General features: G+C 32.1%; 4 non-coding genes across 4 annotated transcripts; 2 read left to right on the top strand and 2 right to left on the bottom strand.

Moving 5' to 3' along the window:
- The first annotated feature begins 18707 nt into the window (after nt 1–18707).
- Nucleotides 18708–18780, top strand: Trnar-ccg. Its single transcript has one exon. It is a non-coding gene; the product is annotated as a tRNA-Arg (tRNA).
- An 11199-nt stretch (nt 18781–29979) lies between these two features.
- Trnaq-uug lies at nt 29980–30051 on the bottom strand. The gene has a single exon. It is a non-coding gene; the product is annotated as a tRNA-Gln (tRNA).
- A 1449-nt stretch (nt 30052–31500) lies between these two features.
- On the top strand, nt 31501–31572 carry Trnaq-cug. The gene has a single exon. It is a non-coding gene; the product is annotated as a tRNA-Gln (tRNA).
- Nucleotides 31573–31877: 305 nt separating this feature from the next.
- On the bottom strand, nt 31878–31994 carry Trnal-caa. The gene is made up of 2 exons: nt 31957–31994; nt 31878–31923 (listed from the first exon to the last, which is right to left on the bottom strand). It is a non-coding gene; the product is annotated as a tRNA-Leu (tRNA).
- Between the last annotated feature and the right edge of the window lie 40095 nt (nt 31995–72089).

The following is a 72089-nucleotide window of genomic DNA, read 5'->3' as shown; positions in this document are numbered from 1 at the left end:
AAGATGATGTTACAAAGAAAAAACAGAAGAAACAGTAAAACTACAAGAGGGCCATTTTCCCCAAAAGCATTATCCATAACTCTTACATTTCCTCAACACTAAAAAAAAGTTAGAAATTTATCTTATTTTTCTCGTTACTTCAAAGCACTTCATAGAAGAATTTGACTACTTTTTTTTTAGAGGAATTTATAATAAATTATTTAAAAAACTCTTCTTGATAGTCGTTAATCCACGTTGAAAATGTATTCTCTTATATTAAATTATAATATAATTTAATGATCTGTAACGTTTCTATATTGATATACATCTGTACTCTTATTAAGAAGAGAAGAGAGAGAGAGAGAGAAAAAAAGAGGGAGAGATTCTGCAATAAAGTATTTTATATGCGATGTTAAAGTAAATCTCACGTTCTAAAATATTCTTAAGGAGTTCATCATGTCACAATGAAGTTAATGAAGCGTATAGTTCGAAAGACTTCACTCCACGTGAGATTTAAAATGTCAAACGATGGTAATTCTACATCAATGCATTCGAGTTTTAGCAATCAAGGAAGTTTCCCACCTTTTAAGATAAATTGGAAATTTTAAACTTTCATTCTAATCAATAATTTTCAATCGGTTAAGAGTAAACGTCCTTTCTAATCTTGATTGCATACTCGCATATATATATACATTAAACGATTTATCATTAAATTGATTGATGAACCGGCATTAAATATAATATATTGTTATTTTCTTAAGAAAAAAAATAATAAATAAAATAAATAAACGTTACAAGTTTTACAGAATACTGTACTTAATTTTCTGTATCAACTTTTTTTGGGGGGTTAATATTAATATTTAAAATTAGGTAAACAATTCTTGAATATTTACACAGGAACGTTCTGTTTATCAATTAATTACAACAGCAAGTTTAATTATAATTAGTAAATAATTTTTATTTGATAGAAAAATTATTTAATTTATGTGTTAGCTCTTTTTTTTTCTTGCATCATGTGTTACAACTCGTAGGGCCCCTAATAATATTTAAAGTAATACCGGGCCCTCTAATGTTAAAGGATAAAAAGTAATTTTCATCCTTTAATTTTGGGGGAGTTTGGCACTAATTAATTAATATATATATTTAAAAATAAAACAATTTAATGTTTCAAACAGTAATCGATAGAGAAGAAGATAAAATCTATTTTATTAGGATCCTCATTAAGGGATAATTTTAATGAAGAGTTTCACTCTGACACTTTTGTCCTTCAATTAATCAGCTTATAAAAAAATCTACTATTAGTAAATTAATCCCAGCAAAAGTACTTGCTTTAATCATTCTCTTTTCTAGTCGATATCTTAAAGAAAGGAGGAGGTAAAAAAATAATCTTTTAACTCTCTCTTTTTTCTAAAAAAATGGGATCTTGTTTTAAAATAAACACAAGGTGATCTTCATCTTTAAAAAATAATACATTTATCGTGAAAAATTATACACTAGAGAATTACCAAATAGAGAATCCTAATTCAATCCTATCTCAGGATAATTATAGGAAAGTATTACGTTTAATTCCAAATTAATACCGATTTAATTAATCTGCGAAATAGAAGAATTAACAAAACTCATTTACTTAAATGCGTTTTCGGATACAGTTTTATATATATTATTATTTTTTTTTCGATTTAATTATCTGTAAGGAAATAAGGATATTGTAATTATTGATTTTTCCCTCCTTATTCTTATTATATAGCCGGATTTTTTATTTATTTATATGTAGTAATGTAAGAAGATGCTTTTCCTCTATTCAATTCTGACACGAATGGATCTTAAGTGCTGTTTCTTATAGAATACAATCCTTGATTCAATTATCTTATCTCTTTATCAGGAAATATAGATACCAGTAAGTAAATTGATTCTTTAATGAAATTTCTATATGGGCATTAAATGGGATTATACACATAAAATAATATAATTCAGTTTTGTTTATATTGGTTATATAATTGTTTTTCTATTAATTTTATATAATTTTCTACGTTTATTATTATAAAAGATGATCTAACATTGTATAAAAATAGTAATTTCTATATTTAATATAATAAATATATGAGTATAAAGACTTATTTATAAATAAATTTAGATTGTATAACATGTAAATGATGCATATTATTATACTTATGATAAACTAAACACAAACTTATTTAAGAATAACTCCATTATAAAAGACAGAATAGAAAGAAATTTATTTCAAATTATTCGATTAAGTTGAAGAATTAAGCTTAGAAGATTCGATTATTAAGTTTATTATTTTTTTAATATTAAAAAATATATTATAAAAGGAAGAAACAAGCCGGAATATTTTTTAGATTTAAACATTTATCAAGACTTAATAACGAACTTAAAACAGTTGAAAGGAAAAGCAGATTAAGTCAGTAATAAATCATTAAAAATATCGTAAATTAGTGTATTCTTTATAATAGGATACAAGTTTAATCACACTTCACTAATCCCATTTTTGCAATTTTAGCAAAAATCGTTGGAAATTACTTTTTAAGATAACCGAAGAGAATTTCGTAAGATATCGAATTTATAGTAATGACTTTGGAAATTAAAACTCCCAAAGTATAAGTAGGGACTATCTATCATTTAAGCGAGAAAAACTATAATGGATTATTGTTTCCGAAGATTTATTAAGTTATCTGTTTTCTACAATGAATAACAGGAACTAACCAACTATTTTTCATTCGGCAGATGCTACTTACAATGAATGAATGAATGAAGATGTTGGAGAAGGCATCAAAATTTTCTCCTAACGCATACAACTATTGGGTTTGTTGAACCGTCGTATATATCATTCCTCTGTTATCTTATGACCGCTGCAAATTCCCGATGACATGTAACGAATAGTCGTGGTTTAACATCATGCATCAGGTGCAGTTGGGTATAATTCTTATTGATGTATATACATTTCTCTAAAGAAAATTTTCAACAATACAATCAACTCGCGCGCTCTTCCTCTTCACNTAAAGTGAGGTTCTATCGACTACAAGTTGTCAGTAGGCATTTTTCTGTTTGCGTGTCACAGTGGCTTTCTTATATCATTTGTCATCCGGTTTTCTCTACATTCCTTTAAACATAGATTTAAAAGCTGCAAGTGCTTAGATATCTTGACGTTCTGCCGCTTCTGTAAACAGTAACATTAGAAAAGGTATATAAATCATGCTGAATGGCATTTATTTCTAAGAAAGTGACATGTTATTTCTTTTTGTCTTCAACAACATTCCCCACTACCTTATTTCCGTTTGGATCGTAAAAATTGAGAAAAGAGAGAAAAATCTACTAAAAATTTCAATACATAGTATTTCACTTATTATTTATTACAATGTATAGTTTGACCAAATTTTACCTGATATAAATTATTTCAAGAAAATGAAATTGTCAAAGGTGAAACTTTCAGACACAAAACATTAAATTTTTTTGTTTTGTTTTGAAATAGATTTTATCTTAATTATCATATAAATCACTGATATATATATTTTTTTTTTGAATAAATATCCCCTCTTTCATTTCTTTATTTAATAGTATTTTCAATGTAAAATATATGGAGAGACATATTTTGAAATCTGGAATTTAGTGAGTATCATCTGAAAATGTTGTTCCATTTATAAGCGAGATACTACATCTGATACCTTATTAAATTCTTTTGACATTTTTACAACTGAATACGTTTCACTCGACAAAATAGAATTTAACCAGATCAAAATATAGCTTTTGCTTAAATATTTCCTCGTAGAAGAGTCAAAGAAAGGAAAAATTTGATATATAAATTCTGTCATGTAAAATGTTTACACTCTATACATTTTTTAAAACCATTTTAAAATATAAAATTATATAATTTATGAGTCTTTTTCCTACTAAAATGTATGTGATACTTGTGTATAAAATCTACATAATATACATTTTAAGAGAGAGAGAGAGAGTGGTAGACATTCAGCGAATTCTCGAGTTAAACTATAGAATAAATTTTAAATTTTAATTTAAAAAAATTAAAATTAAATGATAAATATTGAATTTCAGATAAAATAGGTAAAATGATATCTTATCCTTTTCCTCCTATTTCCTCTATTTTATCTGAAATTCAATATTTATTATTTAATCTTAACTTTTAAGGGAGAAGATGAGGTAAAGTTTACCTCATATTTTTCCCTATTTTAATATTGAAATAGGAGAAAATATTAACAGAATTTTTAAATTAATTTGAAATTCTATACGATTTAAATTTGTAAAAGTTTAATTTATGAAGATTTTTATTTATTAACTCTCGGTGTGTCATCTTCATTGCTGATGTTAATTGTTAGAACCATTAAAATAACTCGTAAAAGATAAGAAATGACTACTTTGTTGAAAGTTGAGGAAATGCTATATTTTAAATTCTCAAACGAATGGCCATTATTTGGAGTTAAGTAAAGATTAGATTCAACTTTAAAGACGTATCCTCTATTTTATTATATCCGTAATAAAATTATTCTTTATAGAAATAATTTGATAATATTCTCGACACTTATTCAAGCAATAACTTTAGATTAGAATTAAACGTTTAAAATACAACTTAATAATATCTTTAATTATAAAATATAGTGTTAATTTATTCTTAAACGAAAGCTTCTGTAGAATAAAAGATATAAATATATAAATAAATAGTAAAAAGATAGATTTATTACAATAGGATATATATAAATATAAATTCAATATAAGATAATGTAAGAAAAGTTTCTTTAGAACGATTTTCCAAGTTGAAATAAGCCTAATTGAATATGCGAAAGTAGCTTTTTGGGCGATTGTAAACAGTAAACGTGAAATAAAGTGAGGTTCTATCGACTACAAGTTGTCAGTAGGCATTTTTCTGTTTGCGTGTCACAGTGGCTTTCTTATATCATTTGTCATCCGGTTTTCTCTACATTCCTTTAAACATAGATTTAAAAGCTGCAAGTGCTTAGATATCTTGACGTTCTGCCGCTTCTGTAAACAGTAACATTAGAAAAGGTATATAAATCATGCTGAATGGCATTTATTTCTAAGAAAGTGACATGTTATTTCTTTTTGTCTTCAACAACATTCCCCACTACCTTATTTCCGTTTGGATCGTAAAAATTGAGAAAAGAGAGAAAAATCTACTAAAAATTTCAATACATAGTATTTCACTTATTATTTATTACAATGTATACTTTGACCAAATTTTACCTGATATAAATTATTTCAAGAAAATGAAATTGTCAAAGGTGAAACTTTCAGACACAAAACATTAAATTTTTTTGTTTTGTTTTGAAATAGATTTTATCTTAATTAGAAAAATTAATTTCATTCAAACTACAATAAAGTTTGATGAAAATACATTTGAAAAATTTTAATTACTCGAAATTGAATTCAGAAATTTTAAGTTAAACTTTATTTAATTAAACTTAACCGTATAATTACTTGAAAGTTATTAAAAGTTAACACAAGCGCATTTAAATACGTTTTATCACAATATTGAACGTTTCTAATTGGTTTTTTTTAACGCTTATAAAGAATTATGTTTTCTAATTAAACGGATACATTCTTAAAATTATTATGCTGTAATATTAATATTTAAAGTTCTTTTTAATGCAATTTCTTATTTTAAGTTAATGTGTATTCATTTCTTGAATGTTCAACAGAGGATAAATGAATAAAACCAATATAAATTGGAGGTGGTTTCTCACCTCACAAACTGGACTTTTCTGAAGTTTCTTCAAGTGTCTAACACCTAAATAAGGGCATATTTCTTATAGAAAATCTTCCTAATGTCCTTCAATATGTTGTATTGCCACATTTCATCAGTATAATTCATTTCCTGTGTGAAAATTAAAATGGTCTTCTCACTAATACAAAGTCAACGTTTGAAATCGTAGAGTTTACTACGTACAGAATAAGAATTTTACACAATAATTATAATATAGCATTAATTAATTAATCATCTGACGGTGCGTAAAAATTTATAAAGTTCAATCTCTTATAAATTTCTCTAGTAGAAAAGTAATATATTTTATGTTGCATCTGCGATCTTCATGTAGTACGACAATATCGAATGCATTAAAATTTCTCCTTCTATTAAAAAAAATAATAATAATAAATTTTAAAACTCCTAATATCATTGGAATTGATGGAACAAGGCAACCTAACACTTGAGCCATGCCTTTCTATGGGAAATTGGTGACTATTTAGGTGTTAGGCACGTGAAATACCCCGAAAACTCCACGTGATGAGGCGCAACTCACGACCAAAGTATTAATGATTTTAAATAGACTTTAATAAATTATGATACATTATAACTTACGTAAGATTTTTTCAAATAATTTATTCTATTATATTAATACTATAACTTCATTAACAACATTTCTTAATTAACTAATTCTTTATCGAAGAAACACATACTTAAATTTAATTAATGATATTTAACAAACTAACACTATTTACGTGATAAAATTCTAAATAAAAATCTAATTTAATTTCTAAATAAATAAATAAAAAAGAATACCAAAAATTATAAATTCTATATACTTTTCTTGGTGTAAGTTATTTTAATTTTTTATTTGTATCAACAGTTCTTTTATACGAAAGGGAGGAACTTTATCAATAAAATAAAGCTAATAACTACAAAGAATGATATAAATATTTCATTTTGACAAGAAAACTTTAATCTTTTAACTAGAAATGTTTAAAACATGTTAGAAAAAAAGATGTTTTAGAACGAATAAACTTTCTTGTACAATGTCAAGATTTTCGATCTAAAAAACAATAAAAAAAAAGTATATCCTGATTGAATATGTAAATCAAATGATGAAAACATGGCATGAATGAGGTGGGGGTACGTTACTAAATAAAGAAAGTCACATGAGTGTTGTATATATTAGTAAAGCAAGAATGTACATACCAACAGTTCCTTCTATTTTTATCTTTTACAGTTACTGCTATATAAGTTTTAACACTAAAATAATCTACATATAAAGAGAATTCTTTATTCTTATAAGTAATGTGAAAATCACATGGAAGTTTCCCAAATCAATTCCTGAATACTACATTTTCATTGAATTGACAAGTAGTTTCGATCTGTTTATATACTTGAAATCTATTTGCCATTGGAAAATTTTCAACAAATTTTTAAATCTGCAATACAAATGGCTTTAAGCATATAACATACTATATAATATATATTATTTATCTATAAAATTTAATATAATGGATTTAATTGTTGGAAATTTAACAAATGCCAACTGTAAACTGTGAAGAATTTATAAAAATTACAACATTGTATAGATTATATTAAAACTAAATTGTTAAGTGAATTATTTAGGTTATATTCATTAATATATTTAACATATTAAAATAAAATTTAAAACTATTTTAATGGAGATTAATGCCTTTATAAGCGTTATACTGTACAGTAGTGTACATAAATTTACTTTAATTATTCAACGTTGCATTCAACTTATTAATTTAAATCTCAATAAAATTTATATACGAAAAGGAAAAAAAATATATTTAAATGTTACACGAATTCTACAATTCAATAATTATAAACTAATTTAAATGTAAATTTATTATATTAATTTACTAAATGTTCTTTGTTTACCCTCGTAACTTTATTTGTAATATTTAAAAATTTTAAATTAGAATATGAAAACAAAAAAAGAATAAACAAATTATTAACTGATTAAAAATATATTTTATTTTATATTTTAACCAGCTGAATAAATATTTATAAATTATTTTGGACTTGTAGCATGAGAAGTTTTTCTGATGTTGGTAAATGTAGCATAAAGTGTTTGTTCGAGTGAATAAAATAATTATAGTTATCGTGTAAGATGGTAGATTTTCTCTCCTATCAACTGAAATAATGCTATTTAACACGAATTTTCTCTATTGCTAAAATTGATTATAAACTTATATCTTTATAAATAATGACAGTTTTAGCAAAGTTTATAATTATATATTTTAAAAATGAAGTAAAATCGCCTTCTCTTAAAGCTCGAGTATAATTATAGGTTAAAAGAACAGGGAGAGAGAGAGAGAGAGAGTGAGTGAGTGAGTGAGTGAAAGTAAATTGCTGACTGCAATTAAATTGTCTGGCATGGCAACGAAAGTATTTTAATCGCAGCTAATTTTCTTCAAGAGAAATTCTACGAGGTACATTGAAAAAGGTTCAAATTACAGGAAAGTTTATTCATAAACTATTTTTTTTAAAGTATAAGAACTTATATATAACTTATATATCTGTTTAAGATATACTTACAACGTTAAAATCTCCGATAGAATGTTTTTTTTTTGGACAAGAACTCTGATAGAAGTCATTACGATCAATAGAATTTCAGGTTCTGTAAATAGGAAAAAAAAAAACCAAGAGTAAAACTTTCTTTTTATCAAAATGTTACAAAGCTTAGAATAAGTGAAGATCAGAACAACATTTTAAATTTATTATAGGATTTGTAACGGTTTCAAATCACGTTCTTGTCTTTTGTTTTCGAAAATATAAACAGCTAATAGAAGTTGAACTACAGACCACTTAATTACATAAAGTGAGGTATTGGCTAAATGGACAAGCCAAGAATCAGTAATTTAAGTCTTTTAGCCACTGCTGAACGAATCAATAGGGGTAGATGTTTTTCATCCTCAACTGAATGCCTATTTACTACTATTGTTAATCAAAGAAATGAAAGAGTTTGTTAGAAAAAAAAGAAATGGGGGGTTTTTATCTTTAGAACACATCATTCGAAAAATAAAACAGGAAATTCTGTTGGATTTTCTTGGAATTTGAAAATTTAATTAATAAAGAAAATAATAATATGAAAACTTTCAATTAAATAAAAGAAAAAAAAAAGGTATTTTTAATAGTTTATTATTTTATTTTAATTTAAAGAATTTACTCTGTTAGTTTCTCTAATTTAAACTTTAAAATACAGTAAAAGTCTTGATTAATTATATACAAACTTCCGATTTTAGCCTGAAGTTACGTTATTTCAATTGAAAAATTTTCCCCTGAAATGTATTAGATAGATGACCAACACGACTCTATTATTAAAGGAAAAGTATGATGTACAGGGGCAAGCCACTACTAATTTGAGATGGAGAGCATATATTTTAAATTAAATAAATTAAAAATATGATTTAAAAAAATTGCAGCTGATGTCACAATAAAATGATTACTCGTTTAAATTTTAATATATACGGTATATATTAATAAATGCCAAAAACATGTTTCAGTTTAGAATAAAATGTGGATGCAATTTTAGATCGTTCTTGAGATAAATCATCCCTAAATACTGTATAAAGAGATGTTTTTAGATTGAAAAATAAGAAAATATAAAATATGAAAGCTTATAATAGATCATTATATAAAGTTATAACAAGAAGATGGGATTTTTTTGGAGAAAATATCGAAAGAATTGGACGATTAGTTGATTTTTTAGTTGATACTAAAATGAATGGAGAGGATAAAAATGGTTATATAATATACTGATAAGGCAACTCTAACTATATAAAGTAGAAAAGATATCGAGATTTGCATCATAATGGGAGTATATATTCAAAAATCAATTTTCGTAGTAATATTGATATGGTAATTTAAAAGTTACTATCAGATTTATTGACGATACTTCATAGTAGATGCTATATTCGTGTTATAAATCAAAATTATAATTTATCTATGTAAATTTCCATACTCAACAATCAGAACATTTTTATTTATTTAGTAATAAACTTAATAAAATAAGTGTTATAATAATTTAAATGTTAATTTAATTTTTTATTTGTATCAACAGTTCTTTTATACGAAAGGGAGGAACTTTATCAATAAAATAAAGCTAATAACTACAAAGAATGATATAAATATTTCATTTTGACNAAAATATATTTTATAAGACAATTAAAATATTAATTAAATTCTATAGAATTTATCTTATAATAAAATATATTCTGTGGACGTAGTAACCTAAAGGAAAAGTATCGCATTTAATACATTAAGTACAAATGCACTTAACTGTAAGTGTTTTGTTTTCCTTGGACAAAGGAAAACAAAAGATTTAAGACTAGAGAGAAGATTAATCTAATGCATAAGATACGATACGAAGAAAGATTATAAATCACATCTGATAGACGTTCAGCTTTATTGAAGACAATTGTGATAAGGTAATTTACTAAGTGTCTAATTAATACTATTTGATATACATTTTGACAAGTAGACAGGTAATATCAATATAAGTTATTTCTTCATAAACTATGGTGTTGTGACACGTGCCAATTTTAATTTCTGATGCTGATGATGTCACACGTCTAATTTGTTAAATGGCCTATTTTTAAAAATTGTTAGCTATTTAAACAACTGGAAAAAGAAGTGCTGTTGATTAAAACATTGTTTTTTTCTTAATTACGAAGCGTTAAAATCGCTTGCATGTATAAATAATTTATAAACTTTTCTAGCAATTGGACAAAGTAAATTTATATAAATAGACAAGGAATAATATGCTATTTAAAGTTCGTTGGTATAAAAGAAATACCATCGCAAAATTAAAAGAATGTCTTCATAATTCGTTCTATTCACACACGTTGTGTTCCGGAGCAACACAAGAAAACAAATGGCTTCAATATAAAGGTCAAGTCTGCTGTTTCACTTTGTTGTCTTCCTGCTGTGTGTGAATAGAACAAATTATGAAGATGCTCTTTTAATTTTTCTGGATTGTTTCTTATATCTGAGCGAATTGTTAATCGTAATATTAACGTATATTTTTCTTATTTATAATCGTTGAACTATAAAACATAACAAAATCCGAATTATCGTGTTATCGATTCATAATGCCGATCTACAATTTTTGATTATATTTTAATTAAAAAAAATCAGGTATTTTCCGGTTGAAACCGGAAGTTTGTACGTACTGTACATAGTTAATCGGGGACTCCCCTAAGCTTTCCATATCTGGTCTCGATTTTCCTCTATCGAGATCAAGGAAGGATAGACGGGCAGCCAAACAGAAGGACAACAGTGGGAATATATATGTCTGCGATTTGAAAATTGCAATCCAATAAGAAAATATAAAAGTACTTGGATCTCTTAAGGAAAAAATGAAATTTTGCTAAAGTTTGAGAAACTTACTGATGTTTTCATAAATTTAATCATATTTTAAATAGTAATAAATTATATAAACAAAAATCATTTACGAATTTTTCGTCTTTATACACTAAACTATTGTACAAATGCTAAAAGGAATGGCTTGGATTTCGTATTATGTACTGTTTCCTTTACACATAAATACGAATGTTCTCTAATTGAATTTATGCTAATTTGTTGTAAAGATAATGGTTTGATAATAAAATAACTTAAAATATCATTAAAGCGTGACGTTAACAGATTTGAATATAATTAGCGTAATTACGTCGGATAGTCCATTCGAATTCCTTCATTCAATCATTTGTTTCATCCGACGGACGAAACAATATTATTTCGGCGTTAACAGAGAATGCCTATCATATTGACATTATTATTTTATTAATGCTACGTAGATCACTATGAAACTGCAATGTCAACAGATCACGTCACAATTAATTTTAAACAGAATATTTTCGTGTTTTTTTAATAATAATTTTATAATTTCGTTACAACTTTGTGTAGTTATGAAGCTATATAAATTCGAGAAAAATTTAAACAAAATTATAGCAAAATAATTTATATTTAGGATTTTAATATATTCTACGAATAACCCAATTATATTATAATATATTATATACAAGATTCTACAAATGCATAAATTATATGCCATATTTATAACGAGCAATCCTCATCTCGTGAAGCTTATAACAAGATCTTTACAATGTAATCAGTGATGGGATCTTCAAAGTTCTATAAAATTCTACAAAATGGAATTATTAAAACATATCAGAAAATAAATAAAAATCAAATAATCTTGAAAGTAAAATATAAAAAACAAAATAAAAATTTTATGTGCTTAAATTACAGCAATAAGGATAATCGTAGTCTGATAAAGTAGAGAATAAAAGAGGATAACATCACAGCTANCTTTACACGCCAATATTTCAATATTTAAAATGAACGAAACCGAATCTCAATGTGAGATATTGTGATTCGTATTGATATTCGCGCTGTAGTATAACTTTCGAAATAGAAAATAAGTAAAATTTTTCGTCAGAAGTCCACTTAATTTCGCATGGATTTTCGCGTTTTTTCCATTTCACTTATATTTTATCAAGATTTCTCTTTCAATATAACAAAACTTCTTAACAGTTTCTATTGTTCATTATATCTACTATACGGAACTTTTCGATTTTTCTTACATTCTTACATTATATTTCATCTTCGATCAAAGATATTTTTATTTTTAAAATTGTACTAATTTCTTACAAGAAGAAAAATTTAGTTTTTTGACGATCTCCCAATGCTTTTGTGTAATGAACGACCCCGAATAATTTCCTATATTTTCGGGCAAATTCCGAGCAATAATTTCTAAGACAAATATATTTTCTCTCAGAAATTATTGCTAGCTATTAAACACAGCATACGAAATAATTCTAAAACAATAGTTCTTTATGATTACGAAACGTTCTTTGAACTGTCGAATGGAAAATTTTCGATTTTTCGATACGCTCATACAAGGAATTGATACGCTTTTATAAGATAATCGGGTGTCTTGAAACTCATTATTAGTATCAGAAAATAAATAAAAATCAAATAATCTTGAAAGTAAAATATAAAAAACAAAATAAAAATTTTATGTGCTTAAATTACAGCAATAAGGATAATCGTAGTCTGATAAAGTAGAGAATAAAAGAGGATAACATCACAGCTATCATGATATCTTATACTCAATACTGTATCTGATAACGTAATCAGAAACATAGGCCTATTAAAGGAAATGGTGATAAAAATAATGATAAAAAATCGTTATATATAATCTATAATGTAATGGTTAGTACGCTGAATTTAAGCCATTCGAACCAGATCGCTGTAGAGATTTTTCTATCCTTCTTTCTTCTCATATCGGTATTGAGAACCTGGATACATTGCGGGATGGTAGGACCACTGAGACATCTGGGTCCTATCTGAGTTAACGTTCTCGGTTTATTACTTCCCCCTTATGCATCTGAAGTTATATAAATATATTTTGGAAATTTTAAAATTAAAAGTTTTGTTGTATACATTCCGACCCGTTCTGTATAAAGATATAAAAGGACTAATAGTTGTTCTAGGGTTCGTGCCTGACAAACAGGTTGGTTACATGGAGTTTTCTTCATATATATATTTCTTAAATAGGGACTAGTTTACCATATAACACATAGGAACATCTCCTACGTCATCAGTTTAATATAATATAATCTCATATGTAATTCAAGATCCCCAGAATATAGCCAATTAACTCTTGTAGTTTTATTGTGATATCAGTGATGCTAAATTTAATTCGTCAGTTTTCTTCTGACGAATTTCATTTAGCATACAATTATAAAGAGGAAAGATTACAATAAGTTTCTAAAGAGAATTTCCTATCATCTAAATAAGAATTTTTAACTAACCAGCAACAAATGTAACAACATATCAAGAGCAAGATAAATACCCATGTTTTTAACTCATTATTCAAATACAGTGGTGCCTCGTATAACGTACTTAATCTGTTCCAGGTGCACGTCCATTAAGTGAATAGTCCGTTATACGAAATGCATTTTCCCATAGAAATACATGTTAAAACATATAATTCGTTCCGCAGCATAAAATAACCGTACTGTACCATAAAAAAATGAACATGGAGCAGTCACCAATTGTGCCGGGTAGTCAGATGTTGTGAGGAGGAGGTGGAGGAACACCTTCTTTACACATTTATACAGATACAGACTTTTTACACATTGCAGCGGGTCTTTTTTTTTATTGTTTTTTAATCGGATTCAGATTCAAGAGAGGCTAGAGGAGCTTGCAGGGTCAACTCCTCTTGTTCCATCCTTTGTTTTTTCCCTGCTGGCTTCTTGAAAAACACGTCCAAGGTGGTCTGTTTCTATCTCTTCTTCAACACCTGTCGGAAATGACGGGCAAGGGTGTCATTGTAGAGATCATTGATCCTTCTGGTCTCAGCTCTGTTTAGATAATGAGTGTTGGTAAAATCCTTAACCTCTCAAGGAAGAAAGTTTTTGTCAACTTTCACTTCTTCTGATGATGTCTTGCTTCGTTTCAATTTAAATCATCTTTCTGTTTATTTTAGAAGCCATGATTTGCACAACACTTGAAAAATGTAAATACCCTGCACTGAGGTGATGTACGTAATAAACAAGAGAGCAAGCCGAATCCCAACGGGAGCTCTGTACTTCAGATATACTAGTAATATATTCTAATAATACTAATATATTATAAAAATAGCAGATTGTCATTGGCAATGGCGAAAGAGTAAAAACATCATTCGCACTTGTTCGCAGAAAGACCGTTGTTCGCTTCACGTAACTGCCGAACGGAAAGTCCGTTGTTCGCAGTCAGTTCGTTGCTCGAGTCACGTAATGGCCAAACAGAAAGTCCGTTGTTCGCAGCGTCCGTTATTCGAGACGTACGTTATACGAGGCACCACTGTACGTATTATAATGAGATAATACGTCAAACAGTCTTTTCTTTTTCCAATTAAAAAAGAAAGAGACTATTTGACGCAGATTTTTTTTGCGCTGATATTGAAAAAGACTCCATGACACTTTCATACAATGTAATTCTATTATCATTGGTGCAATAAACCGGTGTTTACTTTATTTTATTTTATGTCAGAGAAAAGAAAAGGATTTTATTTTTATAGAATAGAAGAAATACGTTGATAAAAAGCCGATAATTACTTCAAATATGAAACGAAAAGCCGGATTCTTTATCAAAATACTAAAGCTAAATAGTTACTAAACAATTACTTAATCGAAATATAACTATTTCTTATTATAAGAACAATGGAAATTCTTTACACGCCAATATTTCAATATTTAAAATGAACGAAACCGAATCTCAATGTGAGATATTGTGATTCGTATTGATATTCGCGCTGTAGTATAACTTTCGAAATAGAAAATAAGTAAAATTTTTCGTCAGAAGTCCACTTAATTTCGCATGGATTTTCGCGTTTTTTCCATTTCACTTATATTTTATCAAGATTTCTCTTTCAATATAACAAAACTTCTTAACAGTTTCTATTGTTCATTATATCTACTATACGGAACTTTTCGATTTTTCTTACATTCTTACATTATATTTCATCTTCGATCAAAGATATTTTTATTTTTAAAAGTACAGTACATCAGTACAATTTCTTACAAGAAGAAAAATTTAGTTTTTTGACGATCTCCCAATGCTTTTGTGTAATGAACGACCCCGAATAATTTCCTATATTTTCGGGCAAATTCCGAGCAATAATTTCTAAGACAAATATATTTTCTCTCAGAAATTATTGCTAGCTATTAAACACAGCATACGAAATAATTCTAAAACAATACTTCTTTATGATTACGAAACGTTCTTTGAACTGTCGAATGGAAAATTTTCGATTTTTCGATACGCTCATACAAGGAATTGATACGCTTTTATAAGATAATCGGGTGTCTTGAAACTCATTATTAGATGCATAAATGAATTAGGGCACGATATATATATATATATATTGAAGGTGTAACTTAAATTCGAAAATAAATCACTGGATTCGAAGTCACGAGAACCACCATAAGTTATGTTAGTTGTTTATTAAACAGTGTGTTTTATGCACAATTTTATTGTCAGATAAAAGCGTAAGAAGACGTTCTGTACCTTAGATAATAATTATGCAAATTTATATATCACAAAGTTGATTTGTGTTATCATATTTCGAGTGAAATTCAAGCAAAGAAAGATAATAATGCATACGTTATTACTTTTCATTTATCATCCTTCATATCATAGTTTAGGGAGCTGCTTTTGTTATGATTTTAAGGACTTTCTTTACTGCCGTTTCACGTTCTGGTTAATAAATATCTGACCAATGATAGTATAACAATGCTTCCTCAACCTCTATATTCCTTTATCTTGCCTATGAAAACTTTTATCTATTCTGTAAAATAAATGAGAAGTTGAAGAGTTGAATGTTTCAATTAGTAAGAAAGAGAGAAATCAAGCAAAATATATATATAAAAACACAAAAAAAAGCTTTAGGATTTCTTTGACAATTTGTATAAACGCAGACAAAAGTGTTCAGCTAAAGTAAGAGTTTAGTTTTAATGTTAATTTTATTTTATTGTTAAACTAAGTATAGCATGAATTTAATAAAGACGTAATAAACTTGAATTCTGTCTATAATGTAACTTTATAACATTTTAAAGTCCTTTCTTGTAATGACAATTTAAAATACATATATAAAGACATAAAGTATTCATCTCAATAGAGTGAAACCTCTCTTAACGAACACTTCTTAAAGCGAATACCCTCCATAACGGACAGTTTTCGTGATCCAGTTTACAGAAGTAATTTACTTTATTAGAAATGATCTCTCTTAAGCGAACACTCTTTATTACTCACAGGAACACATGAAATACACTATGATTTCTCGATTTCTTTTTAACGGACATAATAGATTCTCATCGAGTCGACTTTTCTGTTCGAAATTTCTGCGGCTGAAGTCAGTCTAATCGATTCCAAAAACTCAATACTGTATTGCATGTTGAGTTCTTAAAATCGATTTGACTGCACAATTTTATTACGACATAGTACATAGTAAAATTTCTATGTTGTACATCATTGCACAACATCTAGATTTCCAGTTCAAACTTGCCAAGAATATATTTTCTACCGCGGAATGTCACCTCACTTTCTCAGTCTTTGGATCAAGGTGTAATTCAAACTTTTAAAGCACAAAGAAATGGCCATGAAGCATGAAACGTTGACAAATCTACTCAATGTCTTTCAAGCCATTTTATGGATTTCAAATGCCTTCACAGATGCTTCTTCAAAGTTGAGTTTACTTCAAGCAATGAGAAATCTTGTAATTTTACCTATTGCCAATGATGTGAAGACGATACAAGTGTGACGAAAGCAATAGATTTAACGTCACTGAAAACAGTTATGTTGAGATAGCGACGTAGTTTGTAACAACCCAAGTAATTTTACAAGCCAAGATTCAAAAACAATCTTTCTGAGATAAAAAAAAGGAAAATAAAGATGATGCTGACGACACGGCAAAGACTCTACAACTGAAATAACAACCGCTACAAAGCCATCAATGGAGTCATACAGGCAAACTCAAGCAGTTTTACATTAAAGGGAAAAAGACACGGTAAAAAGCTAGCAAAACAATTTAATTATGCATAGTGGGAAGCAGTTTAATATTATAATATCTTGTAAATTATATGTTACTATAATAACTAGTTTCATTAATTTTAATGCTACATCTAAAACTTTATAGCATTATTATTAATGCTTACGTAAGTACAAATTTCAACTGTAAGCAAATATTTTTCATAAAAACACTAGAATTACATAATTAATAATCAAATAATAATAGAAACGTTACGATACTTAAATTAAAAATGATAAAAATGTATAAATTTATTATAGACTAAATCAAATTAATAAAATTTAAAACGAAAAATACTTCTAATAAATTATTATTATATAGTCTATTAATAATTGAATACATTTTTAAATGTTTTCTATTCATTTAGTTCCTTTTGAAACTGTTTAAAATAGAAAAAATAATAAAGATTGCAGAATGAAAAATTGATTTTTTCACCTGAAAGAAATGTTTTGATGTAGGAGAATGTCTACAATTGAAGATATTCTTATCGATAAACGTCACTTTTTCTGATGACCAAATTCAGAAATAAAAATCATTCCTATGTAATATAAAATAATAACATTTATATTAATCCTATTCACTTATTTTAAATTTTATACAATAAGAAATAATTCGTGTAATTTAATATTAAATAATAATAAATTAGTAATTTATGATAAAGATTTTCACTACAGATTTTATTTCATCATTCATAATCAATATTGCATTGACACATCAACTATTCTGTACTTATAATGAATTATAGAACGAGTATAATACAAAGTTTAAGTTAAATTAAATTAATGTGTGAATAACATAGAAAAGAGATAAAGTTCAGAAAACAAAGTTAAATAGGATATTTTTGTTATTCTTTTATTTAACGTTTTGTTGTTCACAATAACAGTATTAAATCTATAGTCTGAAAAGCGTTCTTAAGCCGATCACTCAAGAGACCTTTGCACTGGGATTATAACCTGTTACAGGGAAGAACAATTTTATTGTATAAGAAAAGTTGTCTATTTTGTGAAAACCTTCATAGTATATTGCCCAAAGATTTACTAATCAATGCAGAAATATGTTGTAAATTTTTCGGTAATGTGCTATAATAAAATGTAGGTTTAATCCTGATAATTCCGAACAATATGCAAGATTATAACAACCTATAACTATATGAAACTATAAAAGCTTAAAAAAATCAGATTAAATAAAACTCCTGTACAAGATTAGGTTACGTTAGAACCCGTAAAGAATCCTGGGTTCGTGACAAACAAACGGGCTGGTCAGTTGTCTAACACGTAACTAGAGCCAAATTTTCCATAGGAAGTTCCTCCGCTTTGGGTAGATCAGTCATAGTTGCGTTGACTTCATCTAGTTTAAAGTATACAACTTTAAAAAAAAAAGTCAGCTCCTGTGGCCTAAAGGAGAAGGCGTTGGTCTCCGAAACCGAAGATTGTGGGTTCGAGTCCCACCAGGAGCGATGATTTTTGCTTTTCATTTAGCAGTACAATCATCTGACCTCGCTTGTATTATTATTAAAAATAGATTTTCAAATATAAAATATTGACATTCTGAAGTTATCAATAAATAGCTCTTTAAGAGCTATAGACTTGAAGCGAAATTTTCATTTTAAAACTATTTTTGTTATTTAGTTGTAATATCACCGAAGGTTATGAATACAATAATAGAATTAAACAGAAAAGTAACCACAAAATCAGATAAATTTAACGTCCGTTCGAAACACATCCAGGGTGAAAGGTGAGAACCTTTCTCACCTCTATCCCCAGACCAAGCGATTCCTTCCCCTTCGTGACCCCTGTGTTCTTCGAATTCCTGACAAGCGCAGCTGTACGTTGTCATTTGAATAATGGTTAGCAACCTAAATAAGAGTTGTAACTACGATTTTCGTGGCGTAGCAGCATCCAAGCAACTTTTCCACCCGCCTTTGAAATCTGGATAGCAGTTAAGGAATTTCTTGAAATCTCGTATCTTTCTCTCACACACTCCGTTTCTGGAAGCATGATAAGGTGATGTGGTTTTTAATGTAATGTACTGTACCTGTCTCTGGTCCATTGCTTGAAACTGTCCGAGGTAGATCGCTGATCGTAGTTACCTTATTAAATAACGGTAAATTATGCAAATAATGGATGACACTACGAACATCTTCCTTCATAGCTTTAAGCATACTTTATTCATGTAGCTTCGTCTATGATCACCAGAAATGTTTTAGTCGTTTTCACCCCTTCAGTGCGTTTCTGAAGCTCTTCAAAATCAATGCGACCGTATCGAAGAGTAGTTTCGATTGTGGGGCAAATAGAGTTGGTCTTGACTGATTTGACTTATCAGACTGCACATAAAGTTGGATATTTTATCTCATGTTAGGTCACAAGAATCGTGCATTTAACTGGCAATAGGTCCTCCAAAACTCATCATGACCCTCACTGTCCGGATCATCATGATATAGCTTCATAATGGCATTTTGAATATCTTTCGGGACAATCAACCGAGTTTTCGGGGCCATTCGTGGTTTTCTAGCGTTTATGCTTGTCGATTTAGAAGACTGGCATTAGGGTTTGGGTCCCGGGCCGTCTCGTGTCTCGAAGTCCCGGGACTTTTCTAAATTTAATTGTCTCGGGTCCCGGGACTTTCGGGTCAAGATCGAGACAAGCTTATCGAAATTGTATTGTAATAATTTTATTTTCAAAAGTTTAGCCGAGCGACGCTTCCTTTGTTCTTTCTCCTGTTTAAAAATAAACAACGCAGGTGGGGTAATTTACAAGGCCGTGTGACTTTTAACCTTACTCTGTTAAGAGACAATCTTTACAAATGCGTTCGCCGCCATGTTGTTATTTTGTGACGTTTGTTTATGAGATCGTGATATTTGTGACTGTTTTTGTCAGCACTGTCAGCTCAGTCAGTCAATTTCACTTTGAGGTGAAGTGCTGTGTGCGATTGTGTTACGACACTCTTGTGGAAACGACGCCCATCTCACGTAAGTTAAAACAAACACTAGATTTTGTTTACTTCAGTTAGACGTTTACCTTGGATGAGATTTGTTATTTTATTAAAAAAAATAATTGATATGATAGTGATACTCAGTAAACAAAGATATAGCATTAATTTTGGATTATTATTATTGTTTCAGATCGTCAACAAATTTAAATAGATACCAACCTATTCATTTAATATGTAAGTAAGTAAGTAATCTTTATTAGCGTAGAAGGCTTTCGCCTGTTACAAGGGCGTTTTATTTTGATGAAACGCATATTCACGTCATATAATAATTTTTTTTTTTTAACAATATTAGTATTTACCATATACTTATCTATATAATTATATTAATATTTTGTCATAATTATTATTTAATTAGTTGTTTTACATAGTTATATATCATATAAATCGTGTTAATATCAGCTCTATCTAATGTCTTGTACATTTCCAGCTCACTAGTACATTTAGCCAGTGGTTCAATCTGGAGTCTTTGTAGTTTATCCTTTTCGTTACAATTTTCACATAAAATATGAATTTTAGATAGATTTTTGGTGCAATTTGGACATTTTGATTGAGTGTAATCTATATATTTGTCATTTATGATCATTCCATATTTATTTAACCTAATCTGTATAAAAAACTTTTTAACGTTAAAAGCTATGTTTGTCAATATATAGTTGTTGTTTACTGGATAATTTAAAATTGTTGCATACCAGCTTGTCTTTTCTCGTTTTTGTATGTCTTCAATATCTTGGATAATAGAGTATTCCATAACTCTATGTACTATTTCTTTACTATAATGCTCTATATCATACGTACGATCCATAAACAGTTTAATAGAAAATCCATATTTATTTATTATCTTCGATAGCTGAATTATCCAACTTCGTCTTATGTCTATTTCTCTTGATTTCTGATATAGTACGAAGAGCAGTTTTGTTGTTATATCTTCAGCCTTAATAATTTTGATTAGAAACTTTAAATATCTTTTTATTAGTATAGTATTTATTCTGAATCTATTTGTTTCTAATCTTAAGGCACTACCCGGGATGTTATATTATAGCTGGAATATCTTACGTATAAATATATTCTGAATTTTCTCAAAGTCATTAAATTTTTCCATGCTCCAAATTGGGGCAGCATATCCCATTGAGTTCATCACAATCGAATTAAAAAGTTGAAAATGTGAACGTAAGTTCTTTATTTTTGCCTTGCAGAATAGACCAATTAAATTATTTATTGCAATTTTTGCTTTATTTAGTGAATTTTTATAGTGTTTTTCGAACGAGAGATTAGGTGTGAATGTAACTCCTAAAAATTTTATTTCCTTCACTATCTTTACTTCTTCTTTATTAATGAAAAAAGACATGTGCTTTTTGGATATGTTACTTCCGTTTCTAAATATCATAATTGTTGATTTTTTGGAATTTATTTTAACTCTTAGCTTTTCTAAATACTCACAGATTTGTTGGATTTTTCTACGAAGTGCAGCTGCTGTAGGAGCTATTAACACAATGTCATCGGCATACGATATAGTATGTATAATCTGGTTTTCAATTTGGAACCCATCTTCATCTCTTATAAAACAATCATTTAGGTCAAATAGGTAGAAATTGAAAAGATATGGGGATAACGGATCACCTTGTAGTAGACCTCTGTAGGTAATGAATGATGTCCAGATATTAGTATCCTGTTTAATGATTGTCTTATATTTTCCGAACAGCAACCCTATCATATTTATCAAAAGTTCTTTTGCCTCGCATCTCTTCATTTTACTCTGTAGGTCAGTAATGCTAATCATATCGTATGCTTTTTCAAGATCCAAAAACAAAGCGAACACTTTATGTCTTTTTTTCAGCAACTGAGTTTGAATTAGTGACAGTAACACAAAGAGGGCTGTTTGAGTTCCACCTCCTTCTACAAATGCAAATTGCGTATTATTTTTATAATTGTTCGCCGCTGTCCAGTAATTAAATTTCTTAGCTAATATTGTAGTAAATACTTTCCGTAGACAAGACAGAAGGGCTATTGGTCTATAATTGGTTGGTTCCTGTTTATTCCCTTGTTTAAATATCATAGTAAAAATAATTTCGTTCCATTTGACTGGTATTATACTATTACTATAAAATAGGTTAAATTGTCTAGTTAAATATCGAATAATTTCAATTGGTAACATTTTGATGAGTGAGTTAGGTATTGTGTCCGATCCCGGTGTTGATTTGTCTTTAAGTTTTTTGATACAGTCCTGTAGTTCTTCTATCTTAATTATCTCGTCCTGTTGAATTTCTGGTCTTGTCTTGGTTCCCATATATTTTTTACCAACATTTTTCTGATAATTCTCTGAGAAATTATTGTAATATTTAAGCCAAACATTGTATTCAACTCTAGTCTGTGTATTCCATCCTGACTTTCTTTTACGAAAATTGTTAATTATTTTCCAGAAGACTCTCGAATCTTTAGCTTCTGATAATTTCTTGCTGATTTTTGAAAAGAATAATTTTTTCTTAGCTTTGATTAAATTGTTATACATTTTTTTATACTTTAGATAATTCATTAGTGCTTTACTGGTGTTTGTTCTTCTAAAGACTTGTAAACTCTTTTGTTTTTTAATTTTGTAGTCATAACACGTGCTATTATACCATTCACATTTAAATATTTTTCTATTTTGTTGTGTACAATTCTTGTATCTATATTCCTCTAGTTTAGTTATAATATTCAGGTAATTTTCTATTGGTTCATTTTCTTTTTCCAAGGTTAACATCTCCTCAATCATATAATCAAACTCATTTAACAATTTTCGTTTATTATATGACGGTCTTAATTCCAGATTAATAGAGTAACTCTGTTCACAATTATATGTCTTATTACTTATTTTTTGATATTTTATTAACTCCAACTGAACTGGAAAGTGATCTGCAAGGTCGTTGTCTAGAACGTTTAAACAATTACAACAATTTATCATTTCTTCTGAACAAATAATATAATCCACTATGGATTTCCCACTTGGGGAAACAAAAGTAATTTCAGCAGGGGTATCACCCCTCATCCTACCATTCAGAATTATTAGTTGGTTATTGTTAATAAAATCTAGAAGTATTTTTCCTCCTGTGTTTAACACTTTATCTTTAGATAATCTGTTATTGACTATGTTTTCAAATGTCTGACAAAATATGGTATCGGTAACGTTCCATATTCATTTAATATGGAACGTATATCAAAATATGGTAATCGGTAATATACGTTCCATATTCATTTAATATGGAACGTATATCAAAAGTGTGGAAACATTATAAAAAAATAAACGAATCAACCGCACAGTGCTCATTATGTCCGAAACAAATTTCATGTAAAGGGTCGAATACTACAAGCCTTGACAGGCACCTGCAAAGAGTTCATAATATTTTTGTAAATCAGTCGGAAAAATCAAAATCAGTTATACAGCCTGGGACATCTTGCAAACCAGAATGTAAAAAAATTAAAACTGAAAAGCAGTCTACAATAATAGGATGTTGCAAATTATATGTTGCAAAAAAGTCTTTGTCTGAAATTTCTCGCTTGGCGGCAGAGAATGGACTTACAATAAGGGCAATCACAAAGAGTAAATTCATTCGTGAAAGTATTATCTAGAGAGGTTATAAAATTCCTAAGAACAAAACTGATGTCATGAAAATCATATTGAGTTATTATGAAGAGAGAAAAGAAGAAATTATTCAGACTTTAAAAGATTTTGTCGCTTCTGGTACACGTTTCACTCTTTCAGTTGACGAATGGACCAGCGTCCGAAACCGGAGATACTTTAATTTGTGTCTGCATGGTGTAAACGGAGAAGTTTTCAATTTGGGATTAGTGTATATACCCGGAAAGTGCGGTGCCGAAGAGACCAGACAAATAGTTGAAGATACATTGAAAAGATTTCAATTGGATTTTGAAAAACATATTGTAGCCACCACCAGCGATGGTCCGAACGTAATGAAGAAGTTTGGAAGAGATAGCCCCAGCGAGATGATCCTATGCTTGAACCACGCAATACATCTAGGAGTTATAGACACATTTTATAAAAAAAAATCAAGCTACTGCCACATCCGCAGCTTCTACCTCCGAAGATACTGATGACAGTGAGGATGAAATCATGGAGAATAAAAACTCTTCCGATGAAGAAGAGGACTGCAATGCCAGCTACGAAACAAACTGCTCATTACAATCAATTGATGAAATTAAAAAAGTGCTTGATGAAACTCGATTTCTAGTGAAATTGTTTAGAAAAAGTCCACTGAAAAACAGTCAATTACAGAAATATGTTAAATCAGAATTTGGAAAAGAACTCAGTTTACTACTGGATGTCAAAACGAGGTGGAATTCTATAATTGTAATGGCAAAAAGGTTTTTAAAGCTCAAAAATTGCGTAAAGAAAGCGTTGATTGATTTATACATGTTAGACAAATGGAATGAAGACAGTCTTCTTCGTTTGCAGTCAATCGTTACTTTATTGCAGCCAGTCAAGATAGCTGTAGAAACCTTAAGCAGACAAAACTCTTCGTTCCTCACAGCCGAAGCAATAAGTGACGTTTTACTGAAGAAAATTCAATCAACGACGACAAATGATAATCTGGCGGTATGGTTCTTTGAAACATTGAAAGCCCGTCTAGAAGAAAGATGGTCACAACGGGTTATATGTTTATTAAAATATTTGCACACTGGCTACCACAGCTCACAGTCGCAAAATACGGATTTTTTACTTCGAATTTGAATAAAACTGCACTTTTGCGGAAGATCTGTATTACAGACTTTTTGAAAATATCCCTCGTATCCAAACGCCAGATTTGGAAATAATGGACGCCGAACCCAGAACCAGTCGCTGTACAGTACACAACGAATCCGATGAGTCGTTTCAAAGTCAAATGGAACAGGCAATCAAAAAAATCGAAGAAAATGTACCCGAAATTTTTGCAAAAAGATCAAGAGCAGCATTAAAAAAGGAGTTCCAGTTATTTGAAGCAACCGGAAAACGTACTGATAGTTTGGAACTACTTTATAAAGCTTTAAACCAAGGCTTTAAACCAGGGCGTAAAAATCTACCGACTCCAACTCCGACTCCGACTTTTCCTTATCATCTGACTCCAACTCCGACTCCGGCTAAAACACCAAAACTCCACGACTCCAACTTTGACTCCGACTCCGACTCAACAGCCCTGCCAGGGCTGTGGAGTCGCGTAAAAATCTACCGACTCCAACTCCGACTCCGGCTAAAACACCAAAACTCCACGACTCCAACTTTGACTCCGACTCCGACTCAACAGCCCTGCTTTAAACACAATAAAACCGACATCTGTTGAAAACGAAAGAGTGTTCTCCTTGTCCGGAGGCATTATTACAAAAATCAGAAACAGATTGTCGGACAAAGCTGTAAATGTTCTGATGTTTTTAAAAGCCTATTTTATTAAATCAGAAAAGATGTCTAATTGCAAGTTCATTATATTATTTATTATGACTAATGAATAGAGACTAGGTGATGATTACTAAGTTGATTTTATAATTTTAAGATTTTACTGCCAAAAAATGAATCTATGATTATAAGAATTATATATACGAATTGTTTAGACTTTAATTAACGTTATAAATGTTAGGATTTGATTTTATGTTCAATAAATGTTGATTTTTACTAAAATTGCTTTTTTATTGATACATCTCGCCAAAAATGAACTCGATTCTAATTTTATTCTGAGAAGTCTCGAAGTCCCGGGACGTCCCGGGATTTTGATCGTGGGTTGTCTCGTGTCCCGGGACTTTGAGAATGTCAAGACTTCCAAACCCTAACTGGCATACGCCTCAAGCTGTGACATAATCTGGATATGGCATCTGCATCTGTTAATTCCTTTCCAGTGCGATGGTTAATTTTCATATCGTATGTTTGTAGAAAGACTTGCCACCTACCTAACCTTACTTTTGGTTCTTTTAAACCCATTAAGAAGGTAATCTGTAAGCATGGTAAACCCTTCCCTCCAGATAACTTTGAAAATATTTAATTGCCTTGATCACGGCTAAGCAATCCTTTTCAGTTGTGTTGTAATTAACATCTGCTGATTTAAAAGTATATGATTAGTATCCTATAACTCGTTGTTCCCTTCTCCGAATCTCATCGGAGTCCTGCTGATATAATATAGAGCCTCTGTCATAATGGGATGCATCGGTACAAAGCTCGAAGCTCTGTTTCCAATCAGGAGTTTGAAATATAGGATTTGATGTTTTGAATCAATTCTTGGTATGCTTGCTCACATTCTTTCGTCCACTCGAAGAGAACATCTTTCTGTTTAAGTCGATCTAAAGACAGAACAATCGCAACATAATTCGGAATAAACGCACGGAAGCGTCCAGTCAGTCCTGTGAAACACCTTACCATGTGAAGATCATGGGGCCGAAACATATTAAAAACTTTTTCGCTCTACTCTGTTGCCGTAGTTCTGCTAAAACCGTCTGTAACTCTTTCCAAGAATTTAATTTCATTTACATTAAATTCTGATTTAGTTAGCTTTATAACAAAGTTTGCGTTGTATAACCTCACAAATACTTGATAAGTGAGCTCCCGTTACTTATTTCATTGTCAGCCCCTATGCTTATATCGTCGATATAAGCATAGGGACTTTTTCATTTTCTAAGAGTTCTCCCAGTACTTTATTCATAATTTTTGCAACAATGCCATAAACATCATTAATTCATAATAAGCTACAGTTGAACAAATGCTACTTGCGTTCGTTCATCACATACAACGAAAATTTGAGTGTCGGAAAGTTCATCGTCCCCCGTCGTATATCGCGAGACGTGCGTAGGACGAAACAACTTTGCTTTCTTTCGTGCTTACTAATTTCATGGGTGTTGTTTAACGATTCGGCTGCGCTCGTTAAGTATTTTCGGGCGCGATTCGGCGCATGCTGTCTTCCGTTATGAAAATCGCGATGCCCGCCAACTTGCATTGCGCGTTATTCATTTCCAATAAGATTATGGGATCATAAAGAACCGTCACTAAACAATGATCCAATTTTGTCAGAGAAATAGGTAAACCCTTCCTTACTCGTTTTTTGCATCTTCCTTGTTTTCCAGCTTCTCATCTAAATAGTTACTACAGAATGGGGCAAGGTGAACCAAGAACCGGGTCCGGGTACGTATTGCAGAGCGAAGCTAAGACTGCAGCCGCTGTTCGATGGCGCACTTCCACAAAAAGTGAAGAATGACGCTGCTGAAGTGCAGCAACTGTTGCAAAGCAAACAATAAATTTAGTTTGCAGCTGGAGACAAAAAGTTTCTGAGTGCCAGCTGCCCCTCTAATCTAAGAGAAGTAGCCGTGGTCTGATCTCGTATCGACTATGGCTGGTAACAAACTGAAATTGACTGAAAACAAAAAAAGGAATTAAGGACAGAACATACAACCGTAAGTCTGTCGCCTAACGCTCGGTGTGTTAACCGGGCAAGACTAACTTTTAGCTCTTCTGCCTGTTTTAATTAAAATCAAGTAACATCATCAGCATTAAAATCTAATAACTTTGCAACGTTAATATTAGCGCGATTTAAACACTTATTTGATTTGTAGGGGAACCCGAGGCAGAATGAGGTAGCAAACAAAGAAGTTAAAATTATGTCAACAATATAAGAAAAATAACAAAAATATTACTTTATATCCTTTATTTATTATTTTGGCACATAATTATTTAAATTATATTAAAATAATCAATAATTTTGTATGAAAAATAAATCATTAAATAACGCTTGACCACATTCCGTTCCGCCCCGCAATTGGGGCAATATGGGATATAAGAATAATGCTCAAATATTAAAAAAAAATGTTAGTCTTGTTGCTTACAAAACTCGCAAAACAGCACGGAATCGTCATCGTCTCTGTAAAAACCGGCACAAAACATATGAGCCCATTTTTTGCATGCGACACATAAACACCAACCATCAAGTCGACTGTGAGTAAGTCTGGGCGCAGTAAATGCAAGTTTGAATCTTCCGAGTAATCGTCCCCTTGTTCTTCTTTTTTACTAGACTTCGTTTTTTCCTTTTCTTTTACCTTTTCCTTTTCTTTTACCTTTTCCTTTTACTTTTCCTTTACGTAAAACCGACCCATTGTGCCCCACATGTTGTGCCCCAAAGCACATCTAAAAATCAAGTAGAGAAAAAAGTTTATGATTCGTTTTTGCGTTATTTCATTCTAAAAATACAAACAAACAAATCTGTAATAAACTAGACTATATAAATTTAATTAAATTATAAAATATACCGTATACTTTCATTGTTTTGATGTTGATACACTTGTAATTTCATCAAAAAATCACGACGCGAGGTTTTATTAATCAACAAAAAGCGAATCTCGGTTACCAAGTAGACTATTCACACTAACGTGTTGTCGCAGTCTCAGTGTAAGACAGGGAGCGAACCAATTCCTTTCCTCTCTTTCATATGTAAATTGTCTTTCCCATTCCGCCCAAAGTTCCCCTACATAAAAAGAAAAAATAATAATAATATAACGTCTGTAAAAGTTCTTCCGATGGAGAATTATTTCTAATAAAATAAAATTGAAGACAAAACTGTCCGAAAAGGATCACCATTTATTACTTGTGTTCCAAGACTAAAACATTTTCGGCGACTGACCTTCCTTTTTAGGCTACTTGTCGTCGGAAAGTTTACAAAAAGTCCTTTTAAAAAACACAAAACACATCCAATTAAAATTTTAAAAATTTCTGAAATAGGAACTGGTGACATACAGTTGTCTTGCTTACTTCCATCATACCTTCTTTTGGGGTTTCTTCTTTTTATCTACTAAAGATTAGCGCTGGAAAATGTAGATTTTTAGAGAAGTTGCCCCCTGGTGACGATATATGTAGAAATTTCTTCTGTAAAAGAACGAACTTTTAGGAGTTAAAATAGATGACAGGCGCGACTCTATTGCTGACAGGAAAAGTATGATGTACCGGGACGAGACACTACAGTAGTAATTTGAGGTGGACGGCATATATTTGAAATTAAATAAATTAGAAATATGATTTAAAATTGCCGCCCGGCATTGTGACCGTGTCACAATAAATAATTGCTCGTCAGTTTTTTAATTGCAACGTTAAGAATTTTGAAAATAAATGGCTTATAAAGAAATAATATCGTTTTTTTCGTTTCTGTGTGGGGATGATTTAAATATTTCGTCCACAAAAACTTACGATATTTAACACGAACAAAACTTACTGGTTTTTGGTGTTTCTGCTTAACACGCATACTTTAATTAAAATCACGAAATATTATTAGCATTAAAATCTAATAACATTCCAAGATTAAAATTACTGCGATTTAAAATGTCTTCACTTGTCGCCATGTCCAATCACCAGGTACAACTTTTCATTAAATTGTAAATTCGTCAACCCTTTCTTTCAAAAGACTTATTTGATTTGTAGATGGAAAAAGGTAAAGTATAAAATATTTTTAATATTCTGCCAGCGACTACAACGGGTAGGATAGATATGTATTGGTCAAAACTATTTGGCTATTGTAAGTCCATTACACAATAAATGTCACAATGAACATTTTTGATTGAGTGCAATACGGTTGGACATACACGCACTGTATGCTATTTTGCGGCAGACCTTTCTATACGTTCTAAGGCGTCGTAATTGCATAAAACACGAACTTCGACGACAGAAAAAAACAAAAGGTCTCACCGAGATTCGAACTCGGATCGCTGGATTCAAAGTCCAGAGTGCTTACCGTTACACCATGAGACCTCCGCGTGAGCAGCTTCTCGAAAGCCCGTTTATAAACCAAACAGCGTGCCAACGGACATTTCTTGGTTCGTTCATCACATGCAACGGAGATTTGAGTGTCGCAAAAGAGTTATCGTCCTCCGTCGTATATCGCGCAGGGCGGAACATCCTCACCTTTCTTCGCGTTAACTAATTTGATGGGCGTCGTTCAACGATTCGGCTGAAATTCGTTAAGTATTTTCGATCGCACGCTGTCTTTCGTTGTGGAAATCGCGACGTTCTCGCCACACAGAGGCACAATACTGACACTTGCATTGCACGATTTGGTGCAATGCAAGTGTCAGTATTGTGCCTCTGTGGTGCGAGCGCCGTGACCGCTTCCGATAAAAACACGCTTGAAACGAATTAGTGATTCGATTATTTAGACACCGATCACGGACAGCCATCGACAATTTACAATCCGTTTGCTTTCCATATGTGAAGTCTGCCGATTAGGGTGAGGTTTTTCGACAGCCGAGCGGTTGCTTCCGTCTTATGGGCGCAGAATGACTTTCTGAGACAGGTTTACCATCGTTAACCCGTTTATTATATTACAAAAGATTCTTACAACGTTCTTCAAATTTTCAACGTAACACAGCTCGGGGAGCAAATTAAAAGTTCCTTCAAGGGTCCGACTTTCTCCGTTTGGTCCTTCGATGTCGTACGTTGAGATCGACGGCCCCGGGGCGTGCGGCACAGCTTCGGCGAGAGTCTCTGGTGAAAGGCAAATCTGTGCAAATCAAGACGTCACGGGAGAGCGACAGTAAGTCACAGGAGTTGACGAATCGGTCGCTGTTGATAAGTAGGATCACAAAAATCCTGAAGAGGAGNTTCGTTCGTCACATGCAACGGAGATTTGAGTGTCGCAAAAGAGTTATCGTCCTCCGTCGTATATCGCGCAGGGCGGAACATCCTCACCTTTCTTCGCGTTAACTAATTTGATGGGCGTCGTTCAACGATTCGGCTGAAATTCGTTAAGTATTTTCGATCGCACGCTGTCTTTCGTAGTGGAAATCGCGACGTTCTCCAACTGACACTTGCATTGCACGATTTGGTGCAATGCAAGTGTCAGTATTGTGCCTCTGTGGTGCGAGCGCCGTGACCGCTTCCGATAAAAACACGCTTGAAACGAATTAGTGATTCGATTATTTAGACACCGATCACGGACAGCCATCGACAATTTACGATCCGTTTGCTTTCCACACGACGAAACGAAACACGTTTCTTAAATTCTTTTTCACCATGTCCGCCGACCTCAACCGTCATTCTGTTCGCGACAGATTTGTGGCAACAGCTTCGCTTTTTAACGAGAAAGTGTAGACGGAGAGACTTCCATTATCGGCAACAACAGATGCGGCGATATCTTTACGCGATAGTCGATAAGGCAATCTGCAATGCATTAAGGTGATATGCGGCAGGCGGATCTGGCGAGGTCCCATGGTGTAATGGTTAGCACTCTGGACTCTGAATCCAGTGATCCGAGTTCAAATCTCGGTGGGGCCTTTTTTTTCTTGGCCCTGTCATCGTTCACGCAATTGAAGGCGACAGCGACAGTAGAATTCACAAACTTCTTTTGCTTTGAATTTAGAACAGAAACTGTGCTTCACGCAAGTGCAGAGTTTCTGCTCGACGCTTTGCAACGTTTCCATATGTTTATTCTACTTCAGCGACGGTTTCAAAACGGAATTCAACATGTTGCAAAGTTGTAACCCAATTAGCATTATAGTTTCGAATCACAAAATGTCTTACGGGCGCTTACGTCACACTAAAATAGACATTTCCAATCAACCGCTCATAACAAAAGTTCGTGTCAGGAGTGGGATTCGAACCCACGCCCACTATCGTGGACCAGAATGCACGCTCCCGAATTATACAGGAAAGGTCTACCTTGAGTCTGGCGCCTTAGACCGCTCGGCCATCCTGACGTTATTCTGCGATTACGATTGATGCCTAAACAATGGATAATGTTCATTTCTCGTTATGTTCAAGCAGTTTTATGACAGGCCGACGTTTAACTAACTAAACGACGAATCAATTGCAATTGTTTAGTTTACGGAATTTCGAAAGAAGTTGACATGTTTTGTTGTGAGGACCCAAACGGGGTCCGAAAGGAGGCAATTAACGACTGTTTGAAAGAGTCAAGTTTCGTAGCGCGAAAGAGCAAACTTAAAGATCGGATTTAAACAATGAACCTTTTGTCTTGTTGAAAGATTTTAAACTATAGATAAAGTCGAGGAAAACGATGTTGGAGAGGAGTCGTGTTCCGACGCGACGTTGACCTCTCTCGCGCCCTTCGGTGGGGTTTCGAATTGTCACCATGTGACGAGGAGAAACCAATGGCGACCGGTGGAAAAATCGATAAAACCGCGTTTTCGGGAACTTTACGGGGACTTGGGTTTTGGTGCGTAGTGCTCACCTGCTGGAACTCGGTGCTCACGACAGAGATACAACGTAGGCTCTTTCGACGCCCTGGAAGCTGGTTTCGCAACCCGTCGCGTCCAGAGTTGCCGAGGTCTCGTCCAGAATCACCGAGGTTCGACTTGTGAACCGAGGACATCACTACAAGTGCTGGTGCGTGCCCCGGGGCGAAAGCCCCAAGGACCGATCGAACATTCGAACTTTTCCGTTTTTTGGGAACGGTTACAGTAACCCATCGTTGGATAGGCTTTTGCCCGACTTATTGCATTATTGTAAGAACGATTTCTGTACATTATTAAACGGTTATATGGTAAACCTGTCTCGGTGAGTCATTCCGCGCCCATACGACAGTAATGACCGCTAGGCTGTCGAAAACACCTCACCCCTAATCGGATGACCTCACATTGTCTCTTACAAGAAATGAAAATTTCCCCGACTCAGTGATGACGTCGACGTTAAATTACGAGTCATTTTTCCATTTTGACACCAGAGTATTGGAATTAGAGACGGGAGGTCCCGATTGGCGTACTTCTAATGCAAGACAGAAGTCACTTTATTTCAATTCGAAACTCTTTTCTCGAAAGGAGTTAAATAGAGGACAGGCCCGAATCTATTGCTAACAGGAAAAGTACGATGTACAGGGGCGAGGCAGTACATTTCTAATTTCAGATTGAGAGCGTGTATTTTAAATTAAATAAATTTAGGATATGGTGAAAAATTGCTTGGTGTGTGTGTAAATTTACATCTTTATTTTCAGTTGTTAAATATTATAAAGATTTGAGAACTTAGGAACAATTTTAAAAAGTTGTTAAAAATTGCGTTTTTTTTTCTTTCTTTGTTGATTGTTTGTGTTTTATATATGTATTTTTTACAGTTGGAAAAGGCCAATGGCCATAGTGTCGTTTACTTTACATATATATATGAAAGTCACATGACTTATCAATAACCAACTTTTAAGATACTTTTAAGTACCTTAAATTAAGACAATATTACAAAAATTAAATGAAAATTTAATAACATAAACACGATAGAAAATGGTCGTTTTAATTACAAGAAAAATTCTAATAACAAATGAATATAAAGTTGTAATTGAATAATAAACGAAAACGTTAAAATTCAATTATTATGTATTAAATATATTATAATAATAACAGTTCTATGCTTCATAAGAGTTCTGTTGATTGTCATTAAAACTAATGAAAATATTCTAGAAGAAATTAATGACGAATAAACTCATTTATTCTAATTCATTAAAGGTCAGATTCATTATAATAATATCATATGGGATGTAATGTCTACGCATATGTAACATACACACGCAAAATTATAACGAGAAACGACAGAATTTATTATCCGAGTTGGCTTTAACAATTCGATTCGATTGACGAATATTGACAACGAAAAGATTGAATGCACTTTTCCAAAATAAGTCAAAGGCTCGATTCTTCTCTTTGAAGAAACCACACAACGGTTGTTATCGAAATATTCGTTGTGGGAAAATTATCGCTGCTAAATGTGATTTAGTACCTAACAATGTTAAAAAATACCTAATTCTAGAAAAATCAGGGACTAAACTTACCCAAAAAAATCGCAAAAACTACAGCAAAACTCCGAAAATACTGGAAACAATCGCATTCGAACAAAGCAACAGACAATTGTCGAAATTCTATTGTTGCGTGGCGACTCAGTTTAATGCTAAAAATTTCGATTTTTTGAAAGAATTTCGATTTCGGGGGGTTCTGAGTCTGTCTTTCTGTAGAAACGGACCATTCTGCTTTTCGTCTGTAGTATTTCACTCACGCCCGCAGAGACGACGAGGTGTAATCCGTTTTGTTAGAGTTAGGATGTTCGAAGACGCTCATAAACTAAGTGAATTCGACTTAAATGGAGCAATGGTAGAATCTTCTGCAACTGTTGTTTCTATATTGATGTTAAGCGGCAATTTGAACCCATTGTAGATCTATAAATGCCCACTGTCTGGCCTTCCTTAATCTCGACAACGCAGTTAGGTAGATGAAAGTCGAGATCAGATATGAAAAGGTTAGGAGTTGATTGCATCGGAAAGTTNACACTCAACAAGCCACCAATAAAACTCAACTGCCTAACCTATAACCAAAGTCTCCTTTTAATTTGTTTTTAAAAAAAAGCGCTTGACAAACTTGCCCCGCATGCCGAAGTTGCCCCGGTCTCCCCTATACATCATAGATTTTTAATCTAGTCTAAAAAATTTCTCCTAATCTTATCTTAAGACATACTTTGCAGCTAGGATAAATTGCCTGTAAATACAGGATATTGTGCTGACTTTAGCCGGTTGCATGATCCAAAACTACTGCACATCTGTGTAATATGGGATGGAATCGATGATGTTGTTTGTCACTCCTCGATTAGAGCAGTCACGTGTTCCCGCTAATTGTTTTGATCAGTGCATTATCTGTATCTATTCTGAACTTATTTGTTAGTGTCGGATTCCAAAACAGATCCAAAATTTCCATTATCAATTATTTTTTTCTTGCTTTTAAAAATGAGTGTGTTATACATGTAAAGGTCGATCATAAATATGAAAATGCATATTTTTTTAAATGTTTAAGTAATTAGTCTAATTCTTAGAATGTCAAAAGTTTCATTTTCCAAAAAGAAACTTGTGGAGTTAGATCTTTGTTGAAATACACCACTCAAATATAATCATTAATAAAAATTGAATACAATTAGGTCAAAGAAAGCTTTCTTCTTTATTTGACTCTCTCTATCCTGTATTGACTAATATGGCGTTTTTAAAGCCCATCATTGGTAGACGGCAAGATGGCCGTGCGGTTAAGCTTTCATTTTATTCCGATCCTAGACCTAACAAGTAGTTTAGCGTAAACAAGTGAAAACTTGAATTTACCCGAGTTTACTTTTTATAGGTTTGAATTTGTTAAATCTCATTCGAACTCTCATTTGCTCTAAACACATGTAAGAAAATCTGCTGCAATTTTTAACCTTATTCTGTATTCTACATTGTACATTACACGGTGGCAGATGATCGTACAGTACACCAGAAAAATCCTCAACAAATAAAATTACATAGGTGTCTTTATAATTTCATTTATTGACAACTTTTCTGCTATTAAGTGGATATTATTTTTAACAAAGTACTCGTAGAGACACACTTCAGATTAATAATCTCTGTTTTATAGCATTTTATTTCGATACAAATTCGCAACTTTTTAAAATTATTTTCACTTCTTTTATTTTTAAATTCTTCTTTTGCTATGAATCGTGTACATTTTTTTCTGCTTTGACTTTCGGTTTAATTGTTAGAAAGATTATTTCAACTTTAATTATAAATTAGTCCGAAAATAAAACGTGCGGATGTAATATTTAAACTGACACACGTAATCAATTAATATAAAGTTTAAAACTTTTATTAAGTAAAAGTTTATACGCATTTAATTGTTCGACATAATTATAATTGTGGCTTAGACATATGCTAACTGCGATATTTCCCTTTTGTTTTTATTCGGGTGTCCAGTGTTGACACGCACGTTGCCGGCGAAAATCCATTATTTTCCGGTCAGAATTTCATCCTCGGTTGAGAGATTTCAAACGACCGAAGACGGTTCTAAGTTGTCACCGTCGACTTCAATTAACTGAAGTGGAAGAACACGTCCCTCGTAAGCGATGACGAAGGACATGTATCATTCCGAGAACCGTCAGCAGGAAAGGGAAGACGAAAAAACAACATTAAAAGTCACATCCGATGAAGGAAGTCGCATCCGGTTCATTAGGTCACAGCCAGGTAAAAGTCCAAATCCAGGTAAAAAAAACGTCACATCCGGTGAGAAGACCTTGCTGATTTATTTCTTCCAGAAGAAGAAGAACTTCCACCAAGGCTTCTTTTTCCTCAGAATCGACCTACACTCCTCTTGCAGTCCTTGCTCGCGTGCCTGTCTCTGCACCGACCATTCCGGAACTTCTGGATATCTCTGTTCCAGGTAATCGATGACAGACGTCGTGCTCTCGTCGGAAACGGTGACAATCACCCGTTTCTTGTCGGGTTGACCAGATTTCTCCTTCGCACCCTCCAGCACTTCTTTCGGACGCACGCGAACCACTCGAATCGAAGAGGAAGATGTTCCTGATGTCGAGGAGCTATCCTCTGCACTCTCTCCTCCAGAGATATTCCATTTCTTCAACGCTTTGAAATTATCCATTCTGCAAGCGAAAAACAAACGAGTATTAAATATTGTAGAACGAGCGTTAAATTAAGACAATATTAAAAAATGAAATGAAAATTTAATAACATATGTAATATACACACGCAAAATTATAACGGGAAACGACAGAATTTATTATTCGAGTTGGCTTTAACAATTCGATTCGATTGACGAAAATTGACAACGAAAAGATTGAATGCACTTTTCCAAAATAAGTCAAAGGCTCGATTCTTCTCTTTGAAGAAACCACACAACGGTTGTTATCGAAATATTCGTTGTGGGAAAATTAGCGCTGCTAACTGTGATTTAGTACCTAACAATGTTAAAAAATACCTAAATCTAGAAAGATCAGGGACTAAACTTACCCAAAAAAATCGCAAAAACTACAGCAAACTCCGAAAATACTCGAAACAATCGCATTCGAACAAAGCAACAGACAATTGTCGAAATTCTATTGTTCTGTGGCGACTCAGTTTAATGCTAAAAATTTCGATTTTTTGACAGAATTTCGAATTCGGGGGATTCTGAGTCTGTGTTTCTGTAGAAACGGACCATTCTGCTTTTTGTCTGTAGTATTTCACTCACGCCCGCAGAAACGAAGTGTAATCCGTTTTGTTAGAGTTAGGATGTTCAAAGACGCCCATAAACTAAATGGATTCGACTTAAATTAAGCAATGGTAGGATCTTCTGCAACTGTTGTTTCTATATTGATGTTAAGCGGCAATTTGAACCCATTGTAGATCTATAAATGCCCACTGTCTGGCCTTCCTTAATCTCGACAACGCAGTTAGGTAGATGAAAGTCGAGATCAGATATGAAAAGGTTAGGAGTTGATTGCATCGGAAAGTTCATATGTAGTTAATCGAGGCCTCCTCTTTCGATTAATTATATATGAACTTTCGATGCAAGGCGGAAGTCACCTTATTTCCATTCAAAACATTTCCCCTGAAATTTCAGGATTTAAAATTGCCGCCCGGCATTGTGCTCGTTAGTTTTTTAATTGTAACTTTAAGAATTTTTAAAATAAATGGCTTATAAAGAAATAATATCGTTTTCTTCGTTTCTGTGTGGGGATGATTTAAATATTTCGTCCACAAGAATTTACGATATTTCATACGAACAAAACTTACAGGTGTTTGGTGTTTTTTCTTCCCACGACAAACACGCAAACTTTAAGTAAATTTGAGACCTTCGGGCTTCGCCGACTATATGGCCAATATAGGTAATGCTATTTAAGAATTAGGATTGCGCAAGTCTATAGCTTACCTAGTCCTCAATAGAAGCGCAATGTTAGAATTATTACAATTACAATTATTTCAATTATTACAATTAATTGAGTATATTAAGAAGTATGATAATTAAAGTTATACCAAATAAATAGTTTGTTTNAGAATTAGGATTGCGCAAGTCTATAGCTTACCTAGTCCTCAATAGAAGCGCAATGTTAGAATTATTACAATTACAATTATTTCAATTATTACAATTAATTGAGTATATTAAGAAGTATGATAATTAAAGTTATACCAAATAAATAGTTTGTTTTTGAATATTTAGAATAGAATAATTTAACGACAACAAAAGAAGAATTTAGACAGAGAAATTTCAGTTATCAGCAACAAATGCGGCGATATCTTTGAACGATAGTTGATGAGACAATCTGTAATGCATTAAGGTGATGTGCGTCACTCAGGTCAGCGTGCAATCTCATGGTGTAAGGGTGCGACTATGCTGACGCGAAGTTAGAAGTGATGGAGATTTGTGAGCGATATAGTTCTCGTAAAAGAAAAAATGCACAAGCGAGAAGCGAGAAATATCGCTGACGAGAGCGAATTTCTGGTTCTTGCACATATCTGTCAAGGTTTGATATTTATCGTGTCTCGCCTCTTCTCGCCCCATATTCTCGCTCTCTTGGAAAACTCGCTTGCTCGCGTCTGCGTAATCAAACTCCGGACTCTGAATTCAGTGATCCGAGTTCAAATCTCGGTGGGGCCTGTTTTCTCTTCTCCCTCGTAATCATTGATGCACTTGACAGTTGAATACTGAAACTTTCTTTGCTTTCATTCTAGATACACGTGTGTTCAAAGACACAGACGTGTAACTAGATTGAAAGCAAAAGAAGTTTCAGTATTATCAAAGACACACATGTGTATCTGGACATTGTGTTGGACACGTTGCAATGTTTCCATCAGTTCATTTTACTTTCGTGATCGCGAAAAACCGGAATTCAACACGCTGAAAACGTCTGACACACTCATCATTACAGTTTCGAATCAAAAGAATTACAAAAGAATGTCCTCAAAGCGCAAACATACGTCATACTAAAAGAAACATTTTCAATCGACCGACATAAGAAAAAATATAGTGGACCAGAATGCACATACCTACATCTACAGGAGAGGACTCGTTTGAGACTAAGTACCTTAGACCGCTCGGCTATCCTGACGTAATTTAGCAGAAGCGATTGCTGACTAATCAATGGAGCAAGGTATTTCCATGCGCCGTTTATGCAGGCTTTCCGATCGGCCAACGTCTAAATCCCTAACACACGATTTAATCGCAGTTGCGAAGCGACGTTGCTGTCCGGGCCGAAAGACTTTCTCTGGTTTAATTACGACGTAACAACGACGTTTGCAAAGAAAGGCGAATCGCTGCTTCCATAACAGCACAAAATGTTTGCATCGACAAAAGACTAAAGCCTGGACTCCACATTATTGGAATCCGCGACGAAGTCGTAAAACTGAAAGAAAAACAAACGAATCTTTCAATTGGGCAGAAACAAGACTGAAAGCAGAGTTAACAATTATTTAACTTTTCCGTTTTCGTTTCGGGCTTATCTCGTACTTCAACCAATAAAAACGCTAAGATTTGTGACGCGTAGTAACATGCATCAGTCACGTGTAGTTTGATTGTAGTAATGGCGGAAAATGTAGCGAGAAGGGTGGGGAAACAAATAGATTTTAAATTATTAATCGAAGGAGTAAGAAAATAGAATTATCCGTACGACAAAAAATGTAAAGAATTCAAAAAGAGATCATTGAAACACACGATATGGCCTATAATTTGAATGGTAAGAAAGTTTAATATACTACTTTGAACTCGTTAATTGCATTCGTTGAATTATGAAATGTTTTGAATACGAAACGAAGCAGTCAGAAGTGGAAGATACAGAGAGATCGCTACAATAGAGAGAAAGAATGATTCTGGCGAGTTTAGTCAGTGGTAGCGGGACAAAAGTTATTTATAAGACCACGTGGCATTTGTACGATTTAATGGATAACGTTTTAAGAGATGGCTTAGCGAATATGTAATGTAAGTTTATTAATGTCACTGTTTCGATGATTTCAGTGAGGTTTCGAATGTATCAATAATTTCATGTTAACAAATGCAGAGAAAGCTTGGAAAAATCCATAGCGTTGTGCATGTTTGACTCTACCACAATTAGAGGACTGATCAACAGGTGGTGCATTTCCACGTAACGTTCATTTAGGGGCTAGTGGAGTCAAGTTAAAAAGAAAACTCTGTATGTTTTAGTTTTATTTCTGAGTTTCTGTTTTTCGGTAATTTAGAGTCCAGGCTTAAGTGTACAACAATTCTCCGTTTTTGAAGACGTTCCCACATTTCATGCTACGTGTCTTAGAGAAACGCGTAGTCTTGTTGCTTTTTTTACCATTGCAACCGTCGAAAACAAAACGATTCGCCGTTGCTTCTTTTGGACTTTAACTCGTCTTTAATTGCTCGACGTGTTCAGTTATGTTTCACATCTACCTCCAACAGTTTGAAATATTTGAGTGAATATCCATGACAGCAACAAAATACATTTGTCCCGGGTATTATTGTCGGTTGTTGAACATCTCATATCAAACGATTCCACCAGAATTATAGAGTAGACTACAGTTGACCCCCTATAACACTGTCACTTAGATTTTACAAATACGTGAGCCGTTCACAGCCTGGCACACGTATTTGTAAAACCTAAGTGACTCGTACTACATAGAATTCATATAAAACGGAATTATCGACAGTGTTATAGGGGGTCGACTATATATCGAAACGACGATTTCGCACTGATACACGAGTCCGCAGAACGCCAATTTTTTTTTTTTTTTTTTTTTTTTGATAGGCGCATGTAAAATAATCAGAAAATTTAGTACCTATTCTAAATCCTACAAAGATTCCTTCCATAGCTCTTTTTTTTCTGGGCCAAATAAATGTAAATCGAATTGCCCGGTATCTATTAAATTTACCAAACTGGTAAATTTATTAGGTACCGTGCTATTCGGTTTATAATTCTTTGGTAGACTTCCGCTTTCAACAGGTCCTCTTCAATAGAAAAATCTCTTCGTTGTAAAAAAATTTTTTTCCTGTAGCCCGGTTTGTTTTTACTTAAGTTCCATTTTGCATAGGTTTTACCGTACACAGTGAAATTTATATAAATATTTTAACTTTAACATAAGCATAACAAAGAAATACATATAAAACCTGAGACTAGACTATTAATTACTGCACACTTCAAAATTCTCATTAAACATCTTGTTAATTTACCCTTAGAATATGGGCTGGCTCTCCCATGAAATTCGTACCGTTCTAATCAGTTTAAACTTCAATTATTTTGAATAAATCCAATTTATTCCCAGTTTCGATTTCTATGTTTGCAAAGAATTTACGTAACTTTTTAAAGAATACTTTTATTTTTTAAATTACAATGACTTTGTAATTATAGTAATTTAATTATTATATTTGATAACAATGAATAACAATGAATTAAAAAATTAATAGTTCGTAATCTTGCACTTGTATGGGCTTGTGTGGGTTGAGGCATTAGAATGAATGCTATACTATTGCGATTGAAGCGTTATCGTGAGGAACGAAATTGTGGCATGATAATACTTTTGATGAATTGTTGCCAGATGTTAATGAGTCAAGTAATATATAAAAACAATTGACATATGAAATCAATATAAGAAAAACAAGTGAATTGTGTTGCAGAAAGAGTATATTCATATTAATGCTATACAGGTAACAGTGTTGTAATCTAGTAATATGATTCTTTTCTAGAATAATTGTTTAAACAACTTGTATATTTTATAGTTTTAAACTATATATTGAAGTTATTTGTGGAATTAGCAAGCAATGAATTAGTAGCTGGTTTACAAGATTTGTCGATTCCTTCGAAGGTATCTCGTAACTTAAGTAATATGTTGAAAACACTATACAGCGATTCATACATCTATAAAATGAAAATGTATTATTGCATTTAAATTTAAAAAATTACTTCATAAATTATTTATAAGTTATAAAAATGTCATATAATCAACGGCATATGAATTTGCTAGAGATTCTCTGAGAGGATGTTGTAAAAAGTACAATCAGAACGAATAAAAGTTAAGCGCACCATAAAGTACTGTATCGTTTTTTAATAAAAATCATTATTTATTCATTTATTTTTAATAAATTGTGTATGTTCAAATTTTATTCCTAAATGCTCTGAGAAAACATAACACTGAAATCGTGTATCTTAAATATGTCATATCATATAATCAATTATTTTGTTTATATAAAAATACCTGAATTGGAAATTTTGTAGAAAGAATAAAATAACCTCCACAACTGATTCCAATTTCATTTTCGCCAAATTTTTTCATAAAATTTAATACCTGTGAATAATTTTAAAAGTAAAAATTCAGTTCTGTAATTTTAAAATCTTAAAAAAGTTACCTTCAGATTGACTTCCAACGGAAGAGGAATTAAGTTAAATTTTCTAATTTCTTGAAAAGAATCATAAGCCTGTTGTCGAGAATTAGAAGTAAATTTTAGAAATAATAATTACTTTACACTTAAATAAAATTAATATTTTAAAAGCATTTTATTTCGAACCTACCGATACAAAGATACGAGATATCACAAATGAAAGTGCCACCACCAAGCATATGCTGAGAATGGAACAAAGTAGAAGAAAAGTTCGTACGTATGTAGCTGATGTACTGAATATTGTGTTATAGACAGCAAAGGATATAATATAAGCGCCAATTCCGTAAATAATAAAAAAACTATTACCCCATTCATCGTTCATTTGTTCAATAAATTCGCACAACTCCCAGTGTTTTCGCATTATATCGTTAATTTCGTATTTTGGATTTTGGAGTACAAACAAACTCAACTGTTGCGATAATGCGTTTAATCTTTCGTACAGAATTACGCCTAATAACACGACTGCAGTAATAATCCACATTCAAAATCCTAATTCTAAAGTCAAAATGAAATTAGTACAAACGGAACAGACAAGAGCCCGTTTCCATGTTGATCCTTCATTTACTGCCTTAAATACGTAAAATGAAAATGCGACTAAGCCGATTAACATACAAACGTACGAAGACCCAGACAAATAAGACGTTCTTATCAGCCATTTATTCATTTTTTCGTTTTCTCCATCATACCCTGAAATTCTTAAGTCGAAAGACAATTTATGTTTTGCGCCAGTGTGAAGCATTAAAAGTGTGCCAAAGCTTGCGAGATAAACCATGCTCAAAAGGAAAGGCTTATTTAAACCGCTTCCTGCCAGTGTTATTGCAGGACTACAGAACCATGGATCGTCGGCTGTTGCAAATCTCTGCACTGTTAACGCAGTCACTTGAATAATAGGTAGTAAACGTACCAATTTTCCGTAAACGGACAACCATTTCTTCTGGTTTTCGCTAAGCTCTTGGTGTTTGCAACGCGTATAGAATATATTGCCGAAAAGTGCAGAGAGATTAAATATTGGGCATATCATACAATAAACGCAACTAACAGCCATTTAACCTAATAATTTGTGTCTGGTATGGAGATTGTAAGTGCTCGCTTACTAAAGAAGTACCACGTGGTTATATCCGGTTGACGATATATAATTTATCAGCGTTATATAAAACCATTAACATTGATTTTATATTGATTTCTTAAGAAACTATTTAGGAATTATTACATTGCTTCTCCTGATAATTTAAGACATTCCGTAGTCATGTATGACATATTTATGCTGCCTTTCATCGTAATAATCCTATTATTCGTATAAATCAATGGAAAAGTAATTGAATCCTTAGAGTGCAAATCCTTAATTTATATTCAATTATTAGTCATAAATAAAGCATATTTAAATTTTAAATGATTTGTTAGTTCTGATTATATAGTATATTTCAATAAATCTATTGCTTATTATTCTTTGAATATCGATATTTTAGCGAAATTTGATTTTTAAATTATTTTTAAAGTTTAAGAGACATTGTGTGCGCGCCCAGTTCGTCTTTCAACTTCACTGGTGTATTGTTGAAATTCAAATAAATGCGCTGTAATAATTCACGTGATGAATAATTTCTCCATTCAATATAGTAACAACATTGTCTATGTCGCTTTCGGACATCATGCTAAAACTATAAGGATTATTTTATAACATTCTTAAGGAATGAAAAGATATATGAAGTACAGTACTTCTGTGGACATTATTAATTTAATTACCCTAATTTTAGATTTTTTTTTTTGTTTTTTAGGCTTTGTGAATCCTAGTGTATCCATCAATCTATTCGTTTAGTTATACAGTTGTGTATTTTGTTTCTTTTGTATTAAACATTTGTTTCTAGAGATAAATGATATTTATTGGTAAATTAGATATGCATGAATTGTTTGTTAAGTGAATTGTTTTATATGAATATTATTTCAAATTAGAAGTTAATCTCCTGATGTGATTCAATTGTTAGATTGGATTATATTTGAAGTTATTTGTTTTCCTCTTCAAATATTTTGCTGAAGGATACTTTACTTTATATTTGATTACTTTATCGAAGGACTTATATCAGGTAATAATTTGTTTTTCCCAGGAAACATTAACTTAATATATCTTGAATGTATAGTCTAGGCTCTAGGTAGTCCGATCATAAGCCTTAACATATTATTAAAGATTATATCAGAAAGTAATTGTGTAATAATCGAAATCATATTCTCAATGTTTATTTACGGAAAGCAGCAACATAATATTACATAATATGAAATTTACGTTTCATAATTGTTTCTTTTCAATATTTCTTTTACTGAAATATTCAACTATTATCTTAAGCACATTTTAATAGACCTTATATGATAAATTTAAGATATAATGGCAAATCAGACTTATTACAGACTTTTTCACCAGCCAATGAGCAGAGAGTCCCACTTTTTGCCGAATGGGAAGAAGGGACTGTCGCAGTGTAGGATCAATGCCCAGAATTGAGCAAGCCAGCGTCTCCGAGATTAAGGTCATCTCGAAGGCGCTGGCGGACTGCTTGGCAAGACCGACAACCGCTGTCAAAAGACAGTACGTTCTGCCATCCAGCATCTTTTGAATACGCCGTAAGATGAATTGAATAATCTTGCGACATTAGTGCGAACTCAGAGTTCTGCAGACAGAAGTCAGGGTCCTTCGAGAGAGGGAAGGTGGCCCATATCCCACCGACCGATCCACAAAAATCCACCGACCCAGTAGAACGGCAAGCAAAAGTCTCATGGCGGCGAATAAAGAAACCCATGCAAAGGTTGAAAATGGGCCCAGAAAGCCGAAGCGGGACAAGAACGTGTAAATTATTATAAATGATAATGTATATGTTATCCTCGTGTACTCCACGAATGGGAAGAAGAATAGCGACACGGTCCACGTCCGCAAAAAAAAAAAAAATATCAACCATGCCAAGTTAAAAGTAGGAGTGAAAAACATCCGCGGAGATAGGTGAAATTGAGTCCTTATTGAGGTTGCTTCCCAAAGGGACATCCACGTATTCCAAAAAATTGACGAAAAGGAAAGCTTTGAATGAGTGGTCGTCTGCCGATTGCCGAAAAGCGCCATCCAAGAGTTATTATTTACGATGTCCAAAAGGACATAAGACTAAATGACAGAGGTTCTCTGTGGAAAACAAATAGATCGTAAATTGTCGATGGCTGTCCGTGAACGGTGTGTAAATAATCGAATCATTAATTCATTTCAAACGTACTGCTGTGTTTTTATCGGAAGCAGTCACGCCGATACGCGAGGCTCTCCAACAAACACTTGCATTGCACGAAATCGTGCAATGCAAGTGTCAGTTGGAGAGCGTCGCGATTTCCACAACGAAAGACAGCGTGCGATCGAAAATACTTAACGAATTTCAGCCGAATCGTTAAACGACGCCCATCAAATTAGTTAACGCGAAGAAAGACGAGGATGTTCCGCCCTGCGCGATATACGACGGAGAACGATAACTCTTTTGCCACACTCAAATCTCCGTTGCATGTGACGAACGAACCAAATAACGCGACCTTGGTGATTGGACATGGCGACAAGTGAAGACATTTTAAGTGTCTATTACGCGTTTTTATTAAATCAAAATAAGTGTTTAAATCGAGGTAATTGTTAATCTTGGAAAGTTATTACATCTTTCGTGATTTTAATTAAAGTTTGCATGTTAAGCAAAAACACCAAAAACCTGAAAGTTTTGTTCGCGTGAAATATCGTCAGTTCTTGTGGACGAAATATTTAAATCACTCGCACAGAAAAGAAAAACGATATTATTCATATATAAGCAATTTATTTTCGAAATTCTTAAAGTCGCAATTAAAAACCTAAACAGCAATTATTTATTGTGACACGGTCACAATGCCGGGCGGCAATTTTTAATCATATTTTTAATTTATTTACTTTCAAATATATGCTGTCCACCTCAAATTACTACTGTAGTGTTTCTTCCCCGTACATCATACTTTTCCTGTCAGCAATAGAGTAGTGCCTGTCATCTATTTTAACTCCTGAAATTTCAGGGGAAATGTTTTGAATTGAAATAAGGTGACTTCCGCTTTGCATCGAAAGTTCATATATAATTAATCGAAAGAGGAGGCCTCGATTAACTACATATGAACTTTCCGATGCAATCAACTCCTAACCTTTTCATATCTGATCTCGACTTTCATCTACCTAACTGCGTTGTCGAGATTAAGGAAGGCCAGACAGTGGGCATTTATAGATCTACAATGGGTTCAAATTGCCGCTTAACATCAATATAGAAACAACAGTTGCAGAAGATCCTACCATTGCTCAATTTAAGTCGAATCCACTTAGTTAATGAGCGTCTTCGAACATCCTAACTCTAACAAAATGGATTACACATCGTCTCTCTGGGCGTGAGTGAAAGACTACAGACAAAAAGCAGAATGGTCCGTTTCTACAGAAAGACAGACTCAGAAACCCCCGAAATCGAAATTCTGTCAAAAAATCGAAATTTTTAGCATTAAACTGAGTCGCCACGCAACAATAGAATTTCGACAATTGTCTGTTGCTTTGTTCGAATGCGATTGTTTCGAGTATTTTCGGAGTTTTGCTGTAGTTTTTGCGATTTTTTTGGGTAAGTTTAGTCCCTGATTTTTCTAGATTTAGGTATTTTTTAACATTGTTAGGTACTAAATCACAGTTAGCAGCGCTAATTTTCCCATAACGAATATATCGATAACAATCGTTGTGTTGTTTCTTCAAAGAGAAGAATCGAGCCTTTGACTTATTTTGGAAAAGTGCATTCAATCTTTCCATTGTTAATTTTTGTCAATCGAATCGAATTGTTAAAGCCAACTCGAATAATAAATTCTGTCGTTTCCCGTTATAATTTTGATGTAATTACATATGCGTACACATTACATCCTATATGACATTATTATAATTAATCTGACCTTTAATGAATTAGAATAAATGAGTTTATTCGTCATTAATTTCTTCTAGAATATTTTCATTAGTTTTAATGACAATCAACAGAACTCTTATGAAGCATAGAACTGTTATTATTATAATATATTTAATACATAATAATTGAATTTTAACGTTTTCGTTTATTATTCCATTACAACTTTATATTCATTTGTGATTAGAATTTTTCTTGTAATTAAAACGACCATTTTCTATCGTATTTATGTTATTAAATTTTCATTTCATTTTTTAATATTCATGACCATTTATTAAACAATGGTCGTGAAATGACCATTGTTTATTAAATGACTGTAATATAGATGAAAATAATGTAAAAATCCTATACAAAGAGAAAAACATGTATAATAGAAGATTTAAAGAAAGTGTCTCAATTTTAAAAGCCAAAAATTGTATTAACAAAAATTTAAGTGTAAAAATAAACGAAAACTGGATAAAATTATTATAATATACACAATACACATTAATATTGATGTAATTATTTATAAAAGTTATCCTATTGTTAATATTAATAATAACCGTATTTATAATATGTAAATTAGTACAACACTGCAATGCAGTGTGTAACGCAGGTTAAAAATTTATAGTGTAACAAAATGTCTGTTTCTATCTTGTGATATGCATGTGAATATGTATAAAACTCCTGGATATTGTCAAATATACAAAAACTCCTGAATACTGTCAAATCTTTAATGAAATTACTTCACTTATTGCAAAATAAGTTGGGTGTACCAATTAAAACCTTGTGACTAAACACCAACGATATGCCGAAAATCTATCGGGCTAGATTTTCGGCATACCGTTGGTGTTTACTTATGTTATACCAGTATATCGGGTTTAGCGATGTTTGTTTAAAACCTTGTATACATTAAAATCGAATATGGTAAGAAACATACGATATTTTAATTATGGTTGTAAGATATTTTATGTAAACTTTTTAAAAAATTGTATATTTTTTAGTTGGCTTATGAGGGGCTTTATGCCCGAAACGTGCTGTCGTCACGTATCAACTAAAATGATGGAAATAAAGCCAAGTGTTTATTTATAACTCAAATGCGAGTTCGAAGTCCAATCGTAATTTAACGTCGATGTCATCACTGAGTCGGGGGTAATTTCATTTCTTGTAAGAGACAAAACATGTCATAACTTCTTTCTAAATTCCGTAAACAATTGCAATTGATTCATCGTTTAGTTAGTTAAACGTCGGCCTATCATAAAACTGCTTGAACATAACGAGAAATGAACATTATCCATTGTTTAGGCATCAATCGTAATCGCAGAATAACGTCAGGATGGCCGAGCGGTCTAACTTGTAAGGCGCCAGACTCAAAGTAGACCCTTGCTGTAAATGCGGGAGCGTGCATTCTGGTCCACGATAGTGGGCGTGGGTTCGAATCCCACTTTTGATACGAACTTTTCTTATGACCGGTTGATTGAAAATGTCCATTTTAGTGTGACATAAGCTCCTGAAGACATATTGTAATTCTTTTGATTCGAAACAGTAATGCTAATTGGGTCAGAACTTGGCAACACGTTGAATTCCGTTATGAAAGCATCGTAAATGTATAGTAAACATATCGAAACGTTGCAAAGCGTCGAACAGGAACTTTGCTTCGGCGGACGTGTGTGAAGCAGAGTTTCTGTTTTAAATTCAAAGTAAAAGAAGTTTCTGAATTCTACAGTCGATGTCGCCTTCAATTGCATAAACGATGACAGGACCGAAGAAGAAAAAAAGGCCCCACCGAGATTTGAACTCGGTTCACTAGATTCAGAGTCCAGGCTGCTAACCATTATACCATGGGACCTCGCCAGACCCACCTGTCGCATATCACCTTAATGCATTGCAGATTGCCTTATCGACTATCGCGTAAAGATATCGCCGCATCTGTTGTTGCCGATAATGGACATTTCCCCTTCTACACTTTCTTGTTAAGAAACGTAACGGTTGTCACAGGTCTGTCAGTAGAAGTCTGTCGCGAATAGACTGAAAATTGCTATTGTTGAACGTGCTGAACAAGAACTTTAAAAAACGTGTTTTGTTTTTCCTTATATGAAAAGTAAATAGATTGTAAATTGTCAACGGATGTCCGTGATTTTGTGTGTAAATAATCAAGTCATAAATTCGTTTTAAGCATACAACTGTGGTTTTATCGGAAGCGGTCACACCACTGGCACGAGAAAAGTACTGTATTTGAACCATGCAATACAAGTGTCAATCGGCGAGCGTTGCAATTTACAAAGAGAAAGGTAGTATGCGTCAAAAATTTCGCGCTATATTACGGGGGACTATGAACTTTGCAAATCGTCAATTTCGGATGTGTGACGAAAGAATACAACTAACGTTCATTGATACGCTTTGTTCGCTTTTAAACGGGCTCTCGGGTAGCAGCTCTCGCTCAGTAAGCACTCGAGACTTTAAATCCAGCGACCCGCGTTTTAATTTCAGTGAGACCTTTAACTTTTTTTCTTTGTCGAAGGTCATGCCCTATTCAATTATGACGCTTTAAAACGTGTTTTAAATCTGCCCGAATGTTTCGCGAGAAGTTTTTTCATTATTTTCCATGCCCGTGGAGAATATAATTTTCGGTGTTCAGCGGACTCGCATAGCGGTGCAAAATAATCGCTTCGATACATAGTCTAGTCAATAATTTTTGTGGAATCGTTTGGTTCTAAAATTCAACATTCGACAACAATACTCGAAACAAACGTATTTTGTTTGGTCACGGGTATTCATTCAGCACTTCCAAAAAGTTGGAGATACAGTATAGCCTCGATTATCCGACCCCTGATTAACCGACACCTCGGTTAACCGACCGTCCTGGTCGGCAAATTTCAAATGTCCGCTAGTGATGTGGCGCTACAATATTTGGCTATGTCTCGGCTACTTTAATATTATTTTTACGTGTTTTAGCTGGCAACACTCATTCGACCATGAAAGGGAGCCAATATTTAAACGAGGCTTAATTTTTTCATTTTTAACAATACAATAGCGACGATTATTATTTAAAAAAATTTTTGTTAGGCTTAACATCGATGAAAATTCAACGCGAAGTAGGTTAATAGCGATATACTAATTACATGGGATATAATAATATACTACACTAATAATGGATTTTTTCATACTTTTCGGTTATCCGACTTTTCAATTATCCGACCAACCCCAGTCCCCAATTGGGTCGGATAATCGAGGCTCTACTGTAATGGATTTTTTCATACTTTTCGGTTATCCGACTTTTCAATTATCCGACCAACCCCAGTCCCCAATTGGGTCGGATAATCGAGGCCCTACTGTAGTTGTAAATTTCGAGCTGTTCGGATCCGATTCCAGGTCCCCCAGATCTGTAGGCTGATATCTTGACCGCTCGGCGTTCCAACCGAGCTGCGGTCAAGGTGTCAGCGTATCGTTCGAATCTCTCTCCTAACACCGATCTTTGTTTATTTTATGTGTGGTTGTTTGAAAATGTTTCTTTTAGTGGGATGTATGTTTGCGCTTGGAAGACATTTTTGTAATTCTTTTGATTTAAAACTATAATGAAGTTTGCAACATGTTTTTTGTTTTTCGGCAATTGCGAAAGTAGAATAAATCAATTGAAACATCGTAAAGCGTCGCATCCAAACACTGCTTCGCGCACACCCTCCGACACACACACACACACACGTGCGGAAAAGCAGAGTTTCTGTTGTAAATTCAAAGCAAAAGACGTTTCTGAATTCTACTGTAGCTGTCACGTTCAATTGCATCAATGATGACAAGGCGAGAAAGAAGAATTTTTTAATGAGTTACCAACTTTCGCTGATTGGGATATTTTTTCTATAAGGATCTAACATCCACGATCGTGAGTGTATTCTTGACATATATAATTGTGTCAATTCATCAATATTTATATATAATATATTTGATGTACTGTACACGATTAGTATTGTAAAATCAGTTATGTAATTCGTATATAATTTTTACTGTACTTTGTTAGCTGTGTTTTTTTATATTAAAAATTAAGATTCAAGCATCTTTACATTCTATACTTGTTATTTCTAAAAGCAATTAAAAATATAGATATAAAATAATAACAATTTGATGCATAACAGATAATGTGTAAATCCTATAAAACATCAGTACTATACTGTACATAAGACAAACGGATGGTCGAGCGGTAACGGTGGCAGCCTATTGCTCCGATTGTTCTGAGGGACCCGAGATTTTATCTGGACAGGATCGAAAAATTCCTAGGGATTTTTCGATCCTGTCCAGATTAATTCGTCGGATATGTCTGCCCCATCCCTCACCACCCGGCAAAACCATTGTGGGCCTGACCGAACCCATAATGGGCTTAAGAAAAGAGGCCCTCTTATTGTTCACAGGACGGAAAAAACTAAAAAAGAAAAAAACATTAGCATATATGCTAGTCTCAAAGACCGAAAACGCTCGTTCAGCTAAAGAATCGACCAGAACACGAATTTCGTATCGTCGAACTTTCAAAAATGCGCACAATATGTTTTGGCTTATTGAATGTGATTTTTTCGCTCAATGAAGCTTTTCAATCTTTGAGTCTTATATATATATGTTAGACTCAAAGATCAAATTGGGCATGTGCAGTTTGAATCTCGTCACTGGCGATGCTAGTGTCAGCTTGACAGATACCTAACTTCGGGTAATGAGTAAAATAGTGAAAACTGAGCGGAAAGTTTTAATCCGCTTATAAAGACGCGGTTCTAAAGAATGTAATAGTTGTCGAATTAAGAAAGAAAACAACAGAATTTGGAATAAACATAACAGGAATAAAGGCATAACTTTTAGAAAGGTACACAAAATAATAAGTGTTAAACTGACGCTTTTAGTTTTTGGCTTTTGTTTTCGTTAGCTCAGGTATTAATACGCAACACAGTAATTGATTCTTAAAATAAAAAATAAATAAATGAAAAGAAAACATTCTTAATAGTCAGCATATTCAAGTAGAATTTTGACAAGTACTGCACTTTTAGACTAGGCATATAGTAAATACCTAGCCTAAGTGTGAAAAGCACTAACTATACAGTACTGCACATCATAAAGTGTTTATGAAATAAAAAGTAATTTTAATTATATGAAGTAAAAAGTATGCTATAAACTTACTCATATAGTAATCATTACAGGAATGATTGCTGCAGATCAGAATGTATTCCAGATTTTATTTCCAGTTTACTTTCCATTCGTAATTTTAAACCTGGGCATCTTTAAACTGGCATTACACTGAAACACAAGAGCTAATCGGCATTTTAATAATAACTAAATAAATAAAAAATAATAATTTTAAACAATGTAAACACAGTATGACTGACGAAACAGGAAGCCAAGTATCCATAATCCCGATAATCCCGATACCAGCGCCACGTATTGATTTTCAATAGTGAACGTCCTATTAGTTAGTGCAATTCTATTAATTAAATATCTTTCGAATTTAATTCTAAATAAGTGAAGTATTTTCTGTCAGAGAATATTTTTAAAATAAATTATTTCTAAACATTGTTGTTTCGTATGAAGAAAAATCGATAATATCCTAATGAAAATAATAAAAGCTTCACAAGTATTATAATATACAGTATGTTTACCATAAAAATTATATAAATATTGACTAAGCAAACAATACAGACGTTTCTTATAAATTCACTATATTAAATTCCATTCTTTATAAACGTAGACAGTAGTTTATGCAGTGAAGAACGAATAAATTGTACATAATTTATCTTGAATGTAAGTTTGCTAATTAACATTTTAATTTGGCATAATTAACTATTGTATTATACTTAATAAGTTTATTATGTTATAAAATTAATATTTTATTTTAATAAAATTGCATAGGCTTATATAATATAATGAATTTTGCTTTAAAATTAATTATAATTAATTGTTAAATTGTGAAAGTATGATTAATTAACAGAAATAAACGGTATTATTTATTATTGTTTATTATTATTATTATTTTTATATATATAAAAATTAGTGATGTAACGAATATTCGGTTGCTATTCGGTATTCGGCCTATTCGGCCTATTTTTCGCTATTCGGCCGAATACCGAATACCTAAAAACAGGAGTGAGAAATAACAAAAACACAGTAAATTAATCATTTTGGTATTTAGATTTAATGTTATCGGATAGTGTTGTTTGTTCATATTTATTTATAACTTATAACATGCACAAAACAAAAAAGAAAATAATATTAGTCACATGTATTCACAATTTATAATTACAAAAATCAGCACACGTACACACCTATTCGTTCGAGAATCGCACATCTGAGGGTCTGTCCCTGCCTATCCTTCTTTTTAAGCGCTCGTCTTCGCTCTTCCCTTTCTTTTTCCTCTCTCGCTCTAGTCCACGTTTGCCTATGCTTACATCATAATACGCCCTCACGATACTTTCGATTCGTCACTTTTCCGTCATAGTTTTTCCATTTTTTAATTACGTGACTCATAGCCTGGTGATAACGGAGAAAAGAGACAGATAGGACGTCGGTATAAGTCACAGTTATGATTTCACAGATTCCAGACAGCATGGTAACCCGAACGGCCCCAGGCTTTCGCCCGTGCACGCTAAGTGACTTTCATTACAAGCATTTAGCTTTCCGAATTTACAATTGTTCGCGCCAATAAGCTGCCTCGACTTGTTCGATTATGTTATCAACTCAATTTCATATTTACTGTATTTTCACATTTTCACTTCGTGGTCTTTCTCTGTTCTTTTTCCGTTATTTACACGTGTAGGACATTTCATTGTTATCCACATTTGATATCATCATTAATCATATACTGCCATGACGCTCTTGTATGTCCGCTACAACTGCCAAGAATTAACGCGATTGGCGAAGCGTAGTGACAGCGGGCCAATAGAGAGCAGGGTCCTTGCCATAATGCGGTTTGCGCGCCAATTTTCGTAGTGCGTTAATCAAGCAGAATAGTTTGGCCGAATATTCGGTATTCGTTGCAACACTAATAAAAGTGCAATTTATAATTTTATGAAAACATAATTATTTATTAAAACGCTTCTTGTTTCTTTCATTACTTTCACAAAAGATTAGTTTACTGGTGAATGAATTAAGCTCATGGCCTCCAAATTGTAGTGACTGACCGGACCCCCGGGTTCATGGGGCCTGATATGAAGATGGCCAGTCTAAATAACCTAGCAATTTTGTGCATTGAAAAGGATTTAGCTAAACAAACAAATTTTAGTAACGTAATGGGAAAATTTGCTTTGGCAAAGGCCAAAAACTTTACCTTGAAATAAATTAATCGATAGTTTCTTGGATTTTGTCTTGGAGGGGGAGGTGGGCTTGACAATGTTCCTGGTCTGGGAGCCCAGCTGTAGGTTGTGGGGGCCATGGTTAAGCTTGTTATACTCACAGCGAATTTAACTCTTATTTGATTAATATTAGAAAAGTGCCAGTTAAGCCGGACATTAGACAAAGAAGAAATATTAAATTATTAGACAAAGGAGAAATATTAAATTATTAGAAAAAGAAGAAATATTAAATTATTAGAAAAAGAAGAAATAATTAAATTCACTGAGTATAGTAAGCTTAATTAATTGGTTCTAGTTAGGCTGCAATTTGAAAATACAGTGAGTGATCTGTTAACGAACATAATCCGTTCCAAGACTTTGTTCTCTATCCGAATTGTTCGTTAACCGATTATCTATTTACCATAGGTTTCTATGGGAATTTGATTAATTCGTTCTGGAGACCTAAAAAAAAATATATATATATATATATACTGTACTTTCTTACTACGTTTATTCATATGTAATTGTGGCATAGTAAACACTAGTATTGTGTTTTATTCCAAAAACACATGGCAAATTTTCCATCAAATTCCTTTATTAGTTGATTCGATACGGTACATTGTTTTGTACTCGTTTCGGGCTTTGCCCCTCTTCAGTCAACTAAAATACAATATATATATTTTAATTTATTACATTAGAGAATTGACATAAAACAATGAGTAAATAAACGATGTATAGACGTACTGTACCTTTTGGTTACACTTTGTATAATTTAAAACATGTAAAATCTTCTTTCATCTTTTTTAAAATAAACTAGTATATATTACAAATTAAAAGGTTAAAATCTTCTCTTTTAGGCATATTTTGATACAACACAACTGTAAAAATTTATAACTGTTTCCGCCCCCTTTTTTCCTTCCACCCCTTTTTTATTTTTTCTTATGCTCTGGTATCTCAAGTGTTGCCACGTGTGACGTTCGTCACCTTGTGGTTTGATTTTTACTAAAATCTGTCTTGGAAGAATTATTTCTAGGAGAAAATGCTTTTCACAGAAATAAAGGATTTTTTCACAGAAAATAAAATTTTTCTGTATGCGTATAATCTGAATGTTTCCTGAAAGCGGACCCGGTTTCGACAATACAGCGCTTCCGTTCCGCCACCAATATTCGAATATACAATAGCAATCTTATCATTTTTCTCACATGTAGTATAGAAATTTGTAATAAGATACATAATACGGTTATAATAAAATATTAATTTTAATTAATTCAAAGTACAGTACATTAAAATATGAAAATAATCGCGCAATATGTATTTAGGCCTATATTTTAGAAAATCCAAGGCAAGCGGCGCTTCCACCGCTTCCAAGGACAGCACGCCACTGTTGATCATCTTACCTTACTGTTTTTTACACCGGTGTTCTACTGGTAAAAATTTCAACAGAAAATAATGGGTTTGGTCATCAGTGTACAACATCTCAACACTAGAGATTCCATCTCAAAGTTGAATTTATGGAATTAGTATATGTTTAAGACAAAATAAATTATTTCAACAATTATATGTTTAAATATATCGAAATATCTTGATTTTATTGTGTATGAAATTTTACTTAATAGAACTTTTCTAAACTTATATTAACTATGTAGTGATATATCAACATACATATTAGAGTTACACATTTTATTTTTTAATTAATTTATAGTTAAGTTTAAAATCAATATTGCTAACAGTTGACGGAATTCAAAACGAGAAGGGTAAAAACACGATTCAAAACGAAACAAAAATAAATATGTAAAATTTTGAAAACAAAGACATATAAAATACAAATTTATAAAAGAGAAATTATTAAATTAAAGTGTGTAATTCACTCTGTTCCGCGATTACATTGTTTAGAACAGTGTTTATCAACCTGTGGGTCGCAAAGCCATATACGGGGGTCGCGGGAAAAGAAAAAGACAAGTGTTTGTAGATCCTACATTACAATAAAAAAAAAACTACAATTTCAGTGAGAAGGCTGTGCCTGTTCATTTTACATTACAATTAGTTTTTTGATCGATATTTCAATCTCAACAGAAAGAAAATTAAATACATAGTTTTTAAAATACTGACATAGTTTTAATATGGCCGTGGGAGGTCGCCAGAATTTTTTAACTTGTAAAGGGGTCGCGTATTCAAGAAGGTTGAAAAACACTGGTTTAGAATAATCAAAACTTCAACGGAAAATTTCTCAAAAGTTAAATTACAAAGACATATATGTGCAATACTCGATGTGTATGTGTATTTATGCAATACGTTTTTATAATTATTTTTTTTAATTTAATTTTTTCAGTATTTACTAAACAGTGTTTATTATGATTACCTTTTATCTGCATGAATTTAATAATAAATTGAAATTGGTGTTTAGTAATATAACACTACTCGTTTATATTTCAGTGAAGATTACCGAAAATTTAAACTACAATTCGAAGAACATGAGTCCAGTAACATCGATACACGTGACATCGAAAGTTGAATGTGAAGAGAAGACAATCATCGGCTTTGAGCGCTCATGGAAACCTTTACTCAAAAGTCTCGCTTTCTATGGTTTAAATCTGAATAACAAATTCACAACTTATGGTAAATCGGTATTGACTACTGCATTCGTCTATACTTGTTATAGGCTTTCGGTAGAGATTTTCATGGTATACAATCAGTTGTCGGTCGTAAATAATGTAAAAACAATTTATTTTATGATGATTACAATTTCACCATTACTGTCTTTATATCATTTTTATACGAAGAGAAAGACCATATATACTAATTTAATCAAATTATTTCAGGACTTAGATCTGAAAATATCAAGCGGAGTCAACAGAAATATTCTATTATTTAAAGTTACCTTGATTTGGATTCTATGCGTTTCGAGTATTATTTTTTGTGTTTTTGCTATTGCTTCGGGAAACAGAGATTTAATGCCAGAGAAGTGGGTAAAATCTCGTAATTTTCAAACCACAGCTCCCAACAATAATTCTTACGTCGTATTTTCCATTTCTGAAATACTTTATACTGTTTTTATGCGTACAATACAGTATTTATTTTTCATGTTATTTAGCGTAATATGCATAGAAATTGAAAATGGATTTAAGTGTTTATATATAACAATGATAAATAATGACGTTGATAATGCCATAGTAATAGATCGAATTTCTGCAATGTATATGGATTTATATTACATTGCGAAGTCATTTCAAGATACTTATTCTAAAATTTTGTTTTTTTGGACAATATACAGCTGTGCTCTTTTTTTGGTACTTTGCGATATTTGGGATACTTTACTTGATAAAAACGAAATGTTGATAATGGAATTAAGTACTTGTATTTTGCAATTTATCTTATACATAAATGTTTGCAATTCAGCTTCTCGCATAACTGATGTTGCAGGAACGTTTTCTTCCTATATGTATAAGATATCAATTATGAGCAAAAATAAATTAGCAAAGAAATATGCTTATAGAAGCTCGGTTAAATGTTTTCAGGAAATACCAAGATTTTCTGCGTGGGGAATCATTTCTATTGATTCAACTCTCCCTTTTACAATTATTAGTGTAGGTATAACATATATTATACTCGCATATCAAATGAGTAAATAGTTAGCATAGTCACTTGCGTAGTGTGACTTCATTTATCATTTGTACAGTTAGATAAGTAATAATTTCTTGAAGTTTTTTTTTACTTATTTAATGTTATTACTAAATCAGAGCTTGGAGTTTTAGTTTCTTTTTTGTGTGGAATAACTTAGTAATTGATTATTCTTGATCATAGGAATTCTAATAGGCCTACTGGCATTTTCAGCGACTCTGAGTCGCAGTCAAGTGTTAATGCATTATCGATAGCTTTTTCATTTTTCCATAGCCTTGTACTTCAACTCAAAGATTGGTAGCATAGCAAAATATTTCACGCAATTTACTGTCAGAACCGGCTGAAGGCACAAGCAATATGGGCAGTCGCGCAAGACTCCAAGTGTTCATCATGTGAACTTTGTAAATATAAATGAAAAATATGGAAAAAAAGTGAAAATAAGAAAATTCTCTCGTGTGAAGTCAAAAACCTTTGATGGAACTGTTTCCTTTTAATTACCTGATTATCTGATTATTGTATTAAATTTTTAATTTTCCTGTATATAAGTTATACAGGAAAATATATATATATATATATTTTTTTCTTGTTTGTAAAACATATATAAATAAATACAATACTTAAAAGGTATCGCAGTTCAATTTTGCCAGCATACCATGATTCAATTCTTATAACGCACTTAAAAAATAAAACTAACATTTAAAATTCAAAATCGATTTCTTATTTACTGTTATAAAATGAGTATGGTCTGAGAAGAGAATTTACTCATTCTTCAGTATATTTAAATCGCCTACCATTTCTTAGTATAGCAAGAAAAAGGAACTGCTAAATACAGTATAAGTTAAGAAGAATCATAAATATATTTCAATTATAATTCTTTTTATACTATATAGTTGGAAATTTATTACCACGTGGTAATAAGTTGCTCTCCTGTAGGAAATACATTTGTGTAGGATACGGATAGGTTAGAACTGGAATGTGGATTTGTTGTTTGATAGCATTAGCAAAAGGAAATAGTAAGAGCACAATAATAACTTCTAATATTTTCTTCTTTAATTGTTAATTGTTGTCCAGATAGACGTTTAGTTATAAGCATAAATTTTGCTGAAAAGAACTAATTCCACAAGTAACACACAAGTAACACAAATTGACTATGTCAACTGTATTAAACAAGGAAATGCATTTTGGGCTTTCTGCCCTTGTTCAGTTCTTTATTAAGTTAACCTTTGACCGTTTTAAAAATTGTTTTAAAACTTTCAATGTGTGACACAGGCCTATACGTTTTACGATTTGTACAGACAGTCGAGTGGAAGGATATACATAGGCATGGGAGTTTGCAGAAAATTTTCCAGAGTGCAATGTCTGGAGACAAACTTTCACCAAATACTTCAACTGTATATTTCCATTCCTTTGCATTTTATACTATTTTAACATTTCTAACACACTCATATTATGGTTTCGGACAAAAGGAATTACAAAAATATTTTTCAGGAGCAAACACACGTTACACTGCTAGTAACATTTTCAACCAACCACACATAAAAAAACAAAACTCGTGTCAGAAGAGAGATATAAACCCGTGCCCACTATCTTGGACCAGGATGAACATACCTGCATTGTAGGAAAGGTCTCCCTTGAGTCTGGCGCCTTAGACCGCTCGATAATCCTGATGTGACTCAGCATCGGCGATTGCTGCCGATTCAATGATGCATGTTATTTCCTTGCAACGTTTATGCAGGATTTACGACGCTTCGACGTCTAAATCCGTATAACATGATTCAATCACAGTTTCGAAGCGACGTTGTTGTCCGTAATAAACCAGAGCAAGCGTTTGCTCTGGTTTTGTTACGACGTGACGAACATTCAGGTTAGCAGAGGAGGAAAATATTACTTCGATAACCACGCAAAGCAAATAGTATACATCGAAAAGTTTCGAATCTAAAGTAGCACCCGAAAATATTGGCGTACTGAAAGTTTTATATATAGATTTTCGAAATAAGTTGTCTCATATTGTTGTTTCTAAAGTACTTTGGAGTTTACAGCGAATTACAAGTGTTAGAATTTTTCACTGACAACAGTCTAAATGCTGAGTGAGACTTTGAATTACGTGTCATTTTTCGATTTCTACATTCGGATATTGTATCGGAATTTCTTTCATGTCTTTTATTGAAACTTTTTGTGTTCATTCGTTGAAAACGTCCCATGAAAACGTCATTCCTTGAATGCCGATACTATTGCCACGTATTTGTTTTCGAAACTGCACGCCTTATTAGCTAGTGCGATTGTATTAATAAAATATCTTTCGAATTTAGTTCTAAATTGTTATTATTTAGAATTAAATAATTATCTAAATAATTAGCGGATGTTGTTAAAAATATATAAATTTAATTATATGAAAAAACGTCAATTTATGTTGAATAGACAAAGGAGGCTTACAATTTACAAATTCTAAGAGATTTAATATTTGATAGTTGTTTCTATAGACTTTTATTCAGATATTTTAAAATAAATTACTTGTAAACATTGTTGTTTTGGTAGATGAAAATAATAAATGCTTAACAAATAATAACACGTATGTTTGCTATTATAATTGCATAAATATTGATTAAGCAAACAATGTAGACGCTTCATATAAATTGACCATATTAAATTCCATTCTCTGTAAAAGTTGACAATACTTTACGCTATGAAGAACGAATAAAATATTGAAATTGTATACAATTTATCTTTAATGTAAGTTTATTTATTAACGTTTTACTTTGAGAGAATGAATATTTGAATTATTCTCAATAAGATTATTAAGTTATGATATAAAATGAATATTATATTTGAATAAAATGATAGGTATCCCTCGTATAACACGGTAGTTATGTTCCGAAAAAGTGCGAATCCGTGCTATACGAAACAAAAGACTAAAGCAAAACATGAGTTACGTCTCAAAAGTTAAAAAAAGTATACTATTTTTTTCGTGAATAAGAGAAATATGTTTATTAAAGCAATCCATAATTTATTTCCAATTAAGAATTAATTAAGAAACACAGTTAAAAATACTGTATCGTGAGTTAATATTAATTTCGGTTAAACTATACGTTTCCTTTTACATAGTATCGGCGTATATTTAAATCGCCTACCATTTCTTAGTATAGCAAGNATTAAAGCAATCCATAATTTATTTCCAATTAAGAATTAATTAAGAAACACAGTTAAAAATACTGTATCGTGAGTTAATATTAATTTCGGTTAAACTATACGTTTCCTTTTACATAGTATCGGCATCTTCTGATCTTTTTTGTTGATCTTGATCAGCAATATTAGTATCATCTTCACTCTTTTTATTTCTGTAATATTTTATGGATGACAAAATAAAAATATGTTATTAATCGAAAATTAGTTCTAGAGGTCCGCATTTGTTGATTCGAGTACGGAGCGATTATTTTGCGCAATTTGTCTTCGAATACCGAATTGTTCGAGTTAGAAACAGTTCGAGTACCGAGATACCGTTGATTTTTACGAATAATTACTTACCTACGGTTAAAAAACAGTTTAATATCACTTGCCTAAAAATGCTTAAATCAACTTTACTAAATACGAATATTAATTTATAAAAAGAAAACACATGACAGTCATAACGGTCTGAAAGCAATGATAACGATACCCGGTTGATGAGGCAGCTAGCACGAATAAGATAAAATTGTACAAATAGCTTTTATTAAAGACAAAAAACAAATTAAAAATTTCAATATTTTAAAATCCATGGACAAATTTGAAACAAGACGCGTACTTACTTGAATAAAATACAGTGAAAACTGTTTAGGTGACCATCTGCATTCTACGGGCAAAAATTTCTGGCACGGAATAGTTTATCCATAGAGTCTTCGTATAAGTTACCTGTATTAAACGACCACCTGTGTCACGCGACCGCGGGCATCGATTTTTGATCCTAAACAACATACAACACATGTAATAAGCGACCAATTTCGCGAATGTATCTGGTCTAAACTATTGTAAGAACTCATCTCAACAACGTTTCCACCTCCTAATATAGTCTAAACTCTCGTTCGAAGTTCGAAACCCTTCCGGGCACTTTTCCCACCCTCGAAATTAGGTGCAGGTGTTAATAAATTAGTCTAGCAACAAAGGAAATTCATTTCAGTTTGTTGGAAAATGTCCGAAATGCAAAGTGCTGTCGTTAGAAGATCGTATTAAAGTTATCACAACAGCAATTAGCGGCGAAGTTTAACTGTGGGAAAACAAAATTTATTTTACCCTAGACCTACAGTATTTTCCTTGGGGGTGTAAAATATTGTACACGATACAATTAATCGGCTGATCTCATCGTTTGATAAAATCTATTTTTATTTATTTATTTTGAAGCTCATATACAGTACACGTGCGATAAATAGTTTCTGTATCAACCTACCTTATTTCCACGATATTTTTAGAAAAATAATATCCAAGTAATTTTCGCAGGCAAAATATTCAAAAAACAATAAACGCATTAATGCAAAAATCAGTTTTACTTCCTTTTTCGATTCCGCGATTGTAATGAAATCGTATAATGAGAAAAAATAATAAAATCGTTTTATTATTAATTAATAATTTTTCTTATTGTACTTAATTAATTAAGAAAATATTAAATATTAAAAAATACAGTATTTTTAAAGTTAAAATAAGATTAAACTAACGAAAACCAAAAGCAAAGTGATGGAGAAATAGGAAGCCCTTGTATATCTATGACGTAATACACGTAACTGAGGAGCGAACGAAAAGAACCGAGTCGAATTAATTAAGTCTAAAAAAGAAAGTATGCATTATAATCGAGAAAATGCGAGTATTGTATTAATATTTAAAATATTGGTGTTAAATCTGTCTTATAATATTACGACGACTCCTGTAAATTGGGTTATCCGATAAGAATAAAATACAATACCAATATAGCTCTATCGTTGAAAAAATTCGCTTATTTATGCTCGCCTCAAGTTTTGCTTAGTAGAAATGGCTAAAAAGTGCGCAAAATACGTACAGAAATGCGGTATTACGGCACCACCTGTATTGGACGACCACCTGTCTAAAAGACCACTTTTTGAAGGAACCGTGGGTGGTCACCATAGACAGGTTTTACTGTATATATATATATATATATATTGAACCGAGTTTACACTTAAAAATTATGGAATTCTGTAGGAGGAATTCCCAAATCATGTTAGTGCGAACCGTGTTAAAGTGTCGTTAAATAAATAAAAAAATTTATATTCAATTATATTTTATATAATGATTCAGACATTTAAAATTGTTTTTTTAACGGTATTGATTCCATGGATTATAAGATAACTAGCAGATAGTCCAGGCATTGCTCGTGCAAAAAGTAACGATACTGAAGATTATGATTATTATGTTATAGTCAATCTTACCCGTTTTTAAAGAATACAAGAATTAAGTACCCCTGTTTCCAGACTAATTAGAGAATTTTTAAATAGGTTAAAAAATGTTCGATTTCCCGAAAAAACGAAAATAAACTGCATCTGCTTCTGTAAATCTTGCACGTCGTTTTCTCTTAATACTTCCATTGTTAACACTTCCATTGTTGACAATTCCCCGTGGGGGGAAGTGTTAATAACCTCACCTCGCTGGTGGAATTTCGAAAAATCTCTTCTTAGTGTACGTTCTCGTGACGTACCCTAACTGTGTACCAAATTTCAACTTTCAACTCCTAACCGTTTGGGTTCTGCGCTGATTATTATTATTATCAACCCGTCTCGATTATATATACAGATGGGGGTGATCACGGTGTAAATCTTCTCATTGGGGGCGCTAGTTTACCGTGAAGAACTCGGCTTTTATTATACTATTTAAGATGCGGTTTTTCGGTTTTTGATTGCGTTTTAATAGGATACGTTACGAGAATATACACTAAGAAGGTATTTTTTGAAATTTTCCCCCTGCTGGGGAGGAGGGAAGAATTAAGGATTATCCTAAAGAACTCAGCTTCTACTGTACTATTTTAGATGCAATTTTTTGTTTTTAACTGCGTTTTAGTAGGGTACCACGGTGGATGAAAAAATGTATTCTTTAACAATGGAAGTGTTAAGAATAGGAGTGTTAACAATGGAAGTGTTATAAATGGGAGTGTTAACAATGGAAGTATTAAATAACGATGGAATTGTTAAGAGAAAGCGACATGCAAGATTTACAGGCGCAGATGCGGTTTTTTGCGTTTTTGCGGGAAATCGAACATAGTTTTAGATTCATCTAAAAATTCTCTAATTAGTCTGGATACAGAGGGACCTATTCTTACATTTTGCGAAAACGCGTAAAATTGGCTATAATGTAATAGCCTTAATCTTCGATATTGTTACTTTTTGCCCGAGCAACGCCGGGCTTATCTATATAAAATGGATATAATTATAGATAACATTATATCGCATTTGTAAGCATTTTTATGCGTGAATTGCGGCTAAAATGGTTTAAAGAAGGCCTTATTTTCGATTTCAGAACGGATCGGTTTCGAAAAACCTTCAAAACGAACTACTGTAAGTTAGAAACCCGACGTTTGACTGTACATATATTTAAAAATGCTTCGCTTTACTATTTATTATATTTCTCTATTTACTATTGTATATAAACCATCGCTATTATATATAAACCATCTTCACATTTCAAAAGTGAAACGAACATATGACAAGTTTTATATGTTTAAAAATCAAAATGAAATGTTTGTTTAATTTAATTCATTACGTAATAAATTTGACATTTCAATTTTTTGCAGATAATTTTACCGACAATGCCATATTCACCGAGAAGGATTAAAGTATATCCAAAATCCGATTCGAGAGATCTTATGATGGACCAATGGAAGCCATTGTCATCAGTTCTGGCTTTATGGGGCTTATCTTTTACAGATAGAAAATATTCTTTTCTCACAAAATTAACGTTTGGTGCATGTATAATATATATAACTTATTATACTATTTGCATATCTACAAACTTTTACGAACATCCCAGTATAGTAGGTGCTATCGCAAACCTTACTTTTTGCTTATCCATGTTTATAGCTTTAAATACGTTATACACGTTCATTACCAATAAAGAGAAACTCTACGAACAAATAGCATCTCTGTCAGAATTTCATAAATTAAAAACTGAAAAGGGAAGAAAATCAATCTTTATGAAAATCGCATTGATATTTATCGATTCGTTAATATATTGTCTCGGTTGTTCGTTTTGCAATTTAGAAGGAATAATTGCTTTCTGGAAATTAAATAACTTATTTAGTGTTAAAATTCCAGATAATTTATCGATTATAATCTGGATTGTTGAAGAATGGATATTTATAGCTTTTTTGTTCGTTCCTCTGAATTTGCAATTTTTGTTGTTTACTGTTATTTGTAATAAAATAGAAAGTAGCTTAAAGCAGTTAAGAGAATGTATTTCTGCAGCCTCGGATATTTCCAACATATTCTCAACAGCGTCAATTAAATACTACAAAATAATTCAAACTGTTGATATTATAAATGACATCTACTCTTCCCTTTTACTACAATGGACATTTTTAACAGTAAACAACATCGTGTTTATACTTTATGACATAAACGAATTACTTACGTTTAAATTATTCAAATGTATCGTTTTCTTCACAGCAACTGTGTTCCCGTTTCTACTCTTTGCTGACATTTGCTTGTCTTCTTCTAGAATAACCGAAGCTGCCAAAAGAATCGGAAAAGATATATATATAAAGTCTCTTCGTTGTCAAGATAAATCTGTTCAAATGTCGGCATTTATATTTTCAATCAAATGTTTACAAGATCCTCCCCATTTTTCTGCTGCCCAAATGTTTCCAATTAACAGAAATTTCATACTGACAATGATTAGTGCCATAATCACGTATACTATTATTGTAAATCAATAAAATTTGATTAGTACACATACAATAAATTTAGAAATTAGTTAATATAATGCTTAATTTTCTAGAAAATCATCATACTTATATAGTGGAAAGAAATTGATAAAATATGCTACTATTGCACAGATATGACTAACCATGATCATACTTTATGAAGAAGCTCTGCTCAGAATGAATATCACATTAAAAAAATATTGAATATTAAAAAAAATGGATGGAAATAAGTTTTCAATTAAAAATATCGTATTCATTGAGATATTCGAAAAGTATTATGTAAAAATTTAAAAACTGATTTCACAATGAAATATGCAAAGTTAAGAGATTACAGCTGAACTGTATTGATGAAAATAATTACAGAGCAATTAATTCAACACGAATGCGATTCAAAATTCTAACGACAGTGAAATAGAAGCATGGTGTAAGAAGGAAAGATGAAGGAGCACTCAGTGGTGCGTTATTCTATGGAAAAAAGGGAAATTGCCTGGGGCCCATGCCAACGAGGGTTGTAAGCAATTTTCCTTTTTGCCTATAGGTAACGCACCACTAAGAGCTCCCTTATCTTTTTTCTTCAACCACCGGACTTAGAATTACTTGCCAAAACATATTTTGATCAAACTGAACGTTTTACTTGTTCCGGCTAGTTTATTTTAAATGCATTTTATAATATTCGTAATTATTGTCTGAAATGTTAACTTATTCAGGGTAATCAGAACACTACGCATTGATTCTCTAGTTAAATTCATAAAGTAAGTTATACGATAAAATATTTCTATGATTTATCTTGAAATTACAAAGTGTAAATTTTAACGTTGTTCTAAGCATTACTCATAACAATTAAATAAGAATACGCACACTTTTTACGTATTATACAGATGTATCGTTACTTGTTAAAACGCATTTTTTTGGAATTATTATATAATTGATAATTGATAAAGTGTTAAACATTGTAGCTTAACATTTTATATTTTCCAATGATTAACATTATTAGATCTTAAATATAATGTAAACGAATAAGAATAAACGTTAAAGATAAATATTGAGTATTGATCTTTGATTTCTTGTTTACAATAAAGCAATTTTCAATTTCGAATTTTTGAAATAATACAGTAGCAACATTTTTCAAGATTGTGAACACGTAAAATCGAATAAACTGAGTAAATGTAATATTGTACTATGTAACCGAAACAATGGAAATATAACAATACATAAAACTAACAAGAAAAAAAAAGTAATAGTAAAAAATGGTATTTTACACGAAGACACACAAAAGACTGAATGCCTATTTCATGAAAACAACACAATGAAAAAGATTTAAACGGGATGTTTCAAAAGTGCTATGCCTAATTTCGCAGGCATATAAGAAGCAAAACCTGAATTAAAATGTCGAGGCTGTTTTTCATCTAAAACTTAAGTAACGAGTTATATAGCGCCAAATTTTAGTGACGTTATTTTTGTTTTTCAAATCTAACATCAAGTCATTTTTGATCTCAGAAGCAACTGGTCAATACTTCCTCGGATAGTTTTACGGCGGTCGGCAACACTGCACCTGAACAACTGCGTCCCCAACCGGCGTGACGTCAGAGGTCGAGGTCGACACTTTTTGGGTAGACGTGTTCAGGTTCGGACGTTCATCTCGTGCACTCCGACCCTTGTCTACATGATCGGCGTTGTTATACCTTCTGTACATAGAGTTGTAATTATCGGGAATAAACTAGTGATAACGACATTCGGACCTTTCTTTCAATCCTAGAATATATAATTCGACGCCACGACAGTCCTGTTCGCAGATGCGATCGGATTGAGCGATCTGACTAACTTCAACTATTTAGAGGAACCATTAACGGTCCCCTCAGTTTATTCAAAGTATTCTTCAGACAATTCTTCCCTCCAAAAGTTTTTTCCCATATTTTTGTTTCTTATATTTTTTCATAATATTGTTTTCGTAAATAATCTTTTGCTGTAAATTGGTCACTATATTCTGTTTATAAAAGTCTATTCCGTTTCTGTTTTCTTCTTTATTATATTCGAAAAGTAGCCTATGTTCTTTATATTCTTTATTATATATCTTTATATTCAATATAAAGAATATTGTATCTTTATATTCTTTATTATATAAAAGTAGCCTATTATACGAAAAATATCTTCAGGAGATGAATTTTTCGATCAGGAGTTTTTTCTTTGCTCTATTTTGATAGAACATTGATCCAATTAATTTATATCATTCAGAAATGAAAGGATAACTCGTATCAACCACTTGATAAAAATTGGATAAAAAGTTTATAGTGTGGTGAGAAGATTTACTTGTCGTTTTTAACGTAAAAACGTTAGAACTCAAATAAATCGCTAATGTTTGTTTGTTTTTAATATGTGAGTTTTTACCTATTATTATTTGTTTTTTATTGAAGTCTTTCTTCAAACAAATGCAACGGGTACTTCTATGGTTGTGTTAAAGGATTAATGGATAGACTCAAAAATTAAATTTTTGTAAATAGTTTGAACTTCTAATTATATCATTCTTTATGTTCCATAAAAAATATAGTATATATTTTTATTAATTCGACTCATTTTCTGACTAGGGCCATTCCATGGCTTTGAGTCCTCCGGTGCAAAATTTTCGTGTTGCCTTTCTATAAAATTTACGATTCAAAATACGTTACAAAATGCAGTAGACCCCTCTATAACACGGTAGATACGTTCCGTGCTTTATGGAATTCATGTTCTACGAGTCCTTAAATACATGAGCTAATCACAGACAGACACGTGTGCAGTTTCGGACTATGGCTGTTTGAAAGGCTTTCTTCCATAAAATTAATCGATTCTAGACTAATTTGACTCAACATTTCCAAAACACGTATAATTTTTTGGGGAATAATCCATAAAAACTATACCATAAACAAAAAATTCTAGGATTGTTTACCGAGTGTGCACCGTTCGATGACGCCATTGCTTAGGCTTGTTTTAGTCGCGGAGCGGCGCATCGAATGGCGGGCGTGTGTTTCCTTATAAATTATTTTTCTGCGAAAAATTTGCTGGAGACATTTGGAGACATCATTAATATAAATACAGTGGTACCTCAGGTTACGAACGCCCCAGCATACGAAATTTTCAGGATACGACATGAAATTTGAACATATTTTTGCTCCACGATACGAACAAAAACTCACCATACGACGTTACATTAGTTCGCATTTTTCATTTGTTTTTCTTACTACAGTTATTTTTTTTAATGTATTACTTGGCTTTAATTTGAGTATGTTTTTCGCGTTGGAACGAATTATTTGGTTTTACATGTAGTCGTATGGGAAAAGATGATCCACCTTACGACATTTTCATGATACGATCTCAGTTTCGGAACGGATTAATTTCGTATCCTGAGGTACCACTGTATACTTTTTACGGCCGTTAAAAAATAAATGGTTTTTAGTAAGTCCGATGCTCGTTTAAACTCAACCGTTTGTGCAATATCTGCTATTGGTCTAGATTCTACCAATCCTTTTGCGACACGAGTCGGCGATCACGTTTTACCGTACCATACGAGTCTCTTTTAGCGTGTTTATACGAATAGGATCGTAATTTTTTCGTCGTTATATACGAATCCGTATCATATAAACCCATTTTATAGGGGGGTCTACTGTACTAATATTATTAATTATTACAAAATGCTAATAAGCTTAATTTTAGGGTAGAAATGAGTTTTATAACAAAATTGTAAATGATAAAACAAGTAAAATTTACATCAAATCTGACTCCTTTTCGAAATATGATAGATGACCGTCCTCCCAACCCTTTCGATCTTTAACCAGCAAAATGTAATGGTATCAATGCCCATCGTATACAAGCTACTATGCCGAAATTCGTTTTTACTTTCCCGGATGAGATTGGTCAAAAAATGACCTTTTTACATTTTCATACTTTGGGACTCAGATGATCTTGAAACTTCGAGAAATGCAAAAAATTCGTTTGTTTTCTTTTCTGTACGTACACAGGATCTCCATTGTCTCATCCCTCGATCTTTAACTACCGAAATTTAATAGCATCAATCCCCTAAGAAACAAACCTCTCTACAAAATTTCAGAAATTTTCTTCAAAAAGAACAGGAGTTATTAAGCTTCCAACAAAGCGAACAAGATCGTGAACCAAACAACCATAATAAACACTAACATCCATACATAGAGAAATTACACCGGAATATTTTTGCATTTCTCGTTATGCTTGTGTGCCTCCTCTATAGACAAGATCTTTCAGATAACCCCACAACCATACGGACTCTGCCTGAATTGAAAGCAAGCATAACACGCCATATTGCTGCAATTTTTCAAGAAACCTATTCAGCTACTGTGAACACGCTGTAAGGCGCTTTGAACATGTGATTGACACAAATAAATTGCTCATAGAACAAATGTCATGAATAAAAGCCTTTTGCGCGTTTCAATTTTGTGTTCTTGTTCTTTATGCGCCATTTTTTCGCCTAGTGGTAGAAATTTGAACTTATTATTTTTTTGCATTTTCCTTTTCCCTATTGTCCATATAATGTATGTACAAAGTTTCATCAAAATTCGTCAACGAGAACAGACTCTATACAGGTCTGAATAGGAAAACTTTAATATAACCTCACTGTACAGTATTTTTTGTCAGAAAATATTTTTAAAATAAATTATTTCTAAACATTGTTGTTTGGGATGAAGAAAAATCGATAATATCCTAATGAAAATAATAAAAGCTGTAGAAATAATAATGCAATTTACCGTCAAAATTGCATAAATATTTACTAAGCAAACATTACAGATGTTTCATATAAATTCACTATAAGAAACTTCATTTTTTGTAAAAGTTGACAGTACTTTATGCAATAAAGAACGAATAAAATACTCAAATTGTACACAATTTATCTTGAATGTAAGTTTCTACGTTCTTGAATATCAGTTTGCATAATTAATTAAGTTTATTAAGTTATGTTATAAAATTATTTTATTTTAATAGAATAACATATGTATGATATGATAAATTTCACTTTAAAATTAATTATATTTAATTGATATATTGTGAAAGTATGATTAATTAACAGAAATAAACGATATTATTTATTATTATTATTTTTATATATGTTAGGCTCAAAGACCAAAATCGCGTATTGAGCGAAAAAACGACCACAACGCGTTGTAGTAGTTTCAAAACGACCACAAAGCGAAATTTGCGTCGTGGCTTTCATATTTAACCACAACGTGTAGTGGTAAAATATCATGAAAGTTACGATGCGAATTTAGCTTCGGGGCCCGTATTTTTCGCTCAATGACTGATTTCGGTCTTTGAGACTATAATATATACAAAATTGCATTTTATAATTTTTAAGAAAACATAATTATTTATTTCTTGCCTGTATTATTACTTTTACAAAAGAGTTAACAAGAACCAATGAATTAAGCTTATTATACTCACAGCGAATTTAACTCATATTTCACCAATATCGGAAAAGTGTCAGTTAAGCCGAAATACATGTTGGACAAAGAAAAATAATAATTAAATTCGTTTAGTTAAGTAAGCGTAATTACGCCTGGTTCTAGTTAGGCTGCAATTTGAGAAAATTGTACTTATAAATTTCAACTGTCGTTCGTCTGCTTGTCTTTTCTTAATCTCGAGAATGAAGTTAGATAAGTGAAAGACGAAACAAGATAGGAAAGTCCTAGAGACATAAGGCAGAGGCTTAACTATATATAAAATATCTTTAGAAACCGGAAATCACGTTACTTCAGTTCAAATCTTACCCTGAAAGCAGTTAATAGATGACAGGCACGACTCTATCGTTAATGATGTGGCTATCTTTTATATATGTTGCAGTCAAAACCCATTTTTAGTTAGAATGCGTTTTAACTAGTTAAAACTAGTTTATACTGGATGTCTTTGATAAAACCCGTTT

The sequence above is a fragment of the Centruroides sculpturatus genome, unplaced genomic scaffold, assembly GCF_000671375.1.
Source record: "Centruroides sculpturatus isolate CEXI.00-Female unplaced genomic scaffold, Cexi_2.0 scaffold1741, whole genome shotgun sequence".
In the NCBI taxonomy this organism is placed as follows: domain Eukaryota; kingdom Metazoa; phylum Arthropoda; class Arachnida; order Scorpiones; family Buthidae; genus Centruroides; species Centruroides sculpturatus.
This window is presented reverse-complemented; position numbering and strand designations above follow the sequence as displayed.